This window comes from Thalassophryne amazonica, chromosome 17 (genome assembly GCF_902500255.1).
Source record: "Thalassophryne amazonica chromosome 17, fThaAma1.1, whole genome shotgun sequence".
In the NCBI taxonomy this organism is placed as follows: domain Eukaryota; kingdom Metazoa; phylum Chordata; class Actinopteri; order Batrachoidiformes; family Batrachoididae; genus Thalassophryne; species Thalassophryne amazonica.
Window position 1 is genome coordinate 10,392,394 of NC_047119.1, and position 51,964 is coordinate 10,444,357.

At 39.4% G+C, this 51,964-nt stretch overlaps 1 protein-coding gene and 1 long non-coding RNA gene across 2 annotated transcripts; one reads left to right on the forward strand and one right to left on the reverse strand.

Annotated features, from left to right (window-relative positions):
* Positions 1–20,303: 20,303 nt before the first annotated feature.
* Positions 20,304–49,423, forward strand: egfl7 (EGF-like-domain, multiple 7). Its single transcript, XM_034192767.1, has 9 exons — positions 20,304–20,504; positions 30,046–30,268; positions 36,124–36,246; positions 37,050–37,162; positions 39,390–39,485; positions 42,254–42,451; positions 46,326–46,402; positions 46,733–46,895; positions 48,903–49,423. The coding sequence occupies exons 2-9, from the start codon at positions 30,177–30,179 to the stop codon at positions 48,920–48,922; spliced, it is 882 nt and encodes a 293-aa protein (XP_034048658.1). The 5' UTR covers positions 20,304–20,504; positions 30,046–30,176; the 3' UTR covers positions 48,923–49,423.
* Positions 23,769–46,390, reverse strand: LOC117529880. Its single transcript, XR_004566130.1, has 4 exons — positions 46,299–46,390; positions 36,414–36,426; positions 24,601–24,604; positions 23,769–23,780 (listed from the first exon to the last, which is right to left on the reverse strand). It is a non-coding gene; the product is annotated as an uncharacterized LOC117529880 (long non-coding RNA).
* Positions 49,424–51,964: the final 2,541 nt, after the last annotated feature.

Below are 51,964 nucleotides of genomic sequence, written 5' to 3' on the forward strand. Positions count from 1 at the left end.
AGCATGAAAAAAGTAAATTTATTACTAAGGAGCTAGCTACGCTGCTAGCTACTTGGTAAAGTAGGCTACTTTTTTAATCACAGGATGGGTTATCTAATTATACCTTGATGTTAAGATGAGTTATCAAAACAATTTTAACCTCTGGGTGAGATCAAATTTGTCAGAAAAGCATGAAAAAAGTAAATTTATTAGCATGTTTGGTGCACAGACAGATAGGTAGCTGTACATTTCACAGAAGTCACATGATACAAGAATTCAGTTTTCATTTCAGCATCACTTGTAAAACCTGTAGTTTTTTTTTCTCTCTCAGCAATGAAATGCCTATTTCAACAAATATGCTTCCACAGCTCCAAACACCTGGTGCTTCTCATGTTATGTCGGAGAAACCAGGATGTCAGTCATTCTGTGCTCACCATCAGAACGTCTGGCAGCTTTTATTAGTGAGTGGGTACACGTCTCCGGGGACATCTCAGCGATTCTCAGTTCTCTGCACACACACATCTGGAAAAACACAGATTTTCTCCAGAAAAGATCTCAGTCCTTCTAATGGCTGAGGATGTCTCACAAATGTCTGCGTGAACGTTGCTACAGGGCTAACTCCTGGAGCCGAAAGAGAAAAGAGCAGAATAAGCACATCTAGTCTACGGCATACTACAAATCATCTCTTTATGTCTCCAGAAGAAGTCTACCTAAGCATTGTTTTGCTGATGACTTGTTTATCTCGCACGCACAGTCGGCTCGTTTTATGGCTCTTGGTTGCTTCCGTTTAATCCTTAATGTCGTGCTGTCCTCACTTTTCCACCCCGCTTGTCTCCTCTGGGCCATCAAGGCTGCTGAACTGGAGACAGGTTTGTTGATGGGCCAATGCCACTTGCACTTTGTGTGCGCATTAGGGCCCCACCGCTAATGTCTTTGACATCATAGTGAGAGTGCCTTGGCCTCGTAAAGCCAGTGCTCAGTACCTATAAGGTTGTCTGAGAGAGACCCATTTGTCAGGCGTGTTTGTCCAAGCATTTTGCTGCTGTTGTTGTTGGCTAGGCCTCATTCCGCCACTATGGGGCTTATTAAAGGGTCAACAGGTCACAATTTGTATTTTTCATGCTCTCTCATTAGCATGGTTGACACGGTTAGAGGCAAAACAAAGAAAACGTAAGAATGTTTTGAAATAAACCACTAGTTCCCAGGCTCAACCAACACTTTAATTCGAATCAATGAATAATCCAACATATTTATAGAGCACCAAACAAGAGTGGTGGCCAAGTGGTTAGTGCGCTTGGTTTCAGTGCGGAAGGTTCCTGGTTCAAATCTCACCCCTGTCACATTTCTAGAGTAGTGTTCAGAATAATAGTAGTGCTATGTGACTAAAAAGATTAATCCAGGTTTTGAGTATATGTCTTATTGTTACATGGGAAACAAGGTACCAATAGATTCAGTAGATTCTCACAAATCCAACAAGACCAAGCATTCATGATATGCACACTCTTAAGGCTATGAAATTGGGCTATTAGTAAAAAAAAGTAGAAAAGGAGGTGTTCACAATAATAGTAGTGTGGCATTCAGTCAGTGAGTTTGTCAGTTTTGTGGAACAAACAGGTGTGAATCAGGTGTCCCCTATTTAAGGATGAAGCCAGCACCTGTTGAACATGCTTTTCTCTTTGAAAGCCTGAGGAAAATGGGACATTCAATACATTATTCAGAAGAACAGCGTAGTTTGATTAAAAAGTTGATTGGAGAGGGGAAAACTTATACGCAGGTGCAAAAAATTATAGGCTGTTCATCTACAATGATCTCCAATGCTTTAAAATGGACAAAAAACCACAGACGTGTGGAAGAAAACGGAAAGCAACCATCAAAATGGATAGAAGAATAACCAGAATGGAAAAGGCTCACCCATTGATCAGCTCCAGGATGATCAAAAACAGTCTGGAGTTACCTGTAAGTGTTGTGACAGTTAGAAGACGCCTGTGTGACGCTAATTTATTTGCAAGAATCCCCCGTAAAGTCCCTCTGTTAAATAAAAGATGTGCAGAAGAGGTTACAAAGAACACATCAACTGGTCTAAAGAGAAATAGAGGAATATTTTGTGGATTGATGAGAGTAAAACTGTTCTTTTTGGGTCCAAGGGCCACAGACAGTTTGTGAGATGACCCCCAAACTCTGAATTCAAGCCACAGTTCACAGTGAAGACAGTGAAGCATGGTGGTGCAAGCATCATGATATGGGCATGTTTCTCCTACTATGGTGTTGGGCCTATATATCGCATACCAGGTATCATGGATCAGTTTGGATATGTCAAAATACTTGAAGAGGACATGTTGCCTTATGCTGAAGAGGACATGCCCTTGAAATGGGTGTTTTAACAAGACAATGACCCCAATTACACTAGTAAACGAGCAAACTCTTGGTTCCAAACCAACAAAATTAATGCCTCGCAGATGTGGAGAAATCATGAAAAACTGTGGTTATACAACTAAATACTAGTTTAGTGATTCACAGTATTGCTAAAAAAGCAGTTTGAACATAATAGTTTTGACTTTGTAGTGTCAACAGCAGATGCTACTATTATTGTGAATCTACTGGTACCTTGTTTCCCATGTAACAATAAGAAATATACTCAAAACCTGGATTAATCTTTTTAGTCACATAGCACTACTATTATTCTGAACACTACTGTATTGAGCCTACTTGTTTTACTTACTTATTTTGGGTTTTTTTGCATTCTTGCTTGTGCACTTTACTGTTTCTTAATGTCAGAATGTCTTGTCCTGTCATCACTGAGGGAAGGTGAGAAACGCAATTTCGATTCCTTTGTGTGTCCAGTACATGTGAAGAATTGACAATAAAGCCGACTTTTCTTTGATCTAGATCTTACGCACCCATAAGCAAGCACAATGGTAAGAATAAACTCTCTGAGGGTACTATGTCAAGGAGTGGTGAATGCTGACGAACGTTGCATTTTTTTTGGGATATGACAACTTTGTAGGTAAAAATCACGCCTGTATATCACAGAGTGACAAATGTAAGCAATTTTTGTTGCCCTTGAGGAAGAATTGCTTTGTCTGGCTGCTGCAGCTATCCTGCTGCAGAAGAGAAGGGAATAAAAGGAAGAAAAAGAAGAAAGGAAGAAGAAAAGGTATGCTGTTTGGGTCAGAGAGTGGCTGTGAACCAAAAAGAACTTCAGTGTCACGTGTTGGAACCATTTAAAAACACTTAACAATTTTACAAAAGTTTGCAACTGTTTGTGAAAAAATAAATTCGCAAGTAAATTTTGAATATTGTGACAAGAAATACTGTTTGTAACCCTAAAACCTGTCTGCAAAGTGTTTTGTAACCTTTTACGAACCCCGACGAAACCCAGAATTTGCTCAGTGAGACATGGGCTTCAAGGTATAAAAAAAAAAAAGGAAGAAACTTAAAGGAGACTAAACTCAGTGGGGTGACCATCTGCTGTGGTTATGCTATTCTAGGGGGCTTTCCACGCATACCTGATTTGGACTTTTCAATTGGCTGGATCAAAATATCAGGTGTGAAAGCTGCCTCGGGTCACGGTCCAAACCAAAAGACCAAAATTTAGTCTCAGCGAAAGAAGTGGTCCAAGTCTGAATCAAACGTTTCAGTTTGTTTGCACACTTTTTGGATAGTTTGTAGATTCAGAGCAGATACAGGAAGGTAAGGCAGGTTATTGATTTGATTTGAAGAAGAAAAGGAACAGACTAATATTTTTTGTGTGTTCAAACTGAACTATCTAGCAAATTAACAACAAGACAATGTTAGATGCGTGCAGGTCTACAAGCCGATCAATGGAGAGATGGAGCTAAACAAGATGATGACGTCAAGACGTAAATACATCATGAAAGGTTCTTTAGTCCCACTGCAACATCGCAGTGTGTAACTCAACTGCAAACATGAACTTTGGTAAACAAAGCATCATGGTAGGATGCTCAATTTCAATTTCAATTTATTTTCATTTATATAGCGCCAAATCACAACAGAGTTGCCTCAAAGCGCTTCACACAGGTAAGGTCTAACCTTACCAACCCCCAGAGCAACAGTGGTAAGGAAAAACTCCCTCTGAGGAAGAAACCTCAAGCAGACCAGACTCAAAGGGGTGACCCTATGTTGGGCCATGATACAGACATAAATTACAGAACAATTCACAGAACAATTCACGGACGAATATACAAGAAATGCTGTTGGTGCACGGGACAGGAGGATCGTCAACACAAATACAACTCCCATCTCTGGATGGAGCTGCATCTTAAACAGAGAAAAAACAGAATCAGGCATCAGAAAGACAAAAAATACTGTATAATTTGCCAGCATTAAATAACAAGAAAAACAGAGAAATACTAAGGTGATCGTCGGCAACTAGCCCTAAGCTTCACTAAAAGACCCAGAATGTAGGTAAAGTTGAGGCCGCGGCCCACTCCAATTACTAATAACATGAATTAAAAGAGTAAAAAGCGTAAAACAAAACTGTACCAGTATGCTAGCCATATGAAAGGGAAAATAAGTGCATCTTAAGACTGGACTTGAAAGTCTCCACAGAATCTGACTGTTTTATTGACGCAGGGAGATCATTCCACAGAACAGGGGCACGATAAGAGAAAGCTCTGTGACCCGCAGACTTCTTATTCACCTTAGGGACACAAAGTAGTCCTGCACCCTGAGAACGTAAAGCCCGGGGCGGTACGTAAGGTTTAATTAGGTCAGCTAGGTAGGGAGGTGCCAGTCTGTCAATAATTTTATAGGTTAGTAGCAGAACCTTAAAATCTGATCTTATTGGGACAGGAATCATTTCCTTTCGGCACATGTACGCAGTTGAGTGAATGATCTTTATTGTCATTATACACAAATAGAATACAATTTCAACTGGTTTCTCTGATTTACTGTAAACACTAATAAATAAATGATGGCATAAATAGAAGGAAATGAGAGTCACAATAATGTTTGTTATGTGAGACTTGATAAAGGATGTGATCCGGTTTTTAAGGGCAGGAAACACCAAACAATATGGTGAAGTCACGAGTGTGACTTTTGTTTCATACTCTAGTCCGGACAGCGTTTGCTGGAGTAAACACCAACAACAAAGAAAAAGACTGTGGGTTTGACCACGGATTTATCAACATCAAGTCTAGAGATATTACCAACATGTACCCAGAAGGTGTTCTTTTTCCTTGGGGAAATAAAAAGAGAATTTAGACAACTCTGGGGTTCTAAAAATTTCCCAAACTTATCCCAAATACTCTGATATGAGATCAGGGAGATACACACCACATAGTACAGTGCAGTGTGGTCCAAACCACAGTTCCTATCTGATTGGATTCATCCCATGTGATGCCACATTCATTCATGGGAAACAGGTGATGAGGATAATCTTGTTTTGGGTCTCAAACAAGGCAAACATTTTCAACCGTGTGGCATGTTTCAGGTCCTAAGCAGATTTTTAACTTGCTCTAACATCTTTGTTTTGGTGTCAAATTATTCCCAACATATAAACAAGGTTGGGTAGGATTACTCTGAAATGTAATCCAAAAGTAATCAGATTACAAGTAATCCCAAATGTATGTACATACATACATGTAATCCACATGTATTCTTTCAAAGTAATCCTACCCAACCTTGCATATAAAAGCATTTCCTTCAGGGAACCAACTTGGCTGAAGTTACTGAACAACTGGGGTTGTTACTCTGGGGTCAAAGATCAACACAAGAATGGCCCGTCACATTCAGGTTAAACTGAATAAATTAACCAAAAAGATCTGCCCCCCAGCCTCATTTGTTCCTTGAGATACAACGAGGAGCCATTTTGTTGGGGTCAAAGGTCAAAAGCGCATTTCCGAACTTCATCAAGGAAAAGAAATCTTAAAGTGGAACAAAAAGAAAGTTGGGGTCCCTGAGTAATCTTAGACAAAGATCTGAGCCCTTATTTATCAAACTGTACGCAGAAAAGGTTCTAAAAACTGACACACAAACACAATTTAGTATGTGTGTAAGTACAAAAAGATGCTTATGTATCAAACACGTGCCTGCTGGTCGTAGACACGTCAGTTAATATTAGGTGGTGATAAAACCCACTTATTTTAAACCACCACGCTCTGCCCGTTCATGATCATTTGCATTCAGAAATGCCCTCAATTAAACATATATGGTAACAAAACATCTCTTTGTTCCTTGTATTGTCACCAAAATAACAGAACAGCAAGAAGAAAACCAAAAAAGCAGCGAGGTGATGATGAGTCCAAGAGTAATTTTAAAGCTTATCATTCGTAACAACTGTTCACTTACAGTGCATCCATAAAGTATTCACAGCGCTTCACTTTTTCCACATATTGTTTTGTTACAGCTTTATTCCAAAATGGATGAAATTCTTTCTTCTTTTTTTTTCAAAATTCTTCACACAGTACCCCATAATGACAATGTGAAAAAAGTTTTTACAAATTTATTAAAAATAAAAAACTAAGAAATCACATACATAAGCATTCACAGTCTTTGCTGTGAAGCTCAAAATTGAGGTGAGGTGCATCCTGTTTCCACTGATCATCCTTGAGATGTTTCTACAGCTTAATTGGAGTCCACCTGGGGTAAATTCAGTTGACTGGACATGATTTAGAAAGACATACACCTGTCTACATGTAAGGCCCCACAGTTGACAGTGCCTGTTAGAGTACAAACCAAGCATGAAGTCACAGGAATTGTTTGTAGACCTCCGAGACAGGATTGTCTTGAGGCACAAATTTAGGGAAGGGTACAGAAACATTTCTGCTGCTTTGAAGTTCCCAATGAGCACAGTGTCCTCCATCATTTGTAAGTGGAAGAAGTTCAGATCCACCAGGACTCTTCCTAGAGCTAGCCACACATCTAACCTAAGCAATAGAGGCGAAGATTCTTAGTCAGGGAGGTGACCAAGAACCTGATGGTTACGCTGTCAGAGCTCCAGCATTCCTTTGTGGAGAGAGGAGAACCTTCCAGAAGGACAACCATCTCTGCAGCAATCCACCAGTCAGGTTCGTATGGTAGAGTGGCCAGATGGAAGCCACGCCTTAGTAAAAGCACATGGCAGCCCACCTGGAGTTTGACAAAAGGCACCTGAAGGACTCTCAGACCATGAGACACAAAATTCTCTGGTCTGATGAGACAAAGATGGAACTCTTTGGGGTGAATGCCAGGCGTTGTGTTTGGAGGAAATCAGGCACCATCCCTACAGTGAAGCATGGTGGTGGCAGCATCATGCTATGGGATCCTGTGAATACTTTCTGGATGTACCATACGGCATTATGCTCCTTCTTAATTTTGACATCACAATCATTTTTGGACATATCATGACAACCAGCATAAAACCTTCCCATTAGCAGAATAGGTAGTAAATTGTTTACTGTTACAGTTTTGTCAGAATCTTTTGCATATCTGTGATGTCACCGCATTGCTGTCTTTATTCCGATGTAGCTGCTCCTGATTAAATTTGAGCAGTGAAAATAATGTGGGCCTATACAGTATTTAGTATAAAATAACTTGCAGGGAGCAAACATTTTTTTTCCTGCTTTGTAGTAGCAGGCGAACATCAAGGTGCTTGTTGCTGAGGTTGAAGCCAAACGCTGTTGATTAGTTCACACAGGTGTCTTTTGAAGGTTTTGACACAGCGATGCTACATGCACTATCTAACATGCTGTAACAGCAGCAATGCTTTCGATTTGTAGTTTCCTGTTGTACCATTAGACGCGGTGTGTATGCCTGGCCAGAAATGTGTGTATATTTACACACATTAATAAAACTTTCTAAATTCCATACTTTGCATGGAAGTGTACACATAGTTTAGGCACAAATGTGTGCACGAATAGTTGATAAATGAGGCCCCTTGGCCTCAGTGCTTACTGAGATATGAGTTGTGGTTGAATTATGTCGTTTTCATCCATTACCATGGTAACACTTCCATCCCATTAAAGCCTATAGACCCCAATGTAGCTGATATCTTTAGACCATATGATGACCGTCTTGATGGAAAAAAAATAATGCTTGCTCCTGTTAATCCCACCCTTCAATAATCTCTTATTTTCAAACTTCTGACTTGAAGGACACGTGGTGGCTTCATGTTGAGCATCTGGTTGCACCAATCATTATTGGCAAGCAATGACCATGAAAAGGTAGATGATCCTGCAATGTAACTTGCAAATACAGTATTAGTCCATGGGCCAACCACGTTTTTGGTACCACTTAAGGTAACAAAACGACACTTAGAATCCAGCCTCAGTGTACCATGGCCTACACAAAAATGTATGATAACCATCCCCAAGGTGGTAGCTGTAGCCATCTAGGGATCAATGAAGAATTACACAGAGGTCAAAATGTAAAAATGCTTCAGTCATGTTAAAAACTATACTACATTATTTGTCTGATCATATCAATTCCAAAAAGGTATAGTTTGGACTATCAATGACTGAATGTTCTGGAGTTATGGGGTAAAAACAGCAAAAATGGTGATGGTAAGTTAATGATAAGTCTGTAGCCCATCTTGTTTGGGTCTGTCCGAAATTTCATAAATTTTGGAGTGGTTTTCTGAAATGTATCATTGTGTGTTTAGTCCTGATCCAGAGATAACACTGTTTGGATACTCTTTGTCCTTACAAAATCACAGCTTCTTTTACATTATATGGCAACCGTTCGTAGATCGTCTTGCCCACAGTGGACCATCCACCTCAACTCTGAAAATTAACTGGACTTTGATGTTCTGGTGATGCAACCCTTGGTACACATAGTTTTGTTTGTTTTGCTCTGATTTTTGTTTATTTATTTGATCATTATTATTATTGTGATTATTATTATAATAATTATTGCTGTTACTATTTATTTTTTGTGAGGAAAAGCTTTAATAAAAATTATGAAACAAAAAAGTTAATTCAATTTCAGTCCAAAAATGATGCAAATTATGTTATTTTGTTATGATTTTTGTTTATTTATTTGATCATTATTATTACTGTGATTATTATTATAATTATTATTACTGTTACTATTTATTTTTTGCAGGAAAAAATTTAATAAAAATTATGAAACCAAAAAAAAGTTAATTCAATTTCAGTACAAAAATTATGCAAATTATGTTATTTTGTTCTGATTTTTGTTTATTTATTTGATTATTATTATTACTGTGATTATTATTATAATTATTATTACTGTTACTATTTATTTTTTGTGGGGAAAAGCTTTAATAAAAATTATGAAACCAAAAAAAGTTAATTCAATTTCAGTACAACAATGATGCAAATTATGGTTTGGGTTAATAGGGTTCTTAAAAGGAATAGTTTGCACCATCTGTCATGCTTAGTTATCATGTTACAGGGTAACATATGTCACATGTCATAGAATCCAATGGATGTCCACCTTGTTGGACCTTTACTTTGGAGACCAAACATTCAACACAGTCAAAACTATTATTTTATTAGTCCTTTTATTTCAACCAATAATTTGCATAATTGTTTAATAAATTGGAGCAACTTTAATTTTGACCCCTGTACAAACTGAAACTGACCTTTGTCCCCATTTTCGCTGTTTTTACCCCATAACTACAGAACATTCAGTCATAGATAGTCCAAACTATACCTTTTTGGAATCATTAAGATCAGACAACTAATGTGGTGTAGTTTTCAATATGATTGAAGCATTTTTACATTTTGACCTCTGTGTAATTCTTCATTGACCCCTACCTGTCTATAGCTACCACCCTGGGATGGTTATCATACATTTTTTTGTAGGCCATGGTACACTGAGGCTGGATTCTAAGTGTTGTTTTGTCACCTTATGTGGTACTGATTAGGTCCAAATTGATGACTGGCTCATAGACTATATGTTGCCACATATCGTTGCATAGCTTTGCCATCTCTGTTTTCAGCATACAGTAGTTAGAGTTGGGAAGATTTGTGTTTGTGTTTTGAGATTCCAATAGCAACAGCATCTGTTGGTGATGTGACTGCACAGGGTCTATAGATACTTGCAGGTTGCAATGATTAGACACTATAATTAGGGCTGTATAACCATGTCAACTGGAGCACGGACAGACACTAAATGTGCGTGTGTGAAGTTGGTGAATTATTCAGTGGTTCACGGGTCGTATAATAGCTGTAATTCTGAGGCTGTTGCACAGAATTCCTGGTGTTCAGCTCTGACACAAATACTCTTATTTGCAATAACTTCCTTATGGTCACATGGGCTTTGTTAGTGAGATATCTTTTTAATGAGCCCATCATTAAGACATGAGGAGAAAGTAACAGTTCTGAGCTGCTATTCCCACTCAGAGGTCCAACACTTCTTAAAAACGAGATAGGCAGTACTGCGCCTCATTATATCACTGAACTTCACAATGAAAGGTGGGGGGGTGAATTAGTTCATTTATGTATCAATAACGGGGTTCCATGAAAAATGTGCAGGAGTTATTCCAATAAAGCTGTCAAAAAGGTCTCCTGCTGCTCCTCTGAAAGTTGTCCACTTATTCACTGGTGTCCCTTTAAATGCTTAGTGTTTAATCCAACAAAAATAGTTAGTGAAGAAGAGTGTCAAAGCTGAACAACGACATCCAAGCACAAATCGAGCTAAATAACTTCACATTTTGTTGCTCATTCTGCAGTTCAGGCAATGCCAGCACATGCAGAATGAGATCAGAGTTGAAACTGGCTGACGATGGCTGAACTCACCCTCAGCTTCAAAAGTTCTGACATCAACAACAAATATGGAGAAGTATTGTGGGTTTCTTTTTTATTTTGAAATGAGTCAGCTGAGGCAATTCAGGTGGTTGGCTCACATGTCAACTTGACACCTATCTTTGGCTGTTCCATGTTCTAATACATTGGACATTCAGAACTGGAAAACACTGGAGGGATAATGTACATCTTGTATGGCCTTGGAACACCTTTGGATCTCCCAGGAGGAGCTGGAGAATGGGGCTTCTTGTAACCTACCAAATGTCCACTGCCACAGTGATATCTGGAGGGAAATGGATAGATAGCTGATTATTAATACGAGGTCTGTCCATAAAGTATAGGTCCTTTTTATTTTTTCAAAAACTACATGGATTTCATTCATATGTTTTTACGTCAGACAAGGTTGAACCCTTGTGCGCATGCGTGAGTTTTTCCACGCCTGTCGGTGACGTCATTCGCCTGTGAGCACGCCTTGCGAAGGAGTGGTCCCGCCCCCTCGTCGGATTTTCATTGTCTGGAAATGACGGAATGAAAAGGACTTTTTTTCCATCAGAATTTTTTCAGAAGCTGTTAGAGACTGGCACCTGGAAACCATTCAAAAAATTTATCTGGCTTTCGGTGAAAATGTTACGGGCTTCACAGAGAATAAGGACTATTACTACAGGTTTAAGGACCCCTTTAATGACAGTCAGTGCGCCACGCTCCGAGCTGCGACGACGCGACACAAACCACTGGATCATTTCTAAGCTGATGGCTCTGTGGATACGAGACCATCGTGTGCTCTTTCTCTGGTTATCACAAGACCTGGACATCAGCCATTTTCCGGCAGATTTCACTTTTAACAAGAGATTTTGTCATGGAAAGCCGCACGGAGGCTTCGCGCGTCACGACCGATTCGCTTTGGAAGCGAGACAAAGGAACACCTCCGTTTCGGAGTGTTAGAGGACAAGTTGGGACATGTCCAGCTCTCCACAAGTTCTCTTATACTCACTCGACTGGTAAGCACTGAAAGCCGAGATAGGCTTTCCAGTGGTTTGTGCCTCGTCGTCGCAGCTCGGAGCGCGGCGCACCGACCGTCCTTAAAGGGGTCCTTAAAGCTATAGTTAAAGTCCTTATTCTCTGTGAAGCCCGTAAAATTTTCACCGAAAGCCAGATATTTTTTTCAAATGGTTTCCAGGTGCCAGTCTCTAACAGCTTCTGAAAAAATTCTGATGGAAAAAAGTCCTTTTCATTCCGCCATTTCCAGACAATGAAAATCCGACGAGGGGGCGGGACCACTCCTTCCCAAGGCGTGCTCACAGGCGAATGACGTAACCGACAGGCGTGGAAAAAATCACGCATGTGCACGAGGGTTCAAGCTTGTCTGACGTAAAAACATATGAATGAAATCCATATAGTTTTTAAGAAAAATAAAAAGGACCGTTACTTTATGGACACACCACGTATAACCAGAAATTATATATTGCTCCCCTTTCTCTACATCTTGTCTCCACTTGTGTGTGGTCCATGGAAGCATTGTGTTCCATGGTTGAGCAGTTCTTCAGTGTTCAGCCTCTTGCTCATGCACTAAGCAACAACAATTAGGGATGAATCCCACTGACCCTTTAGTTAGTGGACAAGCTTCTCTAATGACTGAGCTAAGAGTGTAGTCACCCTATATATCCCAACACCCACCCGGTTGGGGTATCACAGCTACAGCTGTCCACATTTCTGTTTTAAAACCAGTCCAAATCATATTTGCAGGAGTTTTGGATATACAGTGCATTCAGAAAGTATTCACAGCTCTTCACTTTTTCCACATTATTATTACGTTACAGCCTTATTCCAAAATAGAGTAAATTCATTGTTTCCCTCAAAATTCTACACACAACACCCCATAATGACAACATGAAAAAAGTGTTTTTTTTTTATTTTTGCAAATGTATTAAAAATAAAAGATGTAAGAAATCACGTGTACGTAAGTATTCACACCCTTTGTTCAATGCTTTGTTGAAGCACCTTTGGCAGCAATTACAGCCTCAGGTCTTCTTTAATATAATATCACAAGCTTGGTGCACCTATCTTTGGGCAGTTTTGCTCATTCCTCTTTGCAGCACCTCTCAAGCTCCATCAGGTTGGATGGGGAGTGTCGGTGCACGGCCATTTTCAGATCTCTCCAGAGATGTTCAGTCAGATTCAGGTCTGGGTTTTGGATGGGCCACTCAAGGACATTCACAGAGTTGTCCTGAAGCCACTCCTTTGATAGCTTGACTGCGTGTTTAGCGTCATTGTCCTGCTGAAAGATGAACCGACACCCCAGTCTGAGGTTAAGAGCGCTCTGGAGCAGGTTTTCATCCAGGATGTCTCTGTACCTAGTCTCCCAGTTCCTGTCGCTGAAAAACATCCCCACAGCATGATGCTGCCACCACCATGCTTCACTGTAGGGATGGAGCCTGGTTTCCTCCAAACATGGATGCTGCAAAGAGGAATGGCAAAACTGTCCAAAGATAGCTGCACCAAGCTTGTGGCATCATATTCAGCAAGACTTGAGGATGTAATTGCTGACAAAGCTGCATCAACAAAGTACTGAGTAAAGGATGTGAATACTTATATACATGTGATTTCTTAGTTTTTTATTTTAAACCATTTGCAAAAAAGAGAAAAAACTTATTTCATGTTGTCATTATGGGGTGTTGTGTGTAGAATTTTGAGGGAAACCTGCTTGTGCTTTACTCTGCCTCTCTTCCATGCCATTATCACACCCCTGTTTTGTCTATTCCTGTCCCATGCCGGACTCCAAGGATACCTCTAAGGGAAACTATTCACAAAACAATAGAAAGCCAAATACTTGTGCTGAAAAAGTCTGCAACTCTTATGACCAAAGCATATGGTGTTTCTCTTCACATAACAGCTTGATGCCTCAAAATGAACATCACTCTGAAGACAGGAGTAAATATTTCGAGTAAGTCTGCCATTGTGATAAGAACACAGGAGCTGGAACAAATTGGAGTACAGTGAGTCGCGTCTGTAATCCAAACTTCAGCCTTGGAGCAGAGTGATTGCTCCGGTAAATAAGTCAATCAGAGTCACATGTGTTTCTTGGTGGAATGTGTCTAAACTCTGTAAGGTCTCCACACTGTTGATGACACACTGACAAGGAGTGCTGGCAGCAGAAGCCAAAAATCACTGCACAATGGACAAACTATTGGAAAAAATACTGTGTGTAATCAGATGAATCTTGGTTTCCCATCAACACCATGTTGCAGCTTCCACTGGATGCTGTCGTGTAATTCAAGAAGAGCTGGAGACCAACACAATGAGGTGAAGCTTTGCATTTCCAGGAGTTTCAATGAATTCCCGCCTCGGCTTTGTTCAGGGGGTGAGGGTAAGAGGGAAGGCATGGTCTCGGTGGCAGACCTTGGACAACAGGATGTCCTGTTTGGCTGCTCAGCATCGATGGAAATCCTCCAAAGCACAGACATGCACGACCTGGGACCAAGTCACATGTGAATCAGCAAAGTTAAGAAAATCCAACACAATGGAGAATTAAGCTGTCATTGTCTCAGCTGTAACGTTGCCAGATTGTTGCAAATCAAGCCTCCGAGTGCTGCACTCACCTCAGAACATCGACTTGTTTGGAAAAATTGGCTTCAGATGGATTGAATGAGAGTAAAAGGGGAAGGAGGATCTACAGAAGTTGCAATAACAACAAAAACTAGTTTGCTGAAAAGTAACAGCAACCTTCTCTGTAATTGTTAAGACATTAGCAGTACAAATTTGTCTGAAAGAATTTGCCTGTAGAGGTGTATTATAATGTCCTGGTTTATGTCAACTTGCATCAGTCTTAGAAGTTGGTTGGTTTGTTTACTGCTGATGTCTCATATGCACCAAATATGCAGTTTGTGTTCCACCAATAATTAAATCGTACCTACAGAAATGTAATAACATCGCCAGCAGTATCATTTGTTGTAAAGTCACAAACTGTTACTACACAATTGGAAGGTTTGACAAAATGTGGTTTGAGTTTGTTTAGAGCTCAATGACAGCTGCCCCGTTCATTCACCTTCATTCCTTCGTTCCTAAACACATTTGTGGAAAAAGCTTTTTCTTGCATTCAACACAATCACCAAAGATGAGTAAAGCAACATTTTGATACGATGGTAATCAAAAAAGTGAACTTTGAGTTTTGCAGATAAATGTGCATGTGTTGCCGCATAGTTGGTCTTCCTCAATGAGAGGGTGAGAGAGTAAGTCCGATTGAGGGTATTGTCTGTTGTACTGGACCTTGAGTTGAGGGTATCGTCTGTTGTACTGGACTTTAAGTTGAGAGTATCGTCTGTTGTACTGGACCTTGAGTTGAGGGTATCATCTGTTGTACTGGACCTTAAGTTGAGGGTATCGTCTGTTGTACTGGAGCTTGAGTTGAGGGTATCGTCTGTTGTACTGGACTTTAAGTTGAGAGTATCGTCTGTTGTACTGGACCTTGAGTTGAGGGTATCGTCTGTTGTACTGGACCTTAAGTTGAGGGTATCGTCCGTTGTGTTGGACCTTGGGTTGAGGGTATTGTCTGTTGTGTTGGACCTTGAGTTGAGGGTATTGTCTGTTGTACTAAGTTGAGAGTATCATCTGTTGTACTGGGCCTTGAGTTGAGGGTATCGTCTGTTGTACTGGACCTTAAGTTGAGGGTATCATCTGTTGTACAGGACCTTAAGTTGAGGGTATCGTCTGTTGTACTGGACCTTAAGTTGAGGGTATCGTCTGTTGTACTGGAGCTTGAGTTGAGGGTATTGTCTGTTGTACTGGACCTTGAGTTGAGGGTATCGTCTGTTGTACTGGACTTTAAGTTGAGAGTATCGTCTGTTGTACTGGACCTTAAGTTGAGGGTATCATCTGTTGTACAGGACCTTAAGTTGAGGGTATCGTCTGTTGTACTGGACCTTAAGTTGAGGGTATCGTCTGTTGTGTTGGACCTTGAGTTGAGGGTATTGTCTGTTGTGTTGGACCTTGAGTTGAGGGTATTGTCTGTTGTACTAAGTTGAGAGTATCATCTGTTGTACTGGGCCTTGAGTTGAGGGTATCGTCTGTTGTACTGGACCTTAAGTTGAGGGTATCGTCTGTTGTACTGGACCTTAAGTTGAGGGTATCGTCTGTTGTGTTGGACCTTGAGTTGAGGGTATTGTCTGTTGTACTAAGTTGAGAGTATCATCTGTTGTACTAGGCCTTAATCGTCTGTTGTACTGGATCTTGAGCTGAGTACAGAACTTAAGTTGAGGGTATCGTGCAATGTAGTGTTGCATCACGGTGTGGGATCTCTTTGAGAAACAGACAAGGGTGAAACTTCCGAAACAAGACATCTCAGTTTAGTGTGTGCCAGAGTCACAGATCCAGACACACATACACATATAAAGACACACAAAAAAACATACCATCACACAAGCAACAAAAACCTGGGGAAACCTTTTGTGCAATTATGAGACATTTTTAACTGTTAAACATTAACCCTGTCTCCTTTCAAGAAGTCTCTCACAGTTATGGACGCTTTATTCATTTGAAAATTGTTCTTTTTTAGACTAATTGTTGGGCACAGCTGCCCTCTTGTTCATGCGACATCCAGGGTCACTGCTCGTGCCCTTTAGTAGAATCTGTCAAGCCCTCTCTGACGCAGATCCTTTTCCTGTCAAAGTAAGATTTTTATTGTTTGGATGGAGCAGACTTCTGAATCTCAATGCTCCAGCCGTTTCCTGTTTCCTCTCTAAGAGGAAGTGTTGCTACGCTTCATTTTTTTTCCCCCCTCCGACCTCCCGCTTCTTCTGTGGCCCAAATCTGGAATGCCAACTGAAAATCTCTGCTTGTCGGCCAAGTCTTGATTTCAAAGAGTGAAAAAAGTTCCTTAAAAAGTGATACACTTCCACTTTGTCCAGTTTACACATAAACATGCCAAGCGTACTCACAAACAAGACCACACAGATTCTACATCGAATGTGCCGCCTCTGAGCACTTAGCCTTGAGAGCGTATGTTGGTGTCAGGTCACCTGCAGCCCCCAAAATGGAGCATTCCCATGGTGCCTCAGCACGTAGACTCTTTGTCATAACAGGAATAATAGCTCTTTGTGTGCACGGAGGCTGATATCACACATTTAGACAGCACAGGCCCTTAAATGAACACCACATATGACATTGTTTGCCAAAATCGTGGCCCCACAAAGAGAAATAAACATTTTGCAAGAAATATGATTAGAACAAAGTTAGTAAGTAGAAAAGCCATTCATGCTTCATTCCAAATGAATTTCTTGTTCATGTTCCTCCACACACACACACTCAGGTGCACGTGTGTGTGCACAGACACACACGTGCACACTTGTGTTCACTGTATAAATGTACACAGATAATTTCTCATGCAAACAATTTCTAACAATCTTCCATTTTTTCAAAATATTCAGTATAAATGATTAACATATATAAAATGAGCAAAGTTCACCATTCACATCAGGCCCTTTATCCCTTTGATTGTCAATTTGTATACACAATGTGCAATATGGTGCCAAATTTTAATCTAAATGTGCAATATGGTGTCAAATTTGAACATGACTGTAAAATGTGCAATATGGTGGCAAATTTGAAAGTAAATGTGCAATATAATGCCAACGTTTAATCTAAATGCACAATATGGGGGCAAATTTCAAAGTAACTGTGCAATATAGTGCCAAATTTGAAAGTAAGTGTGCAGTGTGAATAAACAATATGATGACAAATTGGAATGTGAATATGCAGTGTCAGCACACATACAGTAGTACCAAATTTGAATGTGACTGAAATGTGCAATATACTGCCAAATATGGTGCTAAATTTGGAAGTAAACATGCAATATAGTGCCAAACATGAATGTAAATGTGCAATATGGTGCCAGATTTGAATGTAAATGTGCAATATGGTGCCCAATTTGAAAGTAAATGTGCAATATGGTGCCAGATTTTAATGTAAATGTAAAATATCATGCCCAATTTGAAAGTAAATGTGCAATATAGTGCCAAAGTTTAATTTAAATGTGTAATATGGTACCAAATTTGAAAGTAAATGTGCAATATAGATCCAAACCTGAACGTAAATGTACAATATGGTGCCAAATTTGAATGTAAATCCGCAATGTGAAAATACAATATGGTGCCAAATTGGAATGTGAATCTGCAGTGTCAGCACAGATACAGTAATGCCAAATTTTGAATGTGACTGTGCAGTGTGAATGTGCAATATGGTGCCAAATTTGAATGTAAATGTGAGGATGCATGTGCAGTACCATACCAAATTTAACTGAAAGTGCAATGTGCAATATGGTACCAAACTTGAATGTAAGTCTACAATGTGCAATATCATGCCAAATTTGAAAGGGGATGTGCATTGTGAGTGTGCAATGTGCAATATAGTTCCAAACCTGAAAGTAAATGTACAATATGGTGCCAAATTTGAAAGTAAATCTGCAATATAGTGCCAGATTTGCATGTAAATGTGCAGTGTGAAAATACAATATGGTACCAAATTGGAATGTGAATATGCAATGTCAGCACAGATACAGTAATGCCAAATTTGAATGTGACTGTGCAGTGTGAATGTGCAATATGGTTCCAAATTTGAATGTAAATCTGAGGATACATGTGCAGTATCATACTAAATTTAACTGAAAGTGCAATGTGCAATATGGTTCCAAATTTGAATGTAAATCCAAGGATGCATATGCAGTATCATACCAAATTTAACTGAAAGTGCAATGTGCAATACGGTACCAAGCTTGAATGTAAGTCTACAATGTGCAATGTTGTGCCAAATTTGAAAGGGAATGTGCATTGTGAGTGTGCAATGTGCAATATGGTGCCAAATTTGAAAGTAAATGTGCATTGTGAGTGTGCAATATGCAAGTGGTGCCAAATTTGAAAGTAAATGTGCAATATAGTGCCAAAGTTGAATTTAAATGTGTAATATGGTGCCAAATTTAAAAGGGTATGTGCAATGTGAAAATACAATATGGTGCCAAATTGGAATGTGAATATGCAATGTCAGCACAGATACAGTAACGCCAAATTTAAATGTGACTGTGCAGTATGAATGTGCAATGTGCAATATGGTGCCAAATTTGAATGTAAATGCGAGGATGCATGTGCAGTATAAAACCAAATTTAACTGAAAGTGCAATGTGCAATATGGTACCAAACTTGAATGTAAGTCTGCAATGTGCAATATTGTGCCAAATTTGAAAGGGAATATGCAGTGTGAGTGTGCATTGTGCATTATGGTGCCAAGTTGCACGATATTCCAGGCAGTGTCTTCTTTGGATCGCTTACAAATGGTCCAGAATGCAGCTTCTTATGAGGTCATCTAAGAGATTTCACGTAACACCCATTCTGTCCTTTTTGCTTTGGCTCCCCATTCAGTTCAGACTGCAGTTTAAAATATCAGTGATGACTTTTTGAGCTTTGCACGGTCAAATGCCTCTCTACATCAGTGAACTTCTGCACCCTTTTATAAGAGGCAGGTCTCTGAGCTCAAGATCTCCTTGCACAGGCTTGCTTTTAAATCGTTTTATGTTACTGCTGTTTTAATTTATGTAATTCTATTTTATTTTATTATCTGTGTAAAGCACCTTGTGATTTTATCTTGAAAGGTGCTATACAAATAAACTTTACTTACTTACTTACATACAATAAAAAATAAACTTGAAAAAAATGAGCCTTGTTCTTGTTGGAATAGGAATGTTTAAACATATCACATTTGATTTATTTATGAAGCGGACAAAAAAAAAATCAACAAACGTCATTTTACTCAACATTCTACTTGCTTCGGAAAATATTTCTACTGCACGGACTGTAAGTCTGTGTTGTCTCTATGTTATGCGAATCTGTTGTGGTGTGTTAAATTGGTCACTCAGATGTTGGAATTTTGTTTTATTGTTGAGTCAGATGTAATAGGTGAGGTCTATAGCAGAGTTTGTAGTTGTTTGTTTACTAGCTGTGGCTGTAAGTCATCATTGTGATGTCATCTCTCACAAAAGGTCTGCTTGCAAATTGTTTATCCTGTCAAAATTACCACACCTCTCCCACCTCCTCTCCCCCAGCACACCATCCCTAAAATCCTGAAGCCGCCCCTGCAATTAAACAAACCCTACCTTTAAAATATCTTGCAACAAAACACTAATTTACTGTTATGCGTATGTCAAAAAGGTACATTGTTGTGCAGATTTCTTCCTCCCTGCTGATGGAAGAAGAAACTTTATCATGTAGCTGCAATTCAGCGGATTTGATCGATTTGATCTCTGATTAACCTCATCACTGCAAACATGAGCCCATAGGACTCTTTAAAATACACTCTCCTCACAGTGAGCGGGATACGTTTGGCATATAACACGTAAATAACCTCACGGTACCCTGCAGAGTCACACAGATCTTCAAGATGTCTGCACGACAATGGGGGACAGAAAACTGCTTCAGAATCTGATTTGCCAAGCGGTTTGGGCAGGATGGAGAGTGTTTGTGCAGGAGAGGGGTTTTATCAGCACCAAACACTCACAGGAAGTCCGGTTTGGGATTGTCCATCCAATTCCTGCATTCCACAGGAAGCTCTGCATAAAAAGCAACTGAAAAACGCCCAAAGACATTTCATTTGTGGCCAGCCGATTCGCAGCGAGCACCAAGTATTAACCGCGAGGTTTTTGTTCCAACCGAAAATGCCAGCGTTAAAACAAACTGGTACCATGGAAGAAACCTCCGATCCACCGGTTCTGCAGCCGGTGCCCATGGCTGCCCCTCAGCCTGTGAGCGTGCACGCACCTGATGACATCATACTGACAGGGTAAGACAACCAACAGTGTGTCACACTGGTTTAAGTATTTATATTTAAACACTTTGCTAAGATATTTTAACACAGGTCATGAGGTCATCTTGTTTCTCTTTGGGGGATATTTGATATCTGCTGATAAGAATATTTAACAGTATTCTAAAGACATGCCTTATGTATTATTTTATATTACTTTCCAACTTCATTTTTGTGCTGTTTGTGGTTTTCCTCTGAAAAATGCTAATATAATTTACATAATTTCTCAAGTATGCATTAAATGCTGTTTGCATTAATGAAATAAGGGCTCAAAAATTGTAACTTTTAAAGTTATTTATCCACAAGATTTGGCAGTAGTTAAATGTTGAACCAGTTACGACCCGACCTGCAGAAGAACCGTCCAGTGGTTTTGGCAGGTTTGGTTAAAAATCAAACACATTCTGAGGTTGAGGTTTATATTAACTTCAATAATGTAAAGGTTTGTTTCAAAAATGCAGTTAAATAGAGTGTAAAATCAAATCAGATCTGAAGCTATAAATCAAAAGTCTGTGCTCCTGAGGTCAGGAGTGGACAACTGGCGCCCCAAGGGCCAGATATGTCCCTCATTTACAATCAGTTTGGCCATCAGCTCCATTTCCAATTTAAAAGGGTTTTATATTTTGATTTTTTTAATCTGTCTTTTACTGTTACAGATGGTAGTGCTGCAGGTCTTTGACTGGGCATGCAGAAACTTTCCTGCAATACGTATTATACTAAAAACAGCTTATTTTAGACTTCTGTGACATACGTCACAATAGATCTTAACTCCTGCTGCCTCTGTTGTGAAACATGTCCACACTGTCTATAAGACAGCGACAGATGTGCAGCCAGCAGGTGCACTGCTCCATTTGAAGCTATGCACATGATTATTATTTATTTAATATTAATTAATTAATTTATTTATTGTGGATGCATCATGTGTATCGTGTTTTAGCAACAAACTTCATCTTGTCTTGTGACACACATTAGCTGACTGAAAGTGGATAAAATTTAACCACCTTAAAGAAAATGGGGGGGGCATGTTTTGATTTGTTATGACTGTTATCTGTCAGCAGAGGGCAGTCACTCATTACTGCGTTTTGAAACTCATTCTGTGTCACATTTGTGTAGTTTGACAAAAACTCGACAGAATTTTGTGTTTTATTGCACATTTAATTTGAAATTAACTGTTCACACTCTTATTGTTGAGTTTATGGTGTTAATGTTATTAGTGCCTCACCTAATTAAACATGTACCTCCATGATTTATTCAATAAATTAAAAGAGGTCTGCGGTAAAATGAATTCAGCGTCATTACTGCACCATCACTCGATTACGTCAAAATAAATAAATACGTTTAAAAAAAAAAAAAAGTTTGTTGGCTGCGCCCGGTGACGTCACCGGCGGGTCCCCCCTGAGCAGACTGAGGTGGGGACTCCCGTCAGGAGCAGCGGGAGGCGGGGCTACATCACCCCCCGCGCGCGCTGTCAGCTCGTGCGGCAGGACAAGCGTGGACGCGAGCGGACTTTCCTCCCCGAGCGCGAGCGGAATGACAAAAACGGACTAAGTTTGTACAACCGGCCAGAGTTTTTTTTAATTTCCCCTCCTGCTTTCCACAGAGCCGAGCGGTGCAGGACTGTGAGTTTTACGACATTTACCAAAAAAGGTGACTGCACGAGCGCTTCTGTGTCCCTGCACGCGCCACGGACGCTGACGTGTGTATGTGTGTGTGTGTGTGTATGTGTGTGTGTGTGTGTGGGGGGGGGGGGGGGGGGGGGGGGGCTGTTGTTCCCTGTGGGAGGACGGGCGCGTGCGTTAGTTAATTTTCTTTATTTACTTTATTGAACGTGTGAGCGCGCGTGCGTGCGGCGGAGCGGGATGTTGCGCTTTGAAACACCGTGATGTTGATGTGATGGGCAGAGCAGTGTGAAATAGCGACCCCTCCTGGCGGGTGGAAGACGTGCACTGAAGTTAACCGTTTTTAAAAAGGCCCAAAAACACAGGCACGTGCGCTGAGCCACGACGTTAGCTTTTCATTTACTGTCTTAATTTCTATTTATATATTTATTCGTTCATGCACTTGCACTGGGATATTTTGCCTCACATGACAATGAAATTTGTCACATAAATTTTCGACACAACCCAATGCCAGTTAATAAGCAAATCAGTGGCGGCGCCAGGAAATTGTTGTTGGGGGGGCTGGGGTAAAAGTTGGAGGGGTTCCACAAAATGTCGAAATGAACAATATATAGTAAATTGCTTTATAAATACCAAGGTATACATTTTAGTCACATTTTAGGTTTTTACAAATAAATGTTTATTTGCAAAACTGAAAATTGTGTTTGCGAAGGGTAATTCAGCATCGGTGGATCACCGAACACACACATTCATCACTTTGCTCAGTTACGCAATATTGAGACATTCTCAGTGCAAAACTGCAGTTGAGATCCACACATATGTCAGTCGCTATTCACATTATTGGCAGAATTATTGAGGAGGCTGAGGGGGGGATTGGCTCATTATTGAGTGGGCTTAAGCTCCCCCTTGGCGCCGCCACTGAAGCAAACAAACTAGCAAACAAAAAAGCCACGATTTGGATTCTGTAAACTTGTTAAAAAGTTAAAAAGCAGTGCAAAACAGTCACAAATGATCATCATGCAGTAATATAACTACTAAACATGTCACGTGCCTTTTGTGACATTATGAAACATCAGTACGTCAAATGACAAAAGCACAAGAAAACAGCAGAAAATGCAGAGATTTGGATCCACATTCTTTCCTTCAAGTGATAATTTGTTCATAAAAGGATTTGAGCTCTTTAAAATAATATCATTTTACTCCAACTATCAGCTGATCATCAAATTACTAGATCTTATTTAGCTGAATTTTATAAAATAGTTTATGTAGTTTTCATCCAAGTATTTGCAAGCCATATCAGTATAAATTGTTAAAAACAAATTCTCTAAGATTCACATATTGTTAATCTACATAGTTGGGATTTCATGTTGAACTTAAAGTCCCACTGTTCTGTTTGTATACACAGAAGTTACCATCTTTGAAGTGATTTATACATTGCTTCCCCTTTAGTTAAAATCAAATTAAATCAATTTTATTTATATAGCGCCAAATCACAACAAACAGTTGCCCCAAGGCACTTTATATTGTAAGGCAAGGGCATACAATAATTACGGAAAAACCCCAACAGTCAAAACGACCCCCTGTGAGCAAGCACTTGGCGACAGTGGGAAGGAAACACTCCCTTTTAACAGGAAGAAACCTCAAGCAGAACCAGGCTCAGGGAGGGGCAGTCTTCTGCTGTGACTGGTTGGGGCTGGTTAGTTGAGAAAGAGGGCGTGGCCAGCATCAGTTCCTTTCTGTTTAAAGTGGCAAGCACAGAAATTGATAATTTATTATAAATTTATTATAAAATTTCTCTTGTTTTAAATTGTTATATAATTTATTTTAACTGGTAAATGTCCTTTTAAGTTTTTAATTCTAATTTGTTTATTGTAATGCTTTTATATCTGCTTATTTCTGTGTTGTAATGGTGTGCTTGAGTTTTTTGAAAGGCGCCTATCTATGGAATGTATTATTTTTATTATTATTATTATTATTATTAAATGTGAAAAAGATGTTTTGTTTTGTTTTTAGGGAGTGTTGTCTCACTGTGAATGTGATATTTCTGACCACATAATTTAGCATTGCTTATAGAAACACTTGATGCGTTCTAATAGTTGTTGCTTAAGAGTTGCGCAGTGTGATTGCTTTAATGTCGCTTCACAGCAATCTGCAACTTTCCTAAACTTAAGAATGCCACAATTCACTTTGAAATCTGAAAATCTTCTGCAGCCCACCCAAACCTCGAGTCACCAGTGTGAATGACACATTAAGCTTAAAGTATTTCCACATGTATATCATGTTAAACTCGGTCAGATAAATAAAGAACATCACAGTGTTGCAAATCCCATGGCTTTGAGGACTACATTTTAATTTGGGGGGGGATTTTTTCCATAGTTCTCAATAGGGTCACTGCGTGAGTGTTTGTGACATTTGGCTTCTCCTGAGATTGGAAATGAATGTTAGGGGCTTTGCACCACCTTTCTCACTGTAGATAGATGAGATATTTGATTGGCACACATGTTGTCTGTTGAGCCCCCCCACTGTGGTGATTTGTGAATGAACACGGGTTTCAGACCTGCATGTCTTGTCTCCGGGCGTTGAGCCAGCAGAAGGATCAGGAAGACAGGAAAGCTGTCAGGCAAAGCTTAGCATCACCTTCAGGATCAATGAGAACTCTTCTGCTGCTTGATCCCATAACCTGTGATCACACGACCTGTCAGAGACTTTCCACAGGCAGCGTTTAAAACCACGTCCAAGTTGACTGTCATGCACTTAAATCCAGCTGCTGCACTATAATGGACCTGCATGTCTTTTAATCCTGTGCAGTATGTATTAATCTTGCGTGGTGCGAAAGGATAAGCGAACATTTCTTTGTCTTCTTGTTGGCTGTACTTTGTCTGAGGTGCAGGTCGGCAAGAGTTCAGCCTGATTTGTCTTGAAGGGACTCAGGAGTCCATCTCTGACACAACAGCTGACACATGTGCCTGTTTGTGTGGGTTCTTGTGTCAGTCAGAAGGTGAGGCTGCTTTTCTGTGGCCTCATTTCCACCAAAAAGTCGCTTTTGTTGTGTTTTAAACTGTAATTGATTTTTATGACACAATTGCTTCACTGGGTGTTAGGAGAGTTTGGAATCAGAGATTTATTCTGTGAAGAAACACATTATCGGAGCAATTTGAAAGCGATTCATCTTCTGAAACAAGTGTTTCATGTGCTTCCAAACTGTGAATCATTTTGATGTAGTTGGTACATTGTGTTTCAAAGATTTTGAAACAGTGATTTGCTTTTCCTGAAACAATTAATTTGTTGTGTATTTCAAGCAGTTCCACAAAGTGAATCCTTTATGAACCAAGTGTTTCAGTTAATGTTTCAAGCACATCAAAGTGAACCATTTTCTGACACTGAGGAGTTCAAGTGTTTTAAAAACAGTGATTCATTTGCTGAAACAATTTATTTATTGGATTTTTGGGGATTTTTAAACAGCATTTCAAGTGGTTTAACACAGGGACTCTTTTGCAACATGAGCAGTTAGTTCAGTGATCATTTCAAGAATTTTGAAATGTGACTGTTTTCTGAGACATTTGATTCATGAAGTGTATTCAGCATTTTGAGTTACTAATACATTTTCCGAAGCTTGGTTTTATTAAGTGTTTCAAAAATTTTGAAACAGTGATTCATTTTTAGAAGCAGTTATGTTATTCAGTATTTTGATCGATTCTTTTGTGAGTGAAATAATTGATGAACTAATTGCTTCATCAAGTGCTTCAGGTCAGTGCATCATTTTTCTCTGTCATTTTGACATTGTGTTTTGAGTGTTCTGAAACACTGATACATTGTCTTTCACCGAAATTTTTTATTTTAGACAGCAATATATGTTCTGAAGCAATTTGTTTTGAACTTACCACAAATTTAGAGACATTGACTTATTTTGTGAAATAATTGTATGATTATTTCAGCTGGTTCAAATCTGTAAATTATTTTCAACTGATGATCAACTCAATGAGCATTTCAAGCATGTTGAAATGGTGACTATTTTCTGTGATAATTGTTTCACTGAGTGTATTCAGCTTTTTGAAATAATATATTTTTTGAACCAACTCATTGAGCAATGACTGATTTTTAAATGAATCGTTAACTTTTTTGTTTTCTTTCAAGTTCTTCATAACTGGAGTTGGTTCATGGTGCATTTTGAGCAATTAGGATTTTTTCTAAAACAATGAGTATTTTGAGCATTTAGGAACAGGGTATCATGTTTGAAGCAATTGCTGTATTGAATGTTCTAAGAATTTTGAAATTGATTCATTTTATAAATCAAGTTTTTAAGTTAAATATTTTGAAACCATGATTAGTTCCTGAAACATTTGCTTCAGTGAGTATAGTCAGAATTTTGAATCAGTAATACATTTTTTAAAAGAGGTGTTTCAAGAATATTGATAGAGTGATTTATTTCCTGAAGCAATTGTTCGTTTCACATTTTGAGTGATTGTTTTGTTTCTTGATTTAATCATTTAATGAGCCAATTGTTTCACTGAGCGATCCACCCCTTCAAAACAGTGACTTGTGTTTTGACGAGAGCATTTTTATGTATTTTGAAACATTGATTATTTTTCTGAAGCAGTTGCTTCACTGAGTATTTTAAACATTTTGAAACACCAAATTATTCTGTAAAGCAACTCTGCCACTGAGTTTTTCATGAACTTCATAAGAGTGCTTTGAGCATCTCAAAACAGTGAATCAGTCTTCGAAGCAATGACCACATTTATTGTTTCGAGCACTCCGAAACAGTCCATGCCTCTCTCAGCAGTGGAATGTGATGTACGCAAATCGTGACGTACCGTGTCTAAGTATCATTAATGGACCTGGTATCAAACACATTCAAAGAAATAGCCGACTGAATAGTAACTAAATCTTAACTATACCTTAACTAGTGACATTCCATAAACAGCTGCCCTGCATCACTGGTATGTCACCTCTGGGCTGCAAGTTTTGTGATGTACAAAAATGTGACGTACTCTGTAACAGGACACAATAAGTGAGTGTACATGTTCCCATTGCACAAGCCCACACAAAATCCAAAATCAGAATCTACAATTTGCACAGACGTAAAACACAAACAGTATATACTGTGACTTTACTGCTTGCTGTAAAAGAAAAAAAAATTACACCGGAGATGGTGGAGCGGCAAACGTTGTTTCTACATCCCCTCGCTGCACTCTGTTTTATGACTCACTTTAAAAGTCACTCACCAAAGAAACGCTCTGTTAGAACAGTAACTTAAAAGAAAGTGCAGCCGAGCAGAACGAGAGTGCATAACTGTGCCACGATCCGGCAACCTGCCAGATCTTTTAGGCGATTTATGGTGTAACGCCAATTTAGTTTTTTGTGTATTGAGAGCTACCTCTGATGAGCATGTGTAAACCTGCATGTGCATGTGCATGTGCAGGACCAACAGACTGGAAAAACTCCTCACTCGGGGAGGAGGAGTAACAGGAAGACAGGGGACGGGAAGGAGAGGCACAGTTGTAGCCAGTAAACCAGTAGCGAGCAGTATTTCTGGTATTTATATTTGTATTTACATTTTGAAAATTGTTTTTTACTTTCACTTTTGATGCTCTGTGTGCTTCTTACCCCGTGTGCTGCCATACAATGCTGCTGGAATCTTAATTTCCCAGAGGGTGTCTTAAGAGATTAATAAAGTTCTATCTAATCTAAACAAATTGGGGCCAGGGATTGAACCCCATCTGCAACTTTGAGTGTAAAAGTGTTCCTGAGCAAGGCACCAAACTCCCAAAACCATTCAGTCTTACACCACATCAACCCACATGAATAGCAGTTTTTAAGTTATGCACAGCATTGATCTTGTAATAATGAGCATAAAATGATTCATTCCTGGATCAATTCACTCAGTTTAACAATAATAAAAAAACAACATATTTAACAAATGAAGACAGCATCCGTCACCTGAGACAATTATCACTGTACGACTCTATAAAACACGTCAGCTGTTTCAGAAGACTTTATTAATATTCACGTTTGCATTTGTGAAGTACATGAATCTGCGAGATGTGGCGTGGCCCACGGAAGAACGCGTTAAATTTTGCTGATGATCTGGATCAAGATCAAGAGGTTCAGATATGAAATACTGGAGATACATATCAGAGTTAGGAATATAATTAAAGATCCAAAATCAAAGACAAATGCGGCGTTCATGTACAATGTTTAGCAATCAGAATCAAAGATCGGTATTCAGGATCAAAGATTACCAGTCAGGGTCAAAGTTTAGCAAAGATGATCAAAGGTCAGTAATCTTAGTCAGCAGTCAGCCTTGAGGATCTAGGTTCAGCAACACAGGATCAAAGTTCAACATTCATAACCAAAATTTGATAACAAAGGTCAGTTATTGGGTTCAAACTTCACGTATTACAGTAAAAGCTCAGCAGTGAGGGTCAAAGCTCATGATTAACAGTCAGGAGAAGGATCAACAGTTCTTTTTTTTCCCTTTCTCTGGCTGCATATATAATAATGGTAAATGCCACACTGGCAGAACCATTTATGTACATTAATACACATATATGTAATTTATTCTTGCAAGATCAACAGTTCTTTATCAGGATCAGTCAGTCCACCCAGGTGTAAATGGGTGCTGACATTGGTGGAGGAAGTTGTCTGTAATGTACTGGAATAAGCAGTGACCTCATGGGGCCTTGAGGTCGATATCAGAGCGATGTCTTCTTCTTCTCTGTGAGAAAACATATAAATGTGTGCAGTGATTACACTGGTCAACAACAACAACAACAAAAATATTTTTCTTGCATGGACTTTGAGAACTGATTAAGAGTAATTTTGTGGTGCTGAATCTGAATCTGAGCTCAGATTTCCTCTATCACATCACGTTTTTTTTTTCCATCTGCATGTTCCATATTGATGGATTACGCAAAGTTGCTCATTCACTCACGAGTTTGATATCACTAATTGTGCAAAAAAGCAGCTTGAAAATCATAGTTTTGAAACCAGGTTCACGCACTGTGAACAAGAGCCGTAATATGATTTATGTCACAGAAGAGGTGTGTGAGACTGCAGCTTTTGCTTCAGTGCTTGATACGAGAAATATGTTTTCATATCTCAAAAAACGTGATGTGATTGAAAAACTAACACCATATTTGGATTCAGCGCCCTCAAATTACCCAAAATCCGTTAAAAAACTCCATGCAAGAAAAATCATGTTGGCCAGCATTCTCTCGCCTTCTGTGTACTTTGATCCAGATGATCCTACTGTCTTTCTTTAGAGGAGGTACGCACTCAGACAAAGGTAAAGTGGGCGTGGCAGGCAGCAGCACTTTTCCATTTAGAATAGAATAGTCTTTATTGCCATTGTACGGGGGGGCAACAAAATTGGGGGGTGCTCCCGCAGAGCTACTATACACCACAAAAAAGAAAAACAAGACATCTTATACACCACAAAAAAAGAAAAAAGCAACATGGATAGAAATAAACATTTAGTATTTTATTATTTTCTGGATGCATCATCTATTTTCATCTGTAAAATGTCATATCCGTTTGTGAGACACCCGTCGAGTCTTGCTGAAATGGTTAAGAATACGAGACCTTCATGTTTCCACCGTTTTGACACTTTCTCCTTCAAAGTGCACTAATGATTTTTCAGCTCTCTGGTTGGCTGCCGCCTTGAAAAGCCGCACCAGAGCTGCTCTGGCAGACACGAGCCAGCTGACGGTGACAGCGCTGGCTAAAAGCAAACGTGCATCCCTCCAGCCGTGCCTTTCCTCAAATGAAACACGCTCTGACCTCTGGCTTCCATTTATATAAGTCTGTGAAGATTTTGCTTTGGAATGCTTTCCACTTGTTTGACGAAAAACAGCGCTGCTGCAGTAATCTTCTCACATATTCGTGCCGGTCTCGCCTTGCAGGTAGCTGGAGGAGAACGTGCCAGACGGGCCCTTGGCTGCAGGCCACCACTACCACCACCCTGCCCTTTCATCCTCCTCTTCACTCCGACTGGCACAGGATAGAGGGTGTATGAGCGCCTGAGCGAGGGAACATGGGAAAGAGGAAGACCATGTTTCTCCTTCTTTCCTTCTCCCTCTTCATCCTTCATGTGACGGGCACTCCTCTGCTCTTCGGTCACTATGGGTAACAGCTCTCTCCATAATGATTTTCCTGTGTTTATTGTGACTTGTCATCTGGCCACTTTGGGCCTGCATAGTGCAGATCAGCACTTCTGCCATCTTTTGTTTTTGCAAATGTGCACAAATGAGTAAAAATGACACTGAGATCTTTAAAAGTGTCTCTGAGTGCTGAAGCTCCACCAGGCTCATCTTGTTATTTTCAGCTGGTTTATGCAACGGCATAAAAACACCAAAACCCACATGAAAGGTTGAACAGAGCACAAGAGGTCAAAGGTCAGGTCTTAAGACTGACGAGCTGAGGAGTGACTACACAAGGCTGTCAGTCGCAATTAAGTACCAGAGCAATTTTTAGTGACAGACACAATCATTTGGGAGGTTTTTGAGCTGAACAATAATACTGTGGCATTGTTTTGTTTTTAACTCATCTAAAATGTGATAAGTGCAGACACAAACTAGAGAGGCACTCAGCAGATGGCTGCAACAGCCCTTTTAACCATTTCATTCCAGGCCATAATGAGACCCTTTAAACCTTTTTGCTTGATATGCATTTCTGTCCCGACCGCCATGAAAGTGAATTTTTTATAAGCAATGAAATATTTATGTGAGCAAAACTGGGCAAACGTTTCAGATGCACATTTCCTGCATCTGAAACCTTTAAATATAACGCAATGCTAAAATACCCTCGGCCGTATGAGCATTGTGTTCTTTATAATTTGCATAATTTGCAGTTGTTTAATTAATTATTAAGATCCTATTGTCTTATTTTCCCTTTCGCATGGCTAGCATACTGGCATAGTATGGAACTGTGCTTCCTACCCTTTTAAATTCATTTTATTAGCAAACGGAGCATGCCGCTGCCTCAACTTTATCTAAAGTCAGGGTCTTTTAGTGAAGCTTAGGGCTAGTGGCCGGCGATCACCTTAGTATTTCTTCTGTTTTTCTTGTTGCTTAATGCTGACAAATTATACCTTGTTTGTTGTCTTTCTGCCACCTGATTCTGTTTTTTTTTTTCTCTGTTTGAGGTGCGGCTCCATCCAGAGGTGGGAGTGGGCGTCTTCTTCTGCAGGCCTTCCATCCTGGACACCAGCATGGACTCTCAAAAAGTTCCTGTATATTTGTATTGTCAACTGTGTAGGTAGCATGGCCCAAGCAGAGGGTCACCCCTTTGAGTCTGGTCTGCTTGAGGTTTCTTCCTGAAATCATCAGAGAGAGTTTCTCCTCACCACTGTCACCTGTGTGTGTGCTCTAGGGGTTGGTAAGGTTAGACCTTACTTGTGTGAAGCGCCTTGAGGCAGCTTTGTTGTGATTTGGCGCTATATAAATGAAAATAAATTTAAATTGAATTGAATAAATTGAATTACATACAATTTGTACATGGTCAATAAAGCCCCTCTATCACTCAATCAGTCAAAAATGATGTTTACGTTTTAACGGCATCTGCAGGAGGCCTTGCGCGCGCGCGCGCGTGTGTGTGTGTGTGTGTGTGTGTGTGTGTGTGTGTGTGTGTGCATGAGTTTTTGACAAAAGCAGAAGTTGTGCAAATCAAGGAATATTTGTAGATCACCCTCTGTGCATTTTTCAGGTATTAATGAGACAAATTTAACTCCATAGTGTTATTTTCCCCCCTGCTCCTTCTGTAACACTGCCCCTCACAAAGTACAAACTCAGACTGTTCCGCACTTTTAAATTTATTCAAAGTCATAGTGAAAAAATCAGCCGTGGATTCTAAAGAACTTTTCTCACAGACGAGATCCGCTCTTTCAGAACCCTGAACAATGGACACAAATAGTTTTTATAAAGCTCAACAGAAGTGTGACAAAGGCGGACCTTATTTCCAAAATCCTCCCCTTATTGGGGATTTGTTTATTCCATTAACTTTAACTAGTAATGACTTCATGACTTTCTTTGCTAACAAAATTTTAACTATTAGAGAAAAAATTACTCATAACCATCCCAAAGACGTATCGTTATCTTTGGCTGCTTTCAGTGATGCCGGTATTTGGTTAGACTCTTTCTCTCCGATTGTTCTGTCTGAGTTATTTTCATTAGTTACTTCATCCAAACTATCAACATGTTTATTAGACCCCATTCCTACCAGGCTGCTCAAGGAAGCCCTACCATTATTTAATGCTTCGATCTTAAATATGATCAATCTATCTTTGTTAGTTGGCTATGTACCACAGGCCTTTAAGGTGGCAGTAATTAAACCATTACTTAAAAAGCCATCACTTGACCCAGCTATCTTAGCTAATTATAGGCCAATCTCCAACCTTCCTTTTCTCTCAAAAATTCTTGAAAGGGTAGTTGTAAAACAGCTAACTGATCATCTGCAGAGGAATGGTCTATTTGAAGAGTTTCAGTCAGGTTTTAGAATTCATCATAGTACAGAAACAGCATTAGTGAAGGTTACAAATGATCTTCTTATGGCCTCGGACAGTGGACTCATCTCTGTGCTTGTTCTGTTAGACCTCAGTGCTGCTTTTGATACTGTTGACCATAAAATTTTATTACACAGATTAGAGCATGCCATAGGTATTAAAGGCACTGCGCTGCGGTGGTTTGAATCATATTTGTTTAATAGATTACAATTTGTTCATGTAAATGGGGAATCTTCTTCACAGACTAAAGTTAATTATGGAGTTCCACAAGGTTCTGTGCTAGGACCAATTTTATTTACTTTATACATGCTTCCCTTAGGCAGTATTATTAGACGGTATTGCTTAAATTTTCATTGTTACGCAGATGATACCCAGCTTTATCTATCCATGAAGCCAGAGGACACACACCAATTAGCTAAACTGCAGGATTGTCTTACAAACATAAAGACATGGATGACCACTAATTTCCTGCTTTTAAACTCAGATAAATCTGAAGTTATTGTGCTTGGCCCCACAAATCTTAGAAACATGGTGTGTAACCAGATCCTTACTCTGGATGGCATTACCCTGACCTCTAGTAATACTGTGAGAAATCTTGGAGTCATTTTTGATCAGGATATGTCATTCAAAGCGCATATTAAACAAATATGTAGGACTGCTTTTTTGCATTTACGCAATATCTTTAAAATCAGAAAGGTCTTGTCTCAGAGTGATGCTGAAAAACTAATTCATGCATTTATTTCCTCTAGGCTGGACTATTGTAATTCATTATTATCAGGTTGTCCTAAAAGTTCCCTAAAAAGCCTTCAGTTAATTCAAAATGCTGCAGCTAGAGTACTGACGGGGACTAGAAGGAGAGAGCATATCTCACCCGTATTGGCCTCTCTTCATTGGCTTCCTGTTAATTCTAGAATAGAATTTAAAATTCTTCTTCTTACTTATAAGGTTTTGAATAATCAGGTCCCATCTTATCTTAGGGACCTCGTAGTACCATATCACCCCAATAGAGCGCTTCGCTCTCAGACTGCAGGCTTACTTGTAGTTCCTAGGGTTTGTAAGAGTAGAATGGGAGGCAGAGCCTTCAGCTTTCAGGCTCCTCTCCTGTGGAACCAGCTCCCAATTCAGATCAGGGAGACAGACACCCTCTCTACTTTTAAGATTAGGCTTAAAACTTTCCTTTTTGCTAAAGCTTATAGTTAGGGCTGGATCAGGTGACCCTAAACCATCCCTTAGTTATGCTGCTATAGACGTAGACTGCTGGGGGGTTCCTATGATGCACTGTTTCTTTCTCTTTTTGCTCTGTATGCACCACTCTGCATTTAATCATTAGTGATCGATCTCTGCTCCCCTCCACAGCATGTCTTTTTCCTGGTTCTCTCCCTCAGCCCCAACCAGTCCCAGCAGAAGACTGCCCCTCCCTGAGCCTGGTTCTGCTGGAGGTTTCTTCCTGTTAAAAGGGAGTTTTTCCTTCCCACTGTAGCCAAGTGCTTGCTCACAGGGGGTCGTTTTGACCGTTGGGGTTTTACATAATTGTTGTATGGCCTTGCCTTGCAATATGGAGCGCCTTGGGGCAGCTGTTTGTTGTGATTTGGCGCTATATATAAAAAAAATTGATTGATTGATTGATTGGTCCCTGTGGGCATTCGAGGGAGGTGCAACCCCCTGCCCATGACCCACGCAATAACGGGACATGTATGATTTATAATGAAACCTGAATGTCTTTGTCCTAAGTGGTAAAACTGGTTAAATCCAGTTCAACATGAACATTCCAACAGAGGACAAAGGAAAGTAAGAATAAGAATATGAGTTAAAAACTAAGAATACAATCCTAAATCAAATAACTACTTTAATACCAAAACAAGTAAAGAAAACAATAACTAAACACACAAATAAATCTAACAATAGGAAGCTAGCTTTGAGTTAACGGAAGTTAGCATGCACGCAAACATCCACAAAATGTCTTGTAAATGACTCCAGAGGTGTTATCAGGTTACATAAACAGCATTTTCAGTTTTAGAAGTTTTTATTTCTTGCTAGCTTTTACATAATGTATGACAAAGAGGATACATTTACACACAAACGAAACAAAACTTTAAAGCTACGAGCAACACTTCCAGTGGTGAGCGATATGTTTATAATAATAAGTAAGAAACAGAGTCAAAGTCATGCGCCAGACAAAACTGATCCTGATCCAGGGATCTCATGTGATGACACCAAATAGTTTCCTGACACACTTGTGGTAGACTGCGTTATTCTTCTCTGATTTTGACCAACTTCTCCTGTCTGTGTCAAAATCTCCTTGAACAAGATACTGAGCCCTAAATTGCACCATCCTGGTTATTATGTTAATCTGCATCCAGGTCAGCAAGCGGTCCTCATCCTGTAGAAACCTCCAGATGAGCATCTTATGAGCATCCATCATCATCATCATCATCATCATCACTGCCACTCGACATGAGCATGGCGATCCAGAAGAAATTCATCCAGGCATCTAACTAGGAGGCTGCCAACTGTTTCAGAGCTTCAGCAACTTTCCGTCTTACGTCTTTCCTCTTCAGCTTTCCGTCTATTGGTCTCAAAGGTCTTGATGCCATTACAAACCGTTCTCCTCCAAACCAATCTATCTGCTGGGGCTTTAGCCCAGTCAGCAATCTCACAGTCTTTAAAACGTCTTTTAAGGACATCCTTGTACCTCTTCTTAGGAGCACCAGCACAACGCGATCCAGTAGAAAGCTGACTGAAGAGAAGTTGTTTTAGAAGACGTTGCGCATCCATTATCACCACATGTCCGTACCATCTCAGTCTGCTTTGGTGTAACATAGCCTCAATACTTGTCAGGCAAGCTCGGTCAAGAACTACAGCATTGGTGACACGATCATACCATTTCACATTCGTGATTGTCCAAAGATATCTTTGGTGGAATTTCTCGAGTTGTTTCACTTGATAACGATAGGTAGTCCACGTTTCAGAGCCATACAAAAGTGTTGGTAAAATGATGGCTTGATAGACTCGTATTTTGGTCTCCAGTTCAAGATCGTGGTTGTCGAAGACAACAACAGTATAAGCATCCACTTGTTGGTCAACAAAAAAGATGCAAGTTGTTTGCGGATCTGGAAAACGCCGTTGATCCCATCAAGCTGACTTAAGGTCAGGTGGATGCAGGAGGTTTATGGGCTGAATGTGGTTGAAGTGCTTGCTGAGTTTTGGTGGAAGAATGTCCTCTAGTGAGTGCTCCTGTACTGACAAGTGGTTAAAAAAAAGTCTTGGCTCTGTCTCAGCATCCAGTTAGAAAATACAATGTAATCCCCCTTTTTTTTCCCCACCCCTTTTTTTGGCTCATGACCCTTCCCTCTGCAAAGTTTCCTGAAAATCAATCAATACTTTTATTGTGAAGTCTTGGTGACAAACAACCAGACGTGGATGAAAACACAACCTCCTTGGCGGATGTTGAAGTAAAAGTATGTATGTCTTCCCCGGGCAGGAGGCGGGTCTGTGGCCGGGACCGTTGGGACAGTGTTGTTATGGTAACGGAGTCCTACGTCCAGCCGGTGCACAAGCCTTACATCACGGTGTGTCAGGAGCACCGCCTGTGCAGCACGTACAGGTAAGACCCCTGCACGCCTCAGTGAATAAAACACACAAGAGCGGTGAAGGCACCACGACCCGCTCTAATTAGGGCCGTTAACGGGTAAACGATACCGGACATGTTTGGATAAGGGAAGAGGCTGAAGTGTAGTTATAAATAGATGTTGATTTTTCTCCCACACGCACAAACACACATTTTCTCAGAACTGGGTCACGGTGGCACATATTTGGGTGGAATCTAAATATTGAGTACTTCATGTAACTACGGGAAATGAGCCGCCCGCCCGCAGAGACCAGTTCTGTTTATTTTGGACTACCTCTCCTTACATACTTGTGCATTCTCGCTTTCGCTCCAGCGCTGATGGTTTTTGACTGATTTCCCTCCTTTACACTCCCTACTTTTAATCTGTTTTAATGCTTCTCTCACTAACCTGAAGTCACTTTTGGATGTTTTCCCCCCTCGTTCTTTTTCTTTTTCCTGTGGAGTATATATATCAGGTGTGTAATCTTTCATTTCAGCTGAATACTTTTTCTTCACTTTTTTATTTCACTTCCTGCAAAACGAACACTCTGCAATCTCGGCAGACTTTGGGGAAATCAGAGAATTTGGATGTGATTGTGTCCTTGTCCATCCAGCTGTCCGTCCCTGCCCCACCCGTCACACAGCCTTGGATATCGTTGGTCTGTGGTTACGGAATTTGAGCAGCTTCTATTTCCTGTCATTCTGGAAAATCATGAAGACGGGAGAGACTGAAGTGCACAGGCGGAGAGATGTTACATTTTGGATGACCAGGAATCCCTCTGTGTGTTGCGTCTTGACAGGACTGTGTACTCGGTGGCGTACCGGCAGGTGAGCAAAGCAGTGCCTCCAGTGACCTCGTACCCAGAGTGCTGCCCGGGCTGGAGGAGGTCACACTCTCACAACTGCAACCAAGGTAACCTAGCAGAACATGGAACAACAACAACACAACAATGACAGTATAACAACAACAGCATAACAACAACAACAGCAAAAACAACAGTAAAACAACAACATTAGTATAACATTAGTATAACAACAACAGTATAACGACAACAATAGTACAATGACAACAACACAACAATAGTATAACAACATAAGGAAAACAACAACATTAGTACAACAACAGTAAAACAACAACATTAGTATAACAACAACAGTATAACGACAACAATAGTACAATGACAACAACAACAACACAACAATAGTATAACAACTACAACAACATAAGGAAAACAACATTAATACAACAACAGTATAACAACAACAATAGTACAATGACGACAACAACACAACAACAACAGTATAACAGCAACAACAGTATAACAACAACAATAGTACAATGACAACAACAATATAACGACGTTAATAGTATAACAAGAACAGCAACAACTACAACAACATTACTTCAACAACAACAACAGTATAACAACAACAATAGCACAATGACAACAACACTATAACGATGACAATAGTATAACAACACAACAACAGTAAAACAACAGTATAATGACAACAATGGTATAACAACAACAATATAACAATGAAAATAGTATAACAAGAACAACAACACAACAACAGTATAACAACAACAAAAATCTAACAATGACAATAGTATAACAAGAAAAACAACAGTAAAACAACAACATTAGTACAACAATAACAGTATAACGACAACAATAGTACAGTGACAACAACAACAATATAATGACGACAACAGCGTAACGACAAAACAATAGCAGAACAGCAACAGGAAACAACAACTACTACAGCAAAATTAGTGCAACAACGAGTAGTATAATGACAACAACAACAAGTGTAGTATAACAACCACAATAGTACTACAGCAACAACAGCACAACAACAACAGGCAACTACAACAGTATAACGGTAGTAGTAAATGGTAAATGGATTGCATTTATATAGCGCTTTTCCATCTGCATCAGACGCTCAAAGTGCTTTACAATAATGCCTCACATTCACCCTGATGTCAGGGTGCTGCTATACAAGGTAGTCACTACACACCGAGAGCAACTAGGGGATTAACGACCTTGCCCAAGGGCCCTTAGTGATTTTCCGGTCAGGCTGGGATTTGAACCGAGGATCTTCTGGTTACAAGTCCAATGCCTTAACCACTAGACCAGGGGTGCTCAAGTTCGGTCCTCGAGAGCTACCTTCCTGACACTCTTAGTTGTCTCCCTGCTCCAACACACCTGAATCCAATGAAAGACTCGTTAGCAGGCTTTTAATGAGCCTTTCATTGGATTCAGGTGCTCATTATGCCAAAAAAAAACAAAAAAAACAATTTCAGTGTGATATTTGTTATATTATGAGAATATAATTATTGATGCATGTGTTAATCACTTTAATATTTCAGCTGGTAAATATGTAACTACCTTTCATGCTTTGACATATATACTTATATGTATTACTTTTACATACTGTTGGGTAAATTGCAGTTTTCCCCCTTTGGAGCCTTCTTGATAACAGCTAAAAATTATTCATCAGTTAATGTTTGTGTTAAAACAAATCTGCAAGCCGCCAAATAAAGCTGTGAACTAAATGGTGTGAAGAAAAAGTACAGTATTGGTCTCTGATGTGTCATGGAGTAGAAGAAAACAGAAGCGTTCAAGTCAAGTATCTGTACCTCAATGCTTTATTTAAGTACAGTACTTAAGTAAATATACTTATTTTCCATAATTACCGAAAGTATACCATGTTGGTTGTAAACTAAAATAAGGTAAGAGTCGTTAAAATGTTGACGACTGTCTTTGAGTTATTGAAGGTATTTCACAGTAATATTAGATTTTTTTTGTAATATGTGTGTAATATGTTTGTCATCCGCTGGCCCCGCCCCCTTGTTATTTACCCACACCAGCTGAGTTCACATGAGACAGTTCAATACCAAACCCAAAAAAATCAGAATACTTCATTCAATAATACAAATTAATATTATCGGCAGAATAAAACCAGAGAAAGGCAACTAAATGATCATTACAAACGCCTTTTATTTGTATTTCACATTTCACATGTAGAAGCATCACACACACACATTAAACATACTCATAAACACAATAAATTGAAGTGATGGTTTTGCTTGTGGCTTGTTGCTTTCATCACGTGATATCAAATGTGGTTCTCAGCTGTTTGTCATCAACCCTGTGTGAATGGAGGAACCTGCCAGAGACCAAACCACTGCACTTGTCCTGTCGGCTGGACAGGACACCGATGTCAAACAGGTAGATACACATATCTACTGCACACTCACATGCGCCAGTATTTGGACATCAGTAGAGTTTTACTTATTTTACATCATTTTAACATCAATTTAGGAAATGTTTATTCAAATTGGACATAGGAAATAAAATAATATTTTATCAAATAGTTTGTCTCCCTGTTTTTGAAAGAAAAAGAAGACATAATTTGTAACAAAGATAATTGTGAATTAAATTATCATTTTTAATGCTGCCAGAAGCTTGGAACATACAAACACCACCAGATGTTGCAGGTACTGGTGATGCATTCCTTCGTTCCCACAGCCACTGTCTCCTGTTTCTGCTCATATTATGTATGTCTTCAGTTTTGTCTTCAGCAGTTGGATTCATATCAACTATTTGCCTTGACCATTGCAGAATGTTCTTCATGGTGTGCTTCAGGTTGTTATCTGCACCTTGGACGGGTGTTGGAGCATTTGGCTGAATGTGAATGGTCTATGAGTTACTTTAGTAATAAATACAAGGGAACCAGTTTGAATAACAGCCATATATGTCCATGTGCAATTACACCATTTCTCCATACCATCCCCATAATCCTGGTATATGTTCATCTTTGTCCTGTAGGCTGTTTTTTTCAGACCTGTACAAGATTTTATTATTATTATTATTATTATTATTATTATTATTATTATGGGGTGGAGGAGGGGCAAACTGCTGCATAATCTGACCTGACCTGTAATCAGACCTTCCCATTTAAAAAGGCTTTCCAGTAATGTATATACTGTGGTAAAACCTCTTTATTTACCTTATTTTCTGGACTATATGTCTCACAAGGTATTTTGCATTTGTCCAAAAATGCATCCTGAAGAGGATATATACTATATTTTTCAAAACATGGTGCTGTTGTTTCATGCAACAAGAAGCAAAATAGATTAATCAGCTGGCATGCTATTGTAAGAGGCACAAAGAACAAGTATTCTGCTTCCTGTCACTATTAAACAGAAAAAACCCATCTGTTCATAGAAAAATACATGCATGTTTACCTTATTAAATAAAATGACTTGTTTTAAAACTCCTATCCATTTTTAAAGCATTATAGTTAGCCTTACGTAAGCCTAGCTAACCTCCTCAGTGCTGTTCTGACTGTGCAACAAAATGCAAACAAGCGGAGTACAACATAGTATGAAGGTTAAATCATTTTTTTCTCTTTATTCAAGAGTGTGGTCTTTCAGTTTGAGAATATGATTTACTAGCAGGTATGCCCGCAAAGCAATAATTTAATGCTTTAATCTGTTCTCTTTATCGAATTATCTATTACAGAATTCAGCTTTAATCATTATTGCTAGAAATCTTAGACAAAAAGAACTTTCACTTTAATTTTTTATGGTTACTGGGCAACCAATGCTGCGTGTGACAGGTGTAAACTGTGCTATCTTGTGCCCATAAATGATAATCCAGTAATTCTTTCATATATAAATCACAGGACCAGTAGAACAAGTTGGATATAAAAATAAAATGTGACTTGTAATCTGGAAAATACGGTACTCTGAGGGTGTTTCATAATTGTAACACTTACCTCTCGAGGGAGTTCTTGATCTGGTAATGTGCTGTAAAGTTGTTGTTTGTTTGTTTTTCAATGCAGAATAAATTTTCTGCTTCCATCTGCTGACATGAACATGAAAGAACAGGATTATAAAAAGCAACATTGACATGAAACAAATCAGCAACTGTGTAGCTTTAGCGATGTTCTACTTTTAGCTCATGATCTATACCTACGTATTTGCCATGGTACGACAAATGCATCCCAGAGTAATGCAATGTAGACAACTTTTACTGTATTTATATGGCACTCTCAGTTAAAGTGATAAACTTCAATGTGATTTACAACTTCACATCACAATTGAAATTTTTAAAGAAGCTTTGTCAGGAATCTACAATGTCTAAAAGTCTTTTTGTTTTAATTAAACATGGGTGCACTCCCTTGGTGTTAGATGTCAAGTGTTAGAACTACAGGCTTATTATTTTTCTACATGAAACCAAACAGAATATTCTATTACTCAGAGTCATCGTTATGATGAAGTTTCGTTTAAACTATAAATGTCATATTTAATATTATGGTGAAGTCCCTCTTTGAACTGTAGCTAGATTGCAATTCCACCGCTGTAAGTCACAAAATGTCAGCTAAATATAATGTAATACCTTAGATAACATGGTACGTAAACACTAAATAGTGATTTTCAGTCTGCCGACTAGAAGTACAGATGAAAAATTGGCTTGCTGAGTGAGAAGCTCCATGTCTTGCCAGTCTTTTTTCATGTTCCTTTGCATGTGGAGTTTTCATGTTCTCCCCATGGGTGCACAGGTTCACTCAAGGTTCTCTGCTTTTATTTCCTCCCATCATCAAAACATACACAGGCGGTTCTTTCACCTTGTAGACCTTTTAAGTGCTCTGCACTCTTCAGCAGAATCTGGGAGTTTGTTTGGGCATGTGTAGAGGTGGGATGAAGGGTATACAGGGAGAAGGATGCTGAGGATGGAGCCACCGAGCAGGAGGAGGATTATGGGTGGGTTGAGGGATGACATGCAGGCGTTTGCTGTGATAGAAGTAGATTCAGAGGACAGGATGAGATGGAGACAGCTGAAATTTAAGTCCGGTGCAGTTGGAGCTCCAACATTCTGTGGTAGACCGCTAAATAAATCTTCTTTCTGGGTTGAGATATTTCTGAACCTGACAGAACAACAATATGTGTGCGAGCTCTAACTTGTAATTCCATGTCTTTCCTGTCTGATAGATGTGGATGAGTGCACCGAGCGGCGGCCGTGCACCCAGCAGTGTCTGAATACAGCTGGAAGCTATCGATGCGCTTGCAGAGACGGCTTCAGGCTTGCCGGAGACGGCCGTTCTTGTCAAAGCCTTCCCTCTCCTGCCACCCCACCTCCGTTAACCACTGCCCCCAGCCAGAAACCAGTGGGTGGTCTCACTCATGCAGGTAAATGAACAGCACAGGAACACGTATTGGGAAAATGTTGTGCTTTTGCAGCTAAATGTCTGGTTGGAGTACAGAAGAGAGGAACATAGCCAGCTTCGCGGTCCATTATTACTTTTGGTACGCGCTATGCCACTCTCAACTCGTACCGTGAGTAATAATGCACTGCGACTGGTGCCGACTCCAGACAGATGTGTTGTGGTCTGGACAGCTTGATGTCTGTCCCCGTTGGACGTTTATGACCAGGTGGACGGTTATAGTGAGTGAGCCGATCAACGCTCCGTGACAACCAACTTCAACATACTTCTGTCATTCACAGTCCATTCATTCTTGGAAAAATGTTGCATAAAACCATAAAAGTCATTTTTGTGTGTTATATCATAGCTCCAGTGTAATGTCAAGTAATTCCCCCACATTTCCGAGTACGGTTGCTAACTCCATGACGAACCTTTTGATGTCTTTCCTGCATCTGTCTTATTGCCCTCTGAGAAGTTTATGTAACAAGAAGCCCTAAAGAAGACATGCGTTCTCCCAAATTCTCTTAAATACCTCATCTCTGTGTGTGGGAAAGTAGCGAAGCATTTAAATGTATAACAAGAATGGCAATGTAATGAAAAGCATCAACAGTGCATATGTTTTTGACTGTCTAATGGTATCACCTCTATATATCTATACAAGTAACATTCACATCACATTTGGCACATCTGGGCTCCTGGGTTGTTGAGATATACACAAAAAAGGTGTTTTGAGACCACGTTTTCCTTTACCTTTTACCAAACTATTCCAAAATCGAATCACCTCGAGATATTTGTCCAAATAATATTCCCACCATGTTTGAAGTAAATCTGTCCAGCGAGTTTGTTTTTTTTTTTAAGATAGCTTGTCCACAGGTACATAGACACACATATATCAGTGAAAACAGTACCTGCTTCACCAACGCATAGTGTAATAATGTGGTTGAAAAATATGAATACTAATGAAAAGCTTGTACATAGCTAATAAAAGTAATTTTAAAAAATAATTAAGTGCCCAATTTTTACCTGATAAAATACTGTGCATCTAGAAAGTATTCACAGCGCTGCACTTTTTCCGCATTTTGTTATGTTACAGCCTTATTTCAAAATGGAGTAAATTAATTTAATTAAATTAATTAATCCCCTCATAATTGTACTCATAACAACCCATAATGACATCATTTTTTCTGGATGTACTGTAAATTGATGAAATCAGAATTTTATTTTAAAATAATTTTTTACTAGCGTGTTGCCCGTGGAGATCCAGAGGCTCTAGATTGGGTAGTGTTTATTAAATAGGCAGCTGACATGTTGAAAGGGTGGTAATTAATTATGCAAAGCTTGTACTCGTATAATGAGTTGGAATGTTGTGTGATTCCAAAATATTTTTAGAACCTTAGATCAACAATTTTTAGAAGAGGAACCCAATGCTTTTATTTCCTGTTAATTATGTAAATTTTTATGTTAATTTATTCTCTTAATATATTGATAAATTATTTAGGTTCTTATTATCATATACACACTCTTACTATTATTTTATTTTTACTTCTATTTTGTCATTTGATTTTTAAATGGACCACAATGAAAATAAGTGTTTTCACTTTCTTCTGTCATCCATGTATTTTTAACGTATTTACAATTATATTATGTACTTACACTGAACTTACTAAATAAAATCACTCACCACACTCACACTTTTAATATCAAGATGATTTAGTGCCCCCTCCTGGAATGGCATGTGAGCCATTCCAGGAAGTAGCAACATCCATTGTTCAGCATTGTTAGCTAATATCTGTAGATTCTCGCAGCATTCATCATTCCACCAAAATACATAAGCATTTTTCAGCTCTCCCCAGTTTGTCTGTGATTAAAGTTGCACACACGCACACTGTAAGCAGGTGCTTTTAATTTGATAAAGCCGGTGGCTGAAGACATTAAAACCACTACTTTTTTTTTGTTCTTTGTCCTTGTGTGTGTTGAGTGTACTGTATAAGGATGTGTTTTAAGCTACGGGGTGTTTAAATTTCCTTTTGGATCATTAAAGTATCTATCTATTTATCTATCTACACATTTCACTCATGGTACCAACATGAAACCTAACTCACTGAAACTGAAGCGCTGTGAATAACAAAAATATTTCAGTAACCATTAAGGATTTACATACATTTTTATGTACAGTTCCTACATATTCAGAGGCCTTAAGTAATTGAACAAACAAAATACAAGTCTTATTGTCAGTGCAAATCATTAATTTTACAGCCAGTTTTCTTTAGACAAAACAGGAGATGGATACATGAACATTTGAGTGAGTACTGTGCAAGGAGAATAGTGAGGGAAGCCACCAAGACCAAGATATCCATGGCACCTCTGAAGGAGATATCAGTTTGTTGCTGTAGAGAAACCAGGTTTCCACCCCATCCATAAATTCTCGTGCTGCACCTCGTGTCCAACGTCCTATCTACAACTGTTGATGTGGAAAAGAAAGATCATAAATAATCAGGGCATCGTAATTGTATTTTTTGATACGTGCTTATTCCATTCAAGGGTGGGGGTGGGGGGGGGGGGGGGAGTTATGCCAGCAGTCATTGGATGACAGGTGGGTTACACCGTGAACAGGCCACTAGTGTCTATCACAGCATTATGACACTTTTAGAATCAGTTACCAAAAAAATACAAATACATAAAACATGACAAATTTGTCATACGCAGCGAGCATGTCCGGTTTGGATGTTTGAGATGGCATTACTTTCCTTTCTGCACACGTGAGTGGGGGGCACGCTGCTCAGGTTCTCGAATATAAACTTCAGTTTTAACGTGCTCAGACTGATAAGTTCTCCGTCTGACCCCGGCGAGCTGCTCCAGAGGAGTGTTGAGCCACATTTCCATCCCTCTCTGGTCTGCTTCTCTCCTCTCCCTGTTTTTTTTTTTCTTGGCCTAAGATTGTGTTCTTATTCCAGCTCCGTCAACCTCGTCTGCTGGGGGTCATTGCTGGCTCCCCCCTCCTTTCCTCTCCCCGTTTCTCAACTCGGCCTCGTCTCAGTAATGGAGCACATATGTGAGAGAGCGAGCCGCGCTCGGGCCGACAAAGTGCAACCAGAGACACGGGGATTATAATTTTGAATCCAGATCTAGATCCAGCTCCAGTTGTAATCCATGAGCGTTCACAGGATGGATGAAAGCCTGCTGGTCTGTTTGCAACGACCTTGCTGTCAGCTTGTCTGTCCCACGCTGTTCTGTGTTCTTTTATCCTTCTGGTTTTTCTGCAGCCTTGTTTGTAATATAGACACTTTACAGAAGATATGATTCATTCTGAAGTTGGCCAATAAAATTATTAAAGTTGAAGGACTAATACAGGTCACCAAGTGTCTTGAAAACCATTTTGAAGGGGTCACATTGTGCAGAATCCTTTTTTCCATCTCCCATGTGGAGTTACACACAGCCGGGGTTTCTCATAAAACATCCACAAAGTTGCACAATTCTGTAATTGTGCATATCGATTTTTTTTTTTTTGAGCAAAAAAAAAAGGGGCCCTGAAATGACTAATTTTGTACTTTGTTCTATTCTGCAGACCCACATGGTCTTATATTCAAGATATTGGCCAATATGCCTGCCATATACTCGTGTATATATATATATATATATATATATATATATATATACATATACACACACACACACACACACTATTATTTGTTGCTATGTGCATTTTAGGAATACATAAATTGAAAGTGTGACATTTCAAACCTCAATTTTGGAAATGGTTAAATTTCAGATAAAAAATGACTGTGCACAGGAGGAAACCTCACATTCGGTGGTCACCAGCCACTGAACGTAACATGTTTATACTCGTTTGGTTCCCACAGGTGACGGGTTTGGCCCGATGGAGAACGTGACTGAGGAGGTGCAGAGCCTGAGGAACAGAGTGGAGCTCCTGGAAAAGGTACCACATCTCTGCACGCACCTTATAAAACATGCTGCACACAGAAAAGCTACCTACCACAATACACCTCCCAGCCACGCTCACCAGGAATCCCTCATGTGGAATACAGTTACAAGTTAATCTCATCGGCAAAGAATCTTTAAAACGTCAGACCTACAAGATGGCTTGTGACATTTTTAATTGCTTTAACGGTAATCGTGGCTGTGCTTACCCAAACAAACAACAGCTCAGTTATAAAACGAGCTGTCACTTTCTTTTACATTGATTTTGGATCATAAGGATGACAAAAAAACACTTTTTTGTTTGTTTGTTTCTGCGTCCTCTGTGCAGAAGCTACAGTTGGTCTTGGCCCCCTTCAGCAGCTTCTTCCCGCCGTCATCAGACGAGGGTTTCTTAGAGAAAACCACCTTGCTGTCCCACTCTTTCCAGCAGCTGGACCGCATCGACTCCCTGAGTGAGCAGATCGGTTTTCTGGAGGAGCGCCTCGGCACATGTGAGTGACACAAGCACCTTTGGACAGGGTGCGTCCAACACCAACACCTCAAAATGAAATGTCATACACACAGCAAAACAATTACAGAAATGAAATACTGAGACTGTAATTGTCTTTTGTTCAATGAGGCAATTAAAGCAAGTTATATCAATACCCAAGATTTGATAAAAGAGACCAATACAGTTACCTGTGAGCTACACATTCATTAATTGTGTGTCAGCATTGAAGCTTTTGGATAAGGCACCAAATGAAAAAACAACAGCTGCATATATAAAGAAAGATGAAAATATGAGGTTTGTAGCCTGGTCATCTTATTAATAACAATAAAAACGCAATTATTTAATCATTCTTTGGGGGTAATGGGACTAGAAAATTGCTGCTGCAGTATTACCACTGGATATCTACGACTACAAGCAACAGATTTGTTGCATCCCACAGCTCTTGAAATGGAGCAATAGCTCTACCTGGTGGACATTTAATGCAAGTACAATAGAATTTCAATAAGAGCCCCAGTTGTTAATGGTGTGACCCAGCTGTGGCTCAGTGGTGATATAAAACTGTTATAAAATGCAACATCTGAACATTTTCTGTATCTTGAGTGAGATTTGACCACACATTTAAATACCATGTATTTAGCAGCTTCTCATTATTTTTCAGTTTTTAGATACAGTGAGGAAAATAAGTATTTGAACACCCTGCTATTCTACAAGTTCTCCCACTTAGAAATCATGGAGGGATCTGAAATTTTCATCTTAGCTGCATGTCCACTGTGAGAGACATGCGAGTAATCTCGTAACCTAAAAAAAAAAAAAAAAAAAAATCCGGAAATCACGGTTGGGATGGTTTTCTTGGGGTTATCATCCTCTAAACATGGTAAGTGGAGTTGATTCCAAAAAGCTCTTTTCTGGTCTCATATGACCACATGACCTTCTCCCATGCCTCCTCTGGATCATCCAGATGGTCACTGGTGAACTTCAAACGGGCCTGGACATGTGCTGGCTTGAGCAGGGGGATCTTGCTGCCCTGCAGGATTTTAAACCATGACAGCATCATGTGTTACTAATGTAATCTTTGTGACTGTGGTCCCAGCTCTCTTCAGGTCATTGATCAGGTCCTCCTGTGTAGTTCTGAGCTTTCTCAGAATCATCCTTACCCCACAAAGTGAGATTTTGCATGGAATCCCAGACCGAGGGAGATTGAGTCATCTTTAGTGATTGATTGAGTGTGTGAGTGAACAGGTGTCTTTTATACAGGAAACAAGTTCAAACAGGTGCAATTAATACAGGTAAAGAGTGCAGAATAAGAGGGCTTCTTAAAGAAAAATTAACAGGTCTGTGAGAGCCAGAATTCTTGCTGGTTAGTTGGTGTTCAAATACTTATTTGCAGCAGTAACATACAAATAAACTATTAAAAAAAAAAATCCATACATTGTGATTTCCGGATTTTCTTTTTTAGATTATGTCTCTCACAGTGGACATGCACCTAAGATGAAAATTTCAGACCCCTCCATGATTTCTAAGTGGGAGAACTTGCAAAATCGCAGGGTGTTCAAATACTTATTTTCCTCACTGTACATTTCACATTTCCATACTACTATATTTAAGCACATTTCATTTTTTGAATATTTTTTATTTAAAATAATGCTCAGTTTTATAAAGTATTTAGTATTTCTACTATTAAAAATGACAATACTATTTTTGCAAATCAAGTATTGCAGCACAGAAACCTGATAACTCCAGGGCTCAGAAAGCTGGGGTTAAACCTTTCACCTTATTTAGATTGACTTATTACATTAGGTTTTATTGCATTACAGTAAATAATTACATTGTGGACTTCAAGACACAGTTAAGATGTAGATTTACATTTCAGGTTGCAAGATTCTTTGCTGATTCAGCTAAAATGGACACTTTAAAAAAATACCGGGATTAAGATGTAGAGAAAGATCCATTCTTAAATTAAAAGCCACTAAGGACAGGACAGTAATTTCTCTGCTTTCCTCACCTGCAGGTTCCTGCCATGAGAATTAGCCACAAACGTGACCTCCCACAATCAAGACATCGCCTCTGCAGCCAACCACAGGAACCTGACAGATTGTTCGCAACAGGTCGAAAACGGACGTTAAGAAAGCATCAATAGCATCGTTTGTTATAAATCTGTACCGCTGTCATCGCACAAGTCTTCTGCTGTGGTTTTTACAGGTCCCAGGTTTCTCCTTCCTTTTCATGTTGAATCACTGTCAAAACTTTAGAATTTGTAACCATACCTGCAGCAGGGTGAGCGCCACTCTTACATCATCCCTCAAACATCTGAAAGAACCCCCACGGGGTCAAAGGTCATGCCAGCCTCTTTTGTTACTGTTTGACATTGGTGCAGCTGTGTCCTGTGTCCCTACACTGTCCAGCAGGGGGCAGCCATGGACATCTGTATTTATCTATTTAAATTATGATTGATTACTTATTTCTCAGCATTCCAAACTTTTCTATCACGTTTTCTTGTTAGTTTCATAATAAAACATGTTTTCAAAATCATCATCTGTGTTGTGATTACTCAAGCTACTGATTAGGGCTGCAATTAATGATTACTTTTGTAATTCGTCTTTTTAACTTAGCAGTAAAACATAATTGTAAATTCTACCAAAACGTTTCAATGCTTAATTGAAATATTTTGTCATAAAAATTGGTTTGTTTCAATTTTTTTTAAAACCCCAACACATGAAAGACAAAGTACTCAGAAAAGTAAAATCATCTACAAAAATAACCAGAAAAAAATGGCATTTTATATGACTGCAACTAATGACTATTTTCTTAATCAATTAGTCCTCTGAGCCATAAAATGACAGAAAGCTGAAAAATGTTGATCAGTGTTTAATCAAAGCCCAAGACAAAGTCCTACTGTTGATAGTTTGTCACAGAAATGAAGCTACAAGTGAGTCATAGTTTGCTTCAGAGTCGCCGCAGCAGTTTCACATTGGATGTCCTTCCCGATGCAACTTCAAATTATATAGAGAACGAGCAGGCGTGTTTTGAATCGGGAACCTTCACTGAAAAAGACGCTCTTAACCGGTGGGTCATGACCGCTGCAGGTCATGAGCGAGTCATAAGGAGGTAAAACGTGAGGCCAGTATTCCAGTGCACAATCACTTATGGGGGGAAAAAAAAACCTTTATTCTGTAACAAGACATTCACATTTATGTATAACTGGTGAACTCAAGCACATGAAATCATCAATACAAAGCAGGTATAATATAATGACCATGTGCACGGACGCGACCACACACACGTGGCTCTGCAGGACGTTAGCCAGCTCTGTTTCTCATATCCATCTAAAAGCAACCGCTAACGACGCCTTAATAGCTTTGGCGAAAAATCAGAGAAAGCAGACGCCTCATTTCCACCCAGACTCAGCATGAAAAGTGCTTTATTTAAGGTTCAGAATACTTTGAATCTTTTCCAATATTCTTACACGTTATTAAGTAAACAGGTCAAATCAACCAGCAGGATTTGCTGCGGAGCCCATGAGCCACAAGCTCATGACTTAAAGCTTACAAATCACACTTTTTTTGTACAAAGAAAGGAACAGGGAATATTATATATATATATATATATATATATATATATATATATATATATATATATATATATATATGGATAAAACATAATCCATTAGCAAAATGTTTAACAGAGTTAATATTTCTGGAGGAATCCAGTGTGTTAGCAGTGCTATAAACATTCAGAACACTTGCTAGTTCTCACGCTTAAGAAAAAGTCAATAAATACACACATTACAGGAGATGATTAATTACCGTGATCATCGGGGTATATATTCCATAAATGAAACTCTGGCGGAGAGCTCTGCAGCCATCACGGAAACAAATGCTGCACTCCATCGTCGCCGAAATGCTTTTACAAGATTATTTCCTCTGAAAACGCAAAAAGTCGCTCAATTTAACATTTAATGCTGCAATAAAAATACATTTCATAGACTAGGCAAAACAACATCCCACTGCACTACAATAACTTCAAAAACTGAAACAATAAGATGCAATTCGTGGAACACAAACATCATAAATGCTGACTTACATTCTCGGTTGGTGTTCGTTCGCCAGAAGCGGCAAAATCAGTCGTTTTGCAACCCGTGACATGGCAGTGAGTAACGTGAAATGAAAGGCTTGTGAACACACCAGTTCTACTGGATCACAACAACATAGTGTAAATAAAGGTGGGCGGGACATCACCACATGAAGAGTGAAGCCCATCGTCGCCCCCTGCAGGTAATGGAAGTATAAGTCATTAAGCCCAAACCTCCGCGCAAGTCTAAGAGATAAGATAAAAATGAAATCTTCAAAAATGGATATGGAGCAATGTGTTATTTACTGTCCCCGGAGAACACACCATCACTACAGCCAACGGGCAGTACCAAAGAAAACGCTGTGGTATGTATATGCTACTGCTAACCCTAGCAAGCTTTAGTGTTAACTGTAACTGAAGTCATCCCACAATGCTTATTAGCAGTTAGCATTAGCATATGAGGTGGTGCTAACTGCAGTTAGCAAATTTTTTAAAGTGGCACGCCAGCAGCCAAACACACCGCCCTCTAAGTGTCCTGTACAAATTTTGATATGTTCCACATCCTGAAATTATTTTTTTTAAATAAAGAGCCAATTATCCATATTTAGCGATTAGTGATACGTCAAAAATGGCTCTGATTGACAGCTGAAAGGGCAAGTGGCTCTCAAAATAAATGTATTCATGCATTTAAAAAGAAAGTGGAGTAGATTTGCCCATATTAATCGTTTTATAGTCACGAGAACATGTCAGAGCCGTAAAACTGTACTAATCAATACTCGTAGATCTCTGCCTTTTAGTGTTATGTGAACTGTTGTTTATAGCTAGCTAGCTAAAGTCTTATAGTCTTCAGTTTTAGAAACAATAGTACGTCAGAAAGTTCTCTGCTTCACTCAGAAACAAACGGCTCAAGATGGGACCTTCTCTCGTGAAGAGACAGCGAAGCTTGACCATCTTTGGATGAAGTGCACTGAAGACTACGCTGAAAAATAATGCAAGAATGTG

Bases quoted from the DNA above. Each gene is read 5' to 3' on its own strand.
- egfl7 (XM_034192767.1), top strand. From the start codon at position 30,177: ATGGGAAAGAGGAAGACCATGTTTCTCCTTCTTTCCTTCTCCCTCTTC. The intron at 42,452-46,325 runs GTAAATGAACAG...TGGTTCCCACAG, and splicing joins GGGTGGTCTCACTCATGCAG to GTGACGGGTTTGGCCCGATG. The intron at 46,896-48,902 runs GTGAGTGACACA...CCTCACCTGCAG, and splicing joins GGAGGAGCGCCTCGGCACAT to GTTCCTGCCATGAGAATTAG.